The 62,023-nt window shown below is 36.1% G+C and overlaps 1 protein-coding gene across 1 annotated transcript; it reads left to right on the forward strand.

Annotated features, from left to right (window-relative positions):
• Nucleotides 1-554: 554 nt before the first annotated feature.
• Nucleotides 555-56,467, forward strand: LOC128554102 (uncharacterized; the record flags this gene model as incomplete). The annotated part of the gene is made up of 14 exons (XM_053535336.1): nucleotides 555-733; nucleotides 1,539-1,860; nucleotides 8,628-8,924; nucleotides 9,561-9,773; nucleotides 9,953-10,147; nucleotides 13,695-13,876; nucleotides 14,324-14,495; nucleotides 15,391-15,501; nucleotides 16,859-16,978; nucleotides 19,508-19,668; nucleotides 20,607-20,661; nucleotides 29,326-29,484; nucleotides 33,464-33,655; nucleotides 56,348-56,467. Coding segments are annotated over exons 1-14 (2,478 nt in total), but the record flags the coding sequence as incomplete, so codon positions are not given.
• Nucleotides 56,468-62,023: the final 5,556 nt, after the last annotated feature.

A 62,023-nucleotide genomic window follows, 5' to 3' on the forward strand; every position in this document is an offset into this window, starting at 1 on the left:
GATAAGTGTCAAACACGTGATATATACTTGTTAACCGTAATGTAGAGACTTACCCTAAGCCCTCTTTACACAAGGGAAACAATGTTTATAGAGTGAAATGTTTGAGTGAACATCGTTTGTCAATCCTAATCCTGTCTATGTTATATCAGTGCAATGGAAAAGTAAGCTATCTATGTTAAATTCTATGTATGATAACACAGTCGTGCATCTAACAGTCCTGAAATTGATTTCTTTGATTTTTCTAGATATTTTTTCTATACTTTCACGCGTATATATAGGTAGCAGAGATTGTTCTCTTTCCAGCAGTAGCTTTTTCGACATATTTTATCTTGTGAAATTCTGTGGATTTTGTCTTTTTTAAAAAAAGTCGTCTGGTTGTTGACAAATTTCACCACACAAAATGTCACAATTTTCCCAGGGCATTAACTGATTTGATCTTTACATAGTTTTCTTTTCAGACTGCTGACCGTTGCCGCAATTATTCATGCCTAGAGGTAAAAAGTGCATGGTTTGCATGAGATAACACTGACACAAAGAAAGAGGAAACAAAAAATATGACCTCTCAGACCATGAGCAAAGGCAAAGCTCTTCTTGATAAACGTAAAAGGAGAATGCCACAATCTGGACTCGCTTTAAGCACGGAGCTGGGTCAGCAAACATTTGATCGAAAAAGAAAAGGAGACATGTCAGAATCAAAGAAGTTGCTGTTTAGTATTGACAACAATGCAAACAGGTTTGTACAAATTTATCTATATTGTATAATTTTAGAGTTAAGTTTAGAAAGCAAGATATCCATCCTTCTTCAGTTACAGGCGCTGTATGTGCATGTAGGTTACTCTGCTTTCCCGAACTTATACGTATAAATACACACAGAAAAAAACGTGTTAATTGATATACATATTTTTCCAGATAGGTAAAATGTAAGAGGTAAGAGTTTTAAAGTTATATGCATAAGATGTTAAAGAGTGTGTTATATTCAAACACTGTCGATTGTTTTCGAATATTCAAATATTTTAGGTTGACTGAGCACTACGTGCTTTGGTGGAACTGTTGTAATCACTCGCCGTCCGTTTAATGGACGTCATTACGATTTACTCGTCTCATCGAAAAAGACGAAAGTTGAATTCATTTTTGACTGTCCGTGATTGGTGCTCTTTTGAAAGTATCCAAACGGTTGCACTTGACTGCACATAGTGGCCAACAGAGCTAAAAGATAAATATCGTCAAACGACATCTCTTAAACCTCTGGTTTTAATTTGAAATAATTTCATACGAATGGTTCTGTAGTGACCCTTTGGCAAGAGTGCTCAAGCTATTTCAGTTTGTCAAAGTTCTTGACCACAATGTGACGCTATCACATTTCATTTAGTGAAAACTCTAAAAACTATTTTTATCAAAACATGCTAACAGATTTCGAAACAATTTTGACACTAATGATCATTGGATGATTCGTAAAAATGCCAAGTAAATTTTATCTTATATATGAGGTGGAAGCATCTTTTCCCTTTTAGGTTATCCAATATATGTTTCTATTCCAGGTGCAGGGAGGTAATCGAGGAAATGCAAGATATGTTTAACAATAAAGCAGAAAACATACGACAGTATCCGCGCGTAAAAGATTGGATGTATGTATTCCTAAACTGTTATTTACGAGATTTCATGCTCAGTTTGTCCACTGAGACGCAGTTAGACATAATTGAAGTTTTTAATGAAACATCGAGGTACATTGACGATATTTTAGATATGGAAAACCTATATTTTTCAGAAATGATGGAACACATTTATCCAAAAGAATTGCAACTTAACAAGGCAAATACTTCAGATTTAGAAGCATCATTTTTGGACTTTCATTTAACAATTGTAAATAGTAATTTAGAAACAAAAATTTCAACTTTGAAATTGTCAACTTTCACCACCTGGGTGGGGATGTTTCTCGAGCGACATCATACGGTGACTATATTTTGCAACTTATTCGTTTTAAAACATCTTGCTCAAAAATAGAGAATTTTAATGATAGAAGTCTTCATATTACCAAAAATTTATTACAACAGGGTTACCGATATCATTAACTAGGGAATGCTTTCATTAATAAAAGTTTACTACAGATAGTCCGAACTTTTAGAGAAATTTAACGCAAACCTTAAAACACTTCTAAAACTTGGTCGTTTACACCCTGCATACTATGGGGATGTTGTTTATAAACTTTAAATTGATCATAATGCTTATTTTAATCAAATATTTGTAAAATGTGTGTCCGTTTATCAAAAGAGGATGCAATGCGAATATCGTAAAGCACATTTAACCCCTATACAGTCAGCTACGCTTTCCTATTTGATGGTGCGATGACTGATAATGTGTAAGACTCCGTGATGCTTTTCTCCTACAAAAAAGCGGACGCAGGGAGTGGAATTTTGTTTTGCTGCTCGCCTAGTCGTGCCCTTAAAAGTAAGGCTCCTGATGCTCTGACTTGAATAAAGTTGATGAGTACATTGGTGTAATTATACCTTAGATTGACCCTATTTATATGTTTTACTTTATATAATATGGTATTTTGTCACTAATGTTACAGCCTTTCTATGTGGGAATTATTTTATTTACACTGTCTTGCCTAACTTGTTGAAAAAAGGATAAGTACGAGGTACGCATCCACTAAACATGTTTAAACCCCCAGTTTCCTTTAGGTAGGTTATTGACCGTTAAAAGGCTGTGCCCCTATGTTCAACTTGTTTTTGTCCTTTTCATATTATATGTTACGTATGTTTTTAGCTAACCTGTCGAGCTTTTGTGATCGCCCTTCGTCCGTCGTCCGTCCACAATTTCTTGTGAACGCAATAGAGACCACATTTTGCATTCAATTTTAATCAAACTTGCACACAACTTGTATTGGCGTAATATCTCGGTTCCTTTCGAAAACTGTCCAGATCCCTCATGGGTTCTAGAGTTATGGCCCCTTAAAGGGCCAAAATTTGCTATTTTTGGCTTGTGAACACGATAGAGACCACATTTTGCAATCAACTTTTATCAAACTTGCACACAACTTGTATTGGCATAATATCTCGGTTCCTTTCGAAAACTGGCCAGATTTCATTATGAGTTCCAGAGTTATGGCCCCTTAAAGGGCCAAAATTTGCTATTTTTGGCTTGTGAACACGATAGAGACCACATTTTGCAATCAACTTTTATCAAACTTGCACACAACTTGTATTGGCATAATATCTCTATTCCTTTCGAAAACTGGCCAGATCCCATCATGGATTCTAGAGTTATGGCCCCTTAAAGGGCCAAAATTTGCTATTTTTGGCTTGTGAACACGATAGAGACCACATTTTGCAATCAACTTTTATCAAACTTGCACACAACTTGTATTGGCGTAATATATCGGTTCCTTTCGAAAACTGTCCCGATCCCGTCATGGGTTCCAGAGTTATGGCCCCTTAAAGGGCCAAAATTTGCTACTTTTGGCCCTACTTTCTTGTTTTTTAAGGTACAGCTTTGAAATTTGAATGACATGTACAGTTTTGCACACCGATCTTAAAACTGACTTTCAGTGACATGAATGTGACCTACTGACCTACTTTCTTGTTTTTTAAGATACAGCCTTGAAATTTGGATGACAGGTACAGTTTTGCACACCAATCTTAAAATTTACTTTCATTGACCATGTACTTTCTTGTTTTTTAAGATACAACCTCGAAAATTGGATGACATGTACAGTTTTGCATGCCGATCTTAAAAATGACTTTCAGTGACCGTCAATGTGACCTACTGACCTACTTCCTTGTTTTTAAGCTACAGCAAAATGATTTGGACCACTGTAATATTTTTTTTACAGATTTCAAAAGTAATCTTGCATAATCTTTACCTTGACCCACTTTCCTAATTTTTTAAAGCTTAAGCTAAGAAATTTGTTCAAGCAAGCAACTCGACTCAGGTGAGTGATATAGGGCCATCATGGCCCTCTTGTTTGATTGTTGTTTGTGTTTCTTTCCTCTCCGCCCCACCTCAATCGCCACTTTGCATTTACGCCTCCTCTCCTTTTACTACGAATTAGGTAAGGTTCTTACCATATTATTTGCCACTGGCTGTCCCTTGCGATGCCCCGCTATTGTTGTTAGCTCTGTGTGTGTGGTTGTGGGTGTGGGTGGGTGTGCGGGTGCTATTGTGTTGTTTTTTCCTGCTTGTCTGTTGTTTGCTGTGTGTGTGTGCGTATGCGTGAATGTGTGTGTCTTGTCTCGTGGACGTGCGTGTTTACAATGCTATGGTTTGCGGTGTAGGGAGACTGCGTTTTTGGAGCATGGCTTTCCTATTTAATATTCTTCCTTGCTTTGTTCAAAGTCGCCCAACATCCCACCCTATTATCTACCCTTTACCGATTTTTGTATTTTGCAATTTATTAAGATGTACCTGTTCTTCGATTTTTGAAGCAACCCGTCTGCTATATTTTTCACTACTTTTCTTTTTGTTGCGGGCCTACTGTGTGATGCATGGCTGTCTGGTTGTGTTGAGACGCTCTTTACATAACTGAAATACTGTTGAAAAACGGCTTTAAACCCAAAACAAACAAACAAACAAACAAACAAATAAGGATGTATCTTTCTTTATTTTTGATATATATATATATATATCTGAGAGGGTTTATATATGTTTGTTATTCTGTTTCATCTGACCATATTATGTTCAGTGTCATTTAAGTTGCTTTTTATAATCTGCATTGTATCTCTCTGTTATATTTTAAAACTGAATCATTTTTAATGTAATGGAATCTCCCAACAACAAACACGTCTCGGAGCTGGCATAAGTGTTTGTTGTTGGGAAGTTGTTGTTACTCGGAGGTTCATGACAATATGAAAATTTTCACATAGATACTTGTATTGTGGAGTTGAGGGATAGGTACAAGAATGGCTTAACAAAATAAACGGATGGGGGTGCACTTTTTTTTCAATGTTTAAGCCCTGAGAGTGAGACTGACAGTTTATTTAATAAGAACTGAAAAAGTTTAAACATTTATTACATGTGTATGTTTATGTCTTTCAAATATGATCATGTAACAATTCAAGAAAAGACATTTTTTTCACATAATGAACTTAGTTCCACAATAGTTTAACTTTTTATTAGTCTGCTTTACTAACAATTTCAATTGATTTTCTATGCTATATTAACAAAAAATGCACTTCTCATTTAGATGATTTGAAATCATTTTACAGATCTATATAATGTAAACATGGCAACAGTCCTTCAATCATGCCAGTATACATCTGGTTTCTATCTTTCATGTTGGTCTGAAGAAGTCCTGAACGCTTAGCTGAACAGTCACACGTTCCATGTTCATTTCAGTTAACACAGCATTCATTTCCATGACACAGTTCAACAGTTTGGCATTACCCTTGTCACAAGCAAATTCCCGGAGTTAACTTACATAGTCCTTAGCGTTACTTAATGAACAAACTTGAATCCTCCGACTCGGTGTCAGTTTTAACTTTTCTCCAGTTATTCTACAGCACAATGCTACAGTTATTCTGTCCTTGGCGCGTTTACCCCCTGAGCACTCTGTTCCTGACTTAGTGTATGTTGTTCTTTTACCAGCTTTATAAAACAGTCCCATTTCATCCATATTGAAAATATCACGGGGTTCATACCCATCACACACAGTTGGGAGTTTTTCCTTCCAGTCCTCTACCACCTTACTGCTAACATCTCCACGTTCACCACTCATAGTTTTAAATACAATATTGTTCCTTTTCAAGAATTTATCTAACCAGCCATTGGAATCCTCAATATCAAGTTCAGACGCGTATTTTCTCGCCCTTTCTTGAATAAAAGGTCCTGAAACACTTATTTTACGACCGGATGCATCATGAATCCAGCTAACAAATCCTGGTTTGACATGGTTTTTTGCCTCTTGCGGTCACTATTTCCATTCTTTTCAAACTCTTCCATAAGTTGAATTAAGTTCTGCTTTTCTTTTCTTGCAGTCCCGAAGAATAAACATACAAAATAATAAAAATAAAGAATAAAAAACATTTCAAAATTACAAAAATCTTATCATTTCATGTACAAAAAATGTATTTATAATTGCATAGTTTTCAAAGACTTATTTCACTTTAGTAGAATTTGCACATATAAACTTGCGCACCTCCTATTTTTCATTTGGCTCCGCCCCCTATTTTCAGAGTTATGGCCCCTGAAATAGTTAAAATTGCACATTTTCAACTTGTGACACGTCTAGCTCAAAAAGTATTTGATATAGATTCATGAAACCATGCATGAGTCTTAATCATGATATGAACCTGCGCACCTTCTATTTTTCAATTGGGTCCGCCCCCTATTTTTAGAGTTATGGCCCCTGAAATAGTCAAAAATGCACATTTTCACATTGTGACATTCCTAGCTTAAAAAGTATTTGATATAGATTCATGAAACCTTGCATGAGTCTTAATCATGATATGAACTTGCGCACCTTCTATTTTTCAATTGGGTCCGCCCCCTATTTTTAGAGTTATGGTCCCTGAAATAGTCAAAAATGTACATTTTCACCTTGTGACGCACCTAGCTCATAAAGTATTTAAAATAAATGGTTTAAAACTTGCATAAGTCTTTATCATGATATAAACTTGCACACCTCTATTTTTAAAGTTATGGCCCCTGAAATAGTAAAAAAGTGTACCTTTTCACCTAATTATGTGCCTAGCTGAAAAAGTATCAGATGTAAATTCAGGAAACCTTGCTGGAGTCTTTAACGTGATGTGACCTGGCACACTTGGCATTCTTCTTGAGAATCTAAGCTCTTATTACAGAGTTATGGCTCTTGAAATAGCCAAAATAGTGGATTTTGTTTGTGATGCTCATAGGTCAAAAAGTACAGGGCCTAGAATAATGAATCCTTTTCATAAAATGTTTGTTGAGGCTATACCCCATTAAGATTGCAAACATTTGAATTATTGCCCCTTATTTGTGACAAATGTACCAGTGGGGGGCACACCCTGTGTCCTACAGACACATTCTAGTTTATGTATAATATTCCTTTATGGCCATGAAAAAACGGTTCGGTTTTCAGAATTCAGAGTTGCCGGTATTCAGAGTGCTTTTTTAAATTGAATTTATAAGAGAAAAACTTGGGACTTTGAAAATCGTCCGATTTTCAGAGGATTCCGGTTTTTCGAGTGTCCGGTTTTCGGAGTTTTACTGTACACTGTATATATATATTTTCATCTGCACAACTAGGCCATGTCGTGTAATTATTTAACATATATATCAGGGTATATTGTACTCCAATTACGATATCAGTTTATATGGATATTTATAACTAATGAATCGTGCCTAACTACTTTCTGTCTGAGGTAAATTCCGGATTGTATAATCAAAGTTAAATGGTTGTCCGGTTTGAAAACAAAAATTGTGAAAAGAGAAAGTATCGGCAACGTCTGTCTGTGTTAACAACTTTTTAGATCAAAACGTCTGACTTTTTGGAATAATATTCAAAATTTGAAAGTGACTGAGTGTTTTGAGGGTTTGGTAAATAAAAAAATACCCGGATATCATTGTGTGATAGATAAGACTTGAGTCTGCATGTTTAGTATTAATAATCAAGGTGGGATGAACTATTTATTTTATTATTAAATTGATGAACCACTGCCTTTTATACCTGGTATTTGCAAATGATGTTACCGCTTCACTAGCCTAGAGGTACAGAAGCAGGAGGTAGAGCGTTCGCTCCCTCGCCGCGCTTTACCAAAGGCAGTAAATATGGTTTCAGTAGGTCCTATGCTTGACGCGCAGTTCCTATACCCTGTAAGTTGAGAACAATTGATATATTGATAGATTTGAAGGTTAATCCATGAACCTTACTTGTTATCCCCCGCCGAAGGTGGAGAGATATAGACTTGGCGTTGCCCGTCCGGCTGTTCGTCCGTCCGTCCGTGCGTCCATGAGTCCGTGCGTCCTTCCGTCCGTCTGAAATTGAAAACACTTGTAATTCAAAAATATTTTAGCTAGAATCACCAAACCCCTTATCATTATTAATTTGCACATGACCTTTGCTGACGTGTAATATTATCCCTTTGTCTGAGTAAAAGCAGAGTTTTTCCCCTTGATTTGGTAAAAATAGGGATATTTGACTGTATCTAAGTAAGCTATTGATGGATTTTCATTATTAACTTAACACAAATGTAGATCATTATAGGACAGTAGTGTACCCGCGACTTTCGTAAGGACCACTTCAGTAACTTCAAGGTTATTGCCCTTTAATAGTTTTACAATCAATAAATTCCCACATAACATAGTAGTCTATAGATGGATCTTCATGAAATTTAAAACAAATATAGATCTCTGTAGGATAGTGGTGCATGCTCTGCTTTCATCAGGATCTTTTCATTAACTACAGAGTTAATGCCATTTCATTGTTTTAATATTCATAAATTCCCACGCAACAAAGTAATTGATCTTCATGTAACAAAAATATAGATCACTTAGGACGGTGTAACTTTCATTAGGATCCTTTCAGTAACTGCAGAGTAATCGCTCTTTTATTGTATCTTTCAAAATATTATCCCCTTATTCACAAAAGAACCTATTCGACGGGAGATAATATTGAATTTGCTTGTCTGCAATAGTTATTTCACTTATCATAGTGTCTGGTTATTCATTCATGCCCTTCACATTGGTGTTGTCACACTGCTTGGATAGTTTTTCTTGTACATTACAGGAAGGAGTTGGCAGAAATAGAAAAGAAGCTGGAGTTCAAACCTGTGGTGATAGCAGTGATTGGTAATATTGGAGAGGGAAAGTCAAGTTTGATGAATGCTATACTAGATAAGGGAGATGTTTTACCGACATCAGGAAAGGAATCTTGTACAGCAACTGTCGTTGAAGTTGTCCAGAGTGAGACGGATTTCTTTGAAGCAGAAATTGAATTCCTAAAAGAAGAGGTATTTATTATGCGTCTTGTAAAACCTCACATACCATGATGGGATTTAACCGAAACCTGTTTGAACTTTAGCAGTTGTAACATGAACTCAAAAGTGCCAATCCAGTCGCACTAATGTCTCTAACATGTATATTTGCTGTTCTATCTAAAATCTGAATTTCTTTGGATTGATTTGTTTTCCTTGGTGAAGCTAGTATTAAGTATATTGGTACTTCAAGTAAATGCTGCTGATATTGCTTGCATGATGCTGATATTGCTTGCATGATGAATCATCTCAGCCATTTTATGTAGGTAATGATCCGACATTCGTCGTTCCTGGTCAGTTGTGAATCGATTGATAGATGCTAACTAAACTTTGTCACAGGCATCCTTGCATGAACCTCTTAAGTTTTTTTTTTAATGTATAGCAACAGTTTGGCTTCCAAGAACATGCGACTTGACCTATCCGTACATGTTGGGGTAGTTAAAACATAGTAGACTCCAATTCATGTTTCTAGCATTATCCGAAGACAGGGAGCGTAAGGGTTGATGCACAACGCAATATCTGTTAAATACCGGATTATACGATATACCCTTCTGCTAAGCGTTATACACATATTTAAACCTAGTTAAGACTATAATGGATTTTGTACTCCAGGAATGGTTTGATGAATTAAGAAAGCTTTGCAAGGATCTTACAGATGAAAACGGTGTTGTTACAAAAACACCACCCGATCGTAACTCCGGTATATACAACTCTTACTGTAAGATGGTTGCTTTGTATGGAGAAATCGACAAGTTTGACATACTCTCCAAAAAGACAGAGTTAACAGAATGTCTAGGACAGACAAAACCTATACGGGCTGCAAAAGTAAGTAATGCATAATCAAACGTAACAACAGTAACATTTTATTTGTCACGAAAATAACCGATTTGAAAGTTGACTGCAGAACTTGACTCTTTTCTACCTTTAAACTAAAATAAAAGCAATAATCAGGTGTCTTTGATTCCTTGCATCGTATTTTGCTTTTTTCGATTCTTTTTTTTTAGCTTGAAGAATTCAAAGAGAAAGTAGAAAGCTACGTTGAAACACAGGAGTCAGGTACCGATCAGTGCTTTTGGCCCATTGTCAAACGAGTGTGCCTTAAGTTACCCGAATGTGGCGTATGTAGCAGTGGTGCGAAATTGGTTGATTTACCAGGCTGCGGAGACTCGGATGAGGCAAGGAATGCTATCGCAAAATCGGTATGATAGTTGTAATTCTTTTAAAATGAAGATACAGGGATTTTTAATGCTATATTCGATCATTTAACTAGATTAAGAATCAGAGAAAATTCGTTCTTTCGTTTGTTTCTGACAAAGCCTTGATATAGCTTATAATACCATAAAAAGGCGAGGAAACAGTTGATACGAAATTCGAATGTCACTGTGAGTCATAAAATTTAAAAAAGTGATGATTCCTGTATTATATTTTTTTAGGAACTATCATGCAAAAACTGCGTCTGACCTTTGTAGGTCAAGTAAGCAAGATTAAGACAAACACAATTGTCGACCATGTAAAAGAATAAGACACAAAACCCTAATTTTTAAATATACATTGTATCTATCATATAAAGATGAATTGTAATACTTTTATTGTTCAAATTGAAGTCTTGGTCAGTTTATTACACTGTACCACGTATATTCATTTAACTTTGAGTTGAGTCTTAAGTTTTATTTCCAAGACAGAGGAATTTTTATCTAAACAGAGAATCGACCTAAATATATTTCTTTTTGGTTTTAATTCAGACTACAGTTTCATTCGATTTTACAATTCCATTCTTATATATTGTTTAACTGTTTTTGTGTTATATCTAGAAGACTTTATATCCAAAACGGGTTTTATCTGAATTTATCTTTAATAATACATCCCCAAGAAATAAATCTATTATTAAGATTAAAGATATTTGATCTGTTTCACACCTAAATAGAGATAATGATTATAGCCAATACTATTGTGAGGCATGATGCCTCACGACCACATCTCATGCAATGGTTTTCCACTGCTTTTCGGCCTATCAGTAGTTTTTTATTTTTTTTATTTCAAAATTGTCAGCTACACTTTAATCACAGTCATTGTTCTGTAACCTTTCTAGTCATTGACAGATAACCAGTCGCATTGTTAAATTGCTGTTTACTAAATTACATTCCAAAATATTAGAACTATACTTATGTCATGCGGTTGTGTCAGTTAGTGAAACTGTAATTCTAGTTTTCGCAACGATTCTTTGTAAAAGTATGCAATGTCAGCCCGAGTTATTCTACAGTTCAATCAACAATTACCTGCTGTATTAAATTAAATCGATGTTTTCATATAATGTCCGTTGTTGACTTTGTAAAGCTTGATAAAAGTTTATGTCAGTTGAAATTTTGACAGTTGTCAACCATATTGGATTTTTGTACGTAGGCACCGGCTAAGTAAATCTCCCGAATTCGCTTCATATTCAGCAGAAATGGTTACTTTTTATTATGCCCCCGAAGGTAGGCATATAGTTTTTGAACCGTCTGTCGGTCTGTCCGCAATTTTCGTGTTCGGTCCATATCTTTGTCATCCATGGATGGATTTTCAAAAAACTTGGCATGAATGTGTACCACAGTAAGACGACGTGTCGCGCGCAAGCCGCAGGTCCGTAGCTCAAAGGTCAAGGTCACACTTAGACGTTAAAGGTCATTTTTCATGATAGTGCATTGATGGGCGTGACCGGTCCATATCTTTGTCATCCATGGATGGATTTTCAAGTAACTACGCATAAATGTGTGGCACAGTAAGACGACGTGTCGCGCGCAAAACCCAGGTCTGTAGCTCAAAGGTCAAGGTCACACTTAGACGTTAAAGGTCATATTTCATGATAGTGCATTGATGGGCGTGTCCGGTCCATATCTTTGTCATTCATGCATGGATTTTAAAATTATTGGGCATGAATATGTACCACAGTAAGACGACGTGTCGCGCGCAAGACCCAGGTCCGTAGCTCAAAAGTCAAGGTCACACTTAGACGTTAAAGGTCATATTTTATGATAGTGCAATGATGGGCATGTCCGGTCCATATCTTTGTCATTCATGCATGGATTTTAAAATAAGTACGCATGAATGTGTGGCACAGTAAGACGACGTGTCGCGCGCAAGACCCAGGTCCGTAGGTCAAAGGTTCTAAACTCTAACATCGGCCATAACTATTCATTCAAAGTGCCATCGGGGGCATGTGTCATCCTATGGAGACAGCTCTTGTTGTCAAGTATTTGATATTTAATACTTGGCATGTAGTGATGATTCGCAGCGTTCTATATTGTTTTTATTATTTATTTTTGCCCGACTTTGGTTGTTTACACTTGTTTAGAGGTTAAGCTCCGCCTTATTTGCATATAAAGAAATGGTCGTGTCCCGAATGACGTCATGGTCGGCCGAAGTAAGGTCGTAAACTCAACTCGGTTAGGGATCTGTCCGGGTATTTCCGACTTTGGCCTTATTTAGATTTGGTATTCATCCTCATTTGCATACCAAAATATTAATTCTTGGAACGCAAGAATCATCACTTTGCCTCCGTCTCTCGTATAGTCAGGCTGTTTGTCAGTTTGTTCTTAGACATTTTTTTATTTACACTTCTAAAACCTATACGAATTATTCAAACTTTGAAACTGCACGGTACTTATTATCATTAAATTGTACATTTATATTTATTATCAGTATTTGGCTATTTTTTTTCTCATAGAAAACTCTGTAATTTTAGAGATTCGTCTCGGTCCGCCTGCTACACGACTTTTGCCAGATATTTCCATTACTGATTATTTTATTCAGCTTTAATTAATAGTTATTGTTAAGGCTTCCCATAAATAAAAGTTGTTTGAAGCCGAAAGGAACGTTGTCAGTAGTTTATTTAACTTAGAAATATTTTAACTCGGGTGCTACCAGTCTTTTAACTCCGGCGCTACCAGCATTGTATTAGGCGCTACCAGCCTATAGGGTCGCGACCAGACCATAGTTTAGTCAACATATCGCTTACCCCAAAATGAATAACCTTGTAGTATTGTCATTGGTGAACTTAGTAGCCAAACTGTAGTCCCCTTGCCCTTGGTCTGTTTATTTAACAGTTTACCCCACCCAAGTAAAGTACAGTAACGGTGGGGGCACTACACTATTTTTGACCTGTACCTCTTTTTTCATCACTTTGTCCTAGAAATATATCTCTCCTAAAGTTATGTTCCAGAAACATTAATATATATTAGTCAGGTTAATTGTAATCAGTATCGCTGTTAATTGTTAAGTCATGAAGCCATAATGCTTGAATTTGGTAAATACGATATTCATAATGAGATTACATTAATTACGTTTTGTGCAGAACGTTACTCACCGTGTGAGACAAATATCATTTCCTTTGCTGCCATTATTATATATTTGGCCTCTTTAACATACGTTCAATTCGTATTGAAGTTATTGTTTTCGTTTAATTTATGCGTTTCTTAAGCACTTATTTCTTACTGAATAGAGCATACAGCAATCTTGCCCCTCACCAATGTCGGTCAGAGCCTCACTGGTGGCGTAGAATTCTTCATGAAGCCATCCAGCTGGCTTACGGAAGGCCGTTCGTTCTACCCAGTGGTTGCCAACCCGTGATGAAATACTGCACGGCGTGGCACTTGGGATCGTCCTCCGCCATCAACAGCTGGAAAGTCGCCATATGACCTATAACTGTAAATCAGCAATAACAAAATCTGTTTGGTATATTTGACGCCTTTTTGCATGCAATTTTCGCAGCATCTGGACAAATGTGACCACATATGGATAGTATCGAGCATTCACAGGGCTATCAACGACAGAACGGCGCAACAGCTTCTTGGGGAGCAACAGCGAAGTCAGTTTTACATGAACGGACAGTTTGATGCGGTTTCGTTCATATGCACAAAGACTGATTGTGTGATTGTATCAGAATGTCAAAGGTAAGGTGTTAAACACACCAACAGCATGATCTACAGATTTTGTACAAGATTCTGTTCAAATCAAGTGTTCAGACAGGGGATGTGCAGAATTTGAAATTTTAATACTACTATAAACTGACTTGTTTGCAGTTGCAGTAAATTTTGTTCTGAAAAAGAAAAGTGTTAAAAGAAAGTCAACAGTCTAGATAAACTGATGTTCTTATAATGATTTACTTACGCCTTATCTTGTAACTTTCGTAGAAAACTGAAACGACCCAAAAGTCCGACAAAAGAACATTACGAGGAAACGTTGAAATTAGATAAAAAAAATCAGACAAAGGAGGTGAGGGATTTGACCCTCTCTCTAATAAACAGGAGCAGAACGATCTGGGAAACACAAAATAATGTTAGTCCTTCCTTGACTTATTTCCGTATGATCTTGTAACATGTTTTGTTTGTATTTCACAGGGAATTGAAACAGCTTAAAGGTCTGACCAAAGAACTAAACGATCAAGTGTTAGAATTGAACAAACAAAAAGAAGATATGTCAAAGGAGATTAAGGAGTTGACCCTCTCTATTAAAGAGGAGCAGAAAGATCTCGACGAAGCAAAGTCATGTTTAGAGGATGAACGTTATCAGGTTCCTCCTTGTCAAATGCCTTTTATCCACCAACTACATCTTTTCAATCAATCAGCTTGTTTTCAAACATTACTCCTTTTAAAAAAATCTATTTAAATTTTATACAATTGCACGCGGATAGTGATATATTTCATTTACTCACTTGTTTTAGTTGTAAGATATTCATTTTCGGGGTTTAAGCAAGGCATTGACATATATAATAAGATGGCAAACCATCATCATAACTGTTAAAATGAGTAAGTGTAATCCTGCTTTTCCTACTACAGTTACAATATACACTATACTTATTTTACCCCCACAAACGAAGTTTGAGAGGGTATATAGGAGTGAGCTTGTTGGTCGGTTTTCATGGTTTCGCGAAATTCCGGACAATAACCCATGACATGCTTGACAGATTTAAATAATTTTTGGTACACAGGTGTAACATCATAAAATACAGGTCAATTTCGACTTTGAGGTCAGTAGGTCAAGGGTCAATGTCACAATGACCCGGAACAGTTAAACCGTTTCCAGATGATAACTTGAGAACGCTCGGGCCTAGGATCATGAAAGTTGATAGGAAGGTTGGTCATGACCAGCAGATGACCCCTATTAATTTTGAGGTTCGACTTTGACATTGGCTTACTTCTGTGACAAGGCCGTATTGTGGTGGTATAATTCATCACTCCTGTGACAGCTCTAGTTTTGGCATGATCTGGTATTTACAATACACTTCCTAGATCATTTAAAAAAACAAGCCAAATTTGTAAAATCAGAGTTTGGACTGGTAAAACACAAACAGGATAAGCCTTCATCAAACGAGGCTCGTTCTGTCTATTCATCAACTTCCTAATTATTTCCAGCAGTAGCATTACATATATCAATGTATTTGATTCATTTTGATTTTCATTTTTAGGATGAGGATGAATCTGTGCTCTGTGAAAAAGAAGATTTAGAAAAGGAAGTGAAAAATATAGAAAACAGTGTGAAAGATAAAGAAAACCAAGTTCATAATTTAAATAGTAAGGTATGTATAATTTTGTATGCTTTTCTTTGTATTATATTTATAGTTCTAAAGCGTTTAGTTTTTCGTGAAACATTATCTACACTGATTGTGTTAAAGTCCTTTTGAAATATATTGACAACAAAGTTGGGGCATTCTGAGACCATCACACCTAAGTTTTTGAACTTGTAAGCATAGGTCACATCGTCATATGAGATACGTATATTTTATTGGCTGTTGCCCATGGAAAGCATATCTATAAGGCTAATTCCAATGATATATTACTGTTGGACAATATAAATTTGAACGAAAGTCACATTTACAGTATTTTATTGGAAAGAATGCTCATTTCACAATAAACTTTATATATATATGTCTGTTTTTAGTCCCCTACCAATGAAACACCGGAGGGGACTATAGGAATGTCCTCCGTCCGTCGATCTGTCCGTCCGCAAATCTGGATCCTGCAATAACTCAAAAAGTATTCAAGACAGGTTCATAAAACTTGGTGTATATATAGAGGGCAATATGTAGATTATACACGTACATGACTTATGCATGTAGGTCAAAGGTCAAGGTCACTATTGAAGGTCAAGTGAAAATTGTTTCTGCTCCATAACTTTTATATGCATTGATGGAATATCTTAATGTTATACACAAATGTTCCCCATGACGAGACAGTGTGTCAACGCATGATCTATGCTTGTCGGTTAAAGGTCAAGGTCACTGTTCAAGGTCAAGTAAAAAGTTGTTTCTGCTCCATTACATTTAAATGCATTGAAGGATTTTTAGTACTACACAGAAATAATCCCCATGATTAGACAATGTGTCACGCACATGACCCATGATTGTCGGACAAAGGTCAAGGTCACTAAGGTCAAGTCCAGTAAAATTGTTATTTCACCGGTAGGGGGCTTCTTTATTGCCACTGCAATACTCGGTCACTTGTTATGCTTGTTCTGGATTTAGCACCGTTTCTCAATAATATTTCAGTTATGTAACGACGGGTGATTTACCTAACCAGTGTTCGTCTGTTCTGTACCAGTACTTATCTGTTTTCCGCAAGTAACTTCAGCTTCGCCACTTGAATCAGAGGTTGAGGACAAATGTTTCGAGACACAATGCCTTTAATCAATCGTACCGGAAATACACACCTCACTCGCGATCCGAAAATATGTGTTGTATATACTGAGCTAAGCGGGTTGACTTATATGTGTATATACCTGAGAGCAAAAAAATATGCACTGTATTTAGATTGATTTTACCATGAAAACAGTTGATAAGTTCCTTACACACTGTATAAATACAGTGTGCTATTTGTTGAACTCTTGAGAAAAAATTGTTGTATATGTATATCCTTTCTCTATATTTCCCTTTACAGCTACAAAGGTTGGACTATAAACACAATGAGAAGATAAAGGCTATTAAGGAGATTTGTGCTAAAGTTAGGAATGAATACTGCGAGACCCGTATAAAAGAACGATTTGCATCAAGCTACGAGGTTTTTTTGTCTTTCTATAGTGTATATAACATTTTGATATATTTTCCAACACGCTATGCGGCTTGTCGTGATCGCCTATCTCTGAGAACTGTATACATATCAATGAACTCAAGTGTCAACTATGCATGTATAGTACCCATTTGGTCTCGTTTTCACCAGTGAATAATTTTACTACATTCCGTCCAAAGTATTGCATTTAGTAAGGAGGGGTGTTGAAAGCTATTCTGTGTTTCCAAAGGATAATCTTATTGATGAATTATCACAACAACAGTATTTAAGATCGTTAAATGTCGCCTCGTTCTTTGAATCAGTGAGTTTGTTTTATATTTCATGTCCTTTTAGTTCTTGTGGTCTATTAAACGTTCTTTTCTACCAGTGCTAGGGAGCGTTGGGGGAAGTATTTTTATTACCACGCGAACAGCCTAGGTCGTACCGAATCTGCTTTTATTTTGTTTGGCTGTCATATAAATTTAGAAAGGATATTCAGAATAAGCTATTCGTCTAGATGGATAGTCCGGTGTCCATCGTCCCTGGTTTATCCTTCGTCAACATTTTCATTTGAGCATCTTCCCCTCTACAACTACTTGCCAAAATTACACTAATTTTGGTATGAAGCCCTCGGGAATGAACCTCTCTCAAGTTTGTTGAAACGAGTTTGCCTTATTTCACTTAGGGGACCTATGCCTAAACAGAGGAAAAAACTACGACTTCTTCTGATAAATCGCTTAATAGAAGGTCTCTAAGTTTAGTCTTTGGCACGTTTGTTTGATCTTTTCTTACATGTCATGAACATTTTCTGCTTGAATGCATTTAGGGATCTCCAGATATAAAGATTGAATAACTTGTTTCATTAATCACTTATTGGATCTTGATCACACATGGTCATAAACCTCATTGTATTGATCATTCTCAAGTTTACTTAAATATTTCCGCTTGGCGGCGCTTAGGAACCGGCAAAATTAAAAGAAGAAAAAAAAAACTTCAAACCGCTAATTCTCATGAAACGTCGAATGGATCTTCAACAACTTGGTCTTAAGATCATTTAATAAATATTCCTCAGATTTGTCCAAGTGATACCACTTGACTGTGTTCAGGAGATACCATGGATAATTATTTCAGAGACTTATTTACATGAACCGCTTGATGCATGGTTACCAAACTTGATCAGTAGCATACTAGTATTTGGATAAACTTAATTTTTTTCATGTTTTCGCTTGCCAATTATTAGACCCACAGAGCTAAAAATAGAAAAACATCAAAGACTTCTTCCAATTAACCGCTTGATGAAACTTACCCAAACTGTCAGAAGTATCATTGGACATACCTTTCTCAAGTTAAGTCGATGCTTCCGCTTGACTGCACTAAGAAGCAACCATACCTTAAAACACATTTGTAATGACTTCTACTTCAGAACTACTTGATTGATGACTATTCATTAAACTTGGTGGAAGAACCATTACATGGACCTTTTTTCGTTATTTAGTTTTGTTTGACAGCTCTTTAGGGGTGGACTTAGCCACCGGAACTAAAAACAGAACCGCTAAATATTGATGTTGAACAAATTTAGTCAGAAACTAAGTCAAAATGTCTATGTCAGTGGGCAATTTATGACCTTGATGACCCGCATGTATTCTGTAGATAAAGGAGAATATCCTAATGTTTCTTTTGCAAATAAATCTTTGTGTAATACATGTATATAGGGCAATCCTTTATGGTCACGACCACATGGCTTTATCTTATCAGAGAAATAATCGATTAGTTTCTGCCTTCCTGAGAGGTTTATCTTCCACAGCACAGTTTCTCTGTAAATTTGACGAATTATGATTGCACGTCTCTTCCATTCAAGCATATATCAAATGTTTCGACTCATGTGGGAAATGAACAGGTTCGTATTATATACCTACGAAAATTCTGTCTCAAATACAGCATGAATCTCACTAACGAAATCACAATCTGTATTGAACTCCCACCGGCTACGGAATAATATTTCATTTGGAAAAAAGAGAGGAAAGGATGGCGTCTCATCATTCCATACATCAAAAACTTCAACGTTTCAAAGGAGTTTTTAGTCATTTATTTTAAATTAAGACCAGATCTAACACTAGAACTGGTCATATGTAAATAATAAAAGGGTCATTGAAAAAGTACCTTGATCTGCGTGATGCATTCGGCATTCGTGGACTTTGCAAGGCCGGAAGCGCCTTACTGGATCCAGGTCTGGCACACTATTTTATAAATTCTTTAACATGGGTTATCTTGCCAAATACTTTTACCGTGACGGAGTTAATTTGTGGAGGTTTGTGTCGGAATTCCTATTCCGTATGTCATTTTCAAAAACAAAAAGTTTTACATAAATCAAATTTACCGTAAGTACTAAAACATGAATATCATTTAATATTTCGTAGTTTGTAAAATGGGTTAATATAGTAAATGTATTAAAATAAGTAAAACGATAAGACCGCATGACTTGAATTTTCTGTAATTTGTATAGACTTCTTATAATATATTTTTCTGAGTGTAAATATTCAGTTGAGAAATTTAAAAGATGCTTGCAAAAGACTAAGGTTTGCATTAGAAGATTTGTTGAAGTGTAGTGTTCTAAGAAGGTTTGCGTTAGAAGATTTGTTAAAGTGTAGTGTTTTAAGAAGGGTTACGTTAGAAGATGTGTTCAAGTGTAGTGTTCTAAGAAGGTTTGCGTTAGAAGATTTGTTAAAGTATACTGTTCTAAGAAGGTTTGCTTTAGTAGATTTGTTAAAGTGTAGTGTTCTAAGAAGGGTTGCGTTAGCAGATTTGTTAAAGTGTAGTGTTCTATGTGTTTAGAATCCCTGTTCTGTTGAGGAAATATGAAGGCAATCGATAAACTACTCAGATAATTGTCTTTGTATAGATACCTATGATTTTCGTGGCTTGTTTATAAGGTTGCATGTTATAGAGTATTTATACCTGTATAAGTACGCAGCTTTATCTCATATTATTTACTAACAGTTAACTAATTTTATATAAATCACAATGTTACTTCTGATTTTAATAGCACACTCTTAACGCTACGTACAGACATATAGCTGAAGAGGTATCTGAGGGTTGCCGGCAACTAGATACATGTATACTAATTTGGATAAAACTAATAACATATTAGTTTTTCACTCTGCTTTCCTCTCTGTCCTTTTCATGGGTAGAATGTATAATTGTTCATATTCATTCTATGTAATTTAATATACAACGTTGTCACATTCTTTCGTACACTATATTTGAGCTGCGCCATGAGAAAACCAACATAGTGGCTTTGCGACCAGCATGGATCCAGACCAGCCTGCGCTCGCTTTCAAAGCCTATTGCAATTAGAGAAACCGTTAGCGAACAGCATGGATCCTGACTAGACTGCGCGGATGCGCAGGCTGGTTTGGATCCATGCTGGTCGCAAACGCACTATGTTGGTTTTCTCATGGCGCGGCTCATATGTACGTTAGTTGGTGCTAATTGTCGCAATGGATTTAACGCGACACGTGTAAGACTTTTTTTAATTACAGGAAATCAAAAATGCAAGCATATCCGACAGAACAGACAAAAAAGAGCCGGAGCAGATGCAGATAAAAAACCTTACCAACAATCTTAAGGTATTCTGCTGCAGTTCAGTGGAATACCAATTACTCGAACACCCGGAGCCAAACGATGCTGCTCCAATGGTATGATTTCAGAGAAATAAGAGTGTTTTTGTCATACATGAAATATATTCATGCTTAATTTGTACCAGATTACTCAAATTAGTCATCTTTTTGCATTAAAAGAGGTTTAACGGAATTATGTCTCCCACCACACAGTGGTGTGGGAGACATATTGATTTACTCCAGTCCCTGTGTGTGTGTGTGTGTGTGTGTGTGTGTGTGTGTGTGTGTGTGTGTGTGACAAAGCTTGTCCTCACTCTAAGTCGAACATTTCTCTTCTGATCTTCACCAAACTTGAACAAAATGTGTTTGACCATAAGACCTCGGCCAAGTTATAACTAGCCATATCCGCCGAGGCACTTTTGAATGGCGCTTGAATTACTGATTGGATCTACTCGTCCAGACCATCCAATTGGATCCACTCGTTGAGACCATCCAGACAAACTAGACATTCTTTATAGGAATTATTCGTCTGAACAATCCAGACAAACAAGGCAGTTGTGGGAGACATGCGCTTTTCTCAAAAGCATCTCTAGTTCGGCAATAATTTTGATATATCCAACGTTCCATTTATTCTGTGAAAGATGTATTTTAGACGAAATGATATTACTTTTAGTCCGTATGAGAAATGCCAATTCTTCTGGGTTTTTTTTTATATATAATTGTGTAATGATCTCCCTTTCGTGTAAATTATTTAAACCGTTTTATATTTCTGCCGATTAATTGTAGAAATTTGATTTTCTATTAACTTTGGACAGTACTTCATCAATGCTTAAATGATTTTATCATTCCGCGCTCAGAGATCAGAGATCAAGCAAATGTATTTTTATACAATAAACAAATTAAAAATACTACCAGCAAGTTCTTTCATGTGGCAAGTGCTCAACGATTATGATAATATGTGTAGGTATCGCACAGTATTGTGGCGTTTTGAAATGTAAACAAACAAAACAATAGCATAATATTAAGTCAATACACTAAGTTTACTATGCAAACAGTAATTTCTCGTTTGCCGAGCGGTAACGCTATTCGTGTTATACCTTTTCGTCGGGAGTTCGATTCCTAGACGTGTTAAAATTTTATTTTTAAAACTGTATTTAATTTTTTTTCAATGCGATTCAACGAAGACAACACAAGATAGTTAATCTAGTTCAAACTTGTTCATTAACTTATATATGTCACTATTAACACGTAATTATGTTTAAATACACTATATATATATATATATATATATATAGTAGAGAGAATTTATACGAACTAAATCACCACCACAATATACCAGACCAATTACGGCAAAGCGCCTAGCAGTACATACGAGCCTGCACATGCCACAACAATTCCACTAAACCAATAAGATTAGTTTCTATGCTGCTTTATATACACACCAAAATTGTATTACACATTCATACTGGTTCAACATTTGCATATATATACTCAAATCTCTGTTTTCATGTCTCACAAATCAGTAGTGACATTTTAGTCTTTTTAACTGATTGGGACCAGAGAAGCTATATTTTCTGTTTCTGAAAGTTAACTGGATCTCGAGGATACATTGACATTTATATAACATATATATATTGGACGGATGCAAGGTTCGAACCGTCAAAAACTATCACTACAAAATAATATGATGTACATCCACTCGACCTGCTGCACCATCAAACCAACTATCTTACCCCGTATATCTTTTGTTTTGAACGAGAGTGCTACTGATTATTATCTCCCGCCAAAGGCGGAGGGATATAGTTTTGGCGTTGTCTGTCCTTCCGTCCGTCTTTTGAGCCATATCTAGGAAGTGGTTGGGAGTATTTAAATAAAACCTCATATACATGTTCACCACAATAGGGAAATGCGGTCCGTCATGTTTCAGTCAGATTGCCCAAGTAACATTAGAGTTATGACCCTTAGAATTTTCTAGTGTTAACTATATAGGGTACTATTAATATGGCAATTTCTGCTTCATAACTTCTGACATATTTGATCTAGAACTATAAAGCTTAATCTGAAATTAGATCACTATAATGTGGTAGTGCACACACAATTTCGTCAGGATGTCTTTTGTAACTTCAAAGTTATTGCCCTTTAATTGTTTAAAAATCCACATATTTGTACATAACAAACTAACAAATTGGTAGAATTTCATTTTTTTCCATGAACATTTATTATAAACATGTGAAGTTGTGTACCCACACCCGGTCGCCTCCACCGCCCTGGTCACACCCCCCTCCCACCCCCAAAGGATTTTTTTTCATTCCTTTTTAATTTTTTCAAACCTTCCATGAATATTTACCCTCCCCCACCTCGCTCCTTCATCCGGTCATCCCCATCACTCCGATCATGCATCCCTCCCCTTTCTCCCCCAACATTTTTTTTTCATTTTTTATTTTCCATCGATATTCATTATCAAGATGTGAAGTTTTATACCCTCACCCGGTCACCCACATCCCCCGCCCCCACCCCCCCAAAAAAATCCATTCCTTTTTATTTTTTTCATTCTTCCATGAATGTTTAATTCCAACTCCATCTACATGTGGAGTTGTAACCACACCCACCCAGCCCGCATCCCGCCACCATCCTCGTTCCAGATTTCTTATTTGATTGTGCTCTCTTAAGGACATCTGTTCTTTTAAGTTCAAATGTACATGTTAAACAGGGACACTTGGTGCCAAACTACTCGAAAACAATATTTCGTTCTAGTTATACTTCAAGCTCACATTTCAAATAACTCCATATAATTCTAGAAGCTAAGCTTATTACACATTAGTCAGGATCAACATAACATACATTTATTATGTACACTTAAAATATTCGTTTTCTGTTAAAGTGTTCTTGACTAATGAAATTGTTTGCTTCTAAGTAGCATCATTAACTTTTGCCATTCCTCACTATCTTTTGCCATTCCTCACCACAGTCAGCGGGGGATACCAATTCATCGAATTTGCTTGCTCATTTACATATTGCTAAAAATAAAAACGCCATAATACTGTGCGGTACTTATAATTGGTCAGTTGTAAAAGTTTCGAATAAATCCAATGCCGAACTCGCTATAGCGATTTCCTCCCTAGCCGTGTATTAACTCTAGCATGTCTCTTTTGTCTGTCAGTGTAGAATATTGATCCATTATATTACCACATATGAATGAACACCATTTTAGAAAAAAAAAACAATGATGAAGATTTACTTTTTTGGAATTTGATGTTTTACCAAAAATATATGCTACAAAGTCACATTCTTTACTTCAAGAAAAAAGAAGCACTTCTTAAAATCCCGTACACGGTCAAACAGGTTCAGTATAGAGGAAACCACTAGTAGTCTGCCTATATATCCAGAAAAGTGGCCTAGAAATTACCTTTGATGGCATTTTTTGTTAATGCCCGACAGCCATGTTCATTGTTAACTGTATAAGAATTGGAAAAGTTTCACGGGGGCTGTCGCCTTCTAAGGGTCATAGTAAGGTCACAGCACAAGGTCAAAGGTCAGTAAGTGCATTTTTGTTATAAACGTCAGATTTTCGCCATTTTTGCTACCTTTTAATATAAACTTGTAATTTTTCGGTGATAATTATGAATTTGAGAAGTAAATAAATTACTTCGTGTAGATGTATTGCATTTGAGACTGGCAAAAATTCAAAACGACTAAAGTTATTTCTATAGAATGAGCTTATTTTTTCGTACGCTCTGATATTTTGTTCATTTATAAAAGCTATCTTTTTCATGTTTGATATTCTAAAACTTCCATTTTCAGGCTAACACTTTTTAAAAAGGCTATTTGATTGCCTGTAAGATTGTCTGTATGAACAGTACAGGTAGAAAAATTCTATGGCCCGTATTATAAGACTTGTACAGTTAAACTTCGTTTGCTCGAATTAGGATTATTCGCTGCAAACGACTTGGCTCGAACTCTTCGTCAGGTCTATATAATGTGTACTTTACGTTGGCTTGTACTGCTGATATCTCGAACACATTTTGTTTGTCCCGTCGAGCACTAGCGAACATAGTTTGACTGTAATAACTATTGACAGATCTAAAGATTCTTTCGGAAGCATAGAACTCAAGGACGTAAAATAGCACTCTCAGTTTGATTAAGTCTGTTTGTGAGATAGTATGAAATGTGCAAATTCTCTCAAGCATTACCTAAAATTGTCTATGCTGTCAATTAAAAATCTGTTCCAGTGTTAAACGCATGTGCTGTAGTAATTTCAGGAATGTGTGGGCGTTTAGAAATACCATCTATGTACAAAAATTAAACGATATCAGAGTTTCAATATAGATATTAGATAACCGCAAATGTTATGTTGTTTCTATTTTCATTCCATTAGCATGAAAATGGTACTCTTCATATTTTTGAATCAGCTTAAAAATATTTCTTTGCACGTTAACATTAGGCTATTATAAGGACTGGTAACCGCTCTTCAAGTGCTTTCAATATCTACAATTTTATAACTGCCAGTGTTTGTTTATGTTGGTTCTATCAATGTCATACTCAAAAAGGCTTAATAATTGTCTGTGAATTGAAAGTATATCGAATATTAAGTGTATTATCTTTATGGCTGTGAATATAGAGGTAAGCATGTTTGTTTGCCTGTTACAACGCCTTTAGATTTCCGAGTGATTGGTTGGTGATAGAACCGGGTAGAGCAAGCTTACCAATGTATCACAAAGGAATCTGATGTTTATAATGAAACAAATGTTAGCACAAGCTATAGACGTCTTAGCCTGACATATTCAATGACAGTATTTGTTTATTATAAATCCATCGTTTTGAATTTCAAATCTCTTCTTCATGCTCAGTCTTCTCATCATGAAGAAAGTTATTTTTACACATTGTATATCTCTTAGTTACTATCGAACCACCATAATTCATCATTTTTATTAGCTGAACCATCATCTGTCAGTAATCATGAAGATATTGAAAGGTACATTTTCAATATTTTACTGAATCTGCCTTATTGTTACTATTATAATAAATCTAAAGCAACCTTTCTGATGTTTTTATATCTTTATTTTTACATTTTAATTTGTAAAACATATGAATGACTAATGTTTCAGTGTCAAGATACTAGCTTTCTTTTCACAATGTAATCAAGGACATCCTGTCTGAAACCAAGTGTCAGATGTGTAAATTGTTATGATCTGATTCGTTTTCAACTTTTGTTTTGAACAGGAAGTGAGTGTGGAAGCAAAGCCAAAAATTATAAGATTCGAAAAAGAAATAGCGTGCTGACTTTTCAGAATAAAATAACGCAAATATCGCATTAAGAGCTTCGTTGATAGTTCTTGAAATGTTCTACTTCATTAAATTACAAATACATAAAATATGATGATAAATGTCTGACCGATAGTAAAAAAGGAAAGAAATTACAGCAAATCAAAGACATGGTGTATAGAGTAACTAGTTGAATTCCTACAGATCTGTTCTGTTTTGTTTATTACCGTACATGTTCTGTGTACACCTATATTGTGACCAATATTTCAGTTATTCCTACAAAATGGTCCTATTTAACAATCACCGCGTGGACAAATTAACATAAATATATACCATATATTGAATTATCACCAGTATTGAAATCATTTCTTTAGGAGCTGGAGAAGCATTCCATATACATTTGTATGTAAGTGTGACTTTCAACAGTATTTCAGTCATGTAACAGTGGTCAATTAACCTAATCAGTGTTGCTGGAGTCTTTTCAAGTATTAGCCTTTTCCCAGCAAGTAACTGCCAATTTTTCCATATGATTCAGAAGTGGAGGACGAAATTACTCCTGACAATGTCTTTTATCAAATCATCATGGAGAACATACACCTCTCCTGGGAATCAAACTCACGACCCCGCGACCCTTATATCTGCGCTCTCCTTATTGAGCTAAAATACTTGGTTGTATACATGACAGTAAAGTGATTTTAACTGTTTATATGAGAATTTTTATGTAATTCAATTTCGTTGTAGTCTTCCTCCTCAAAACCAACCATATTTTCCCTTTCGCACACATTTATCAAAAGGTGTACAATATGTAAATAATCTTTTGATAGTCAGTTCAAAGCTTAAATTCAAATTTTATTGCTACCTGACTTTTGTTTTTATCTCTGCCAAATTTTGACAGATTTGAATAAAAATTGGACACATTGTTTAATGACCAGTTCAGTTGAATAAACATAACAGCGATATCAACTGTGCGTACATTCTTTGAGCCATAACAGTTCAAATAAGTTAACCTAAAAATAAAACGTCACAGAATGGATGTAACTTGGTGCTGGTCTCTATGTGGCAAGTACTGCCACCTGCAGTATTAAACAATTTTGTCATTAATTGGTGTCATTAATGACATCACAAACCTGATATAAAATTTACATGTTCATATTGAAAATATTGACGGATGTTTCATTTCAACTAAACATACTTGAACATTCAGAATATGATACTTTGAATTTCTGCTGTGATGAATTTACTAATTATGTGACTTTTAATTTAAGGGTTGCCTTATTGTTACCCTTACGGTTAGATGAATATAATTCAGGCTATGATCGTTTTTATGTTTTATTATAATAAAATAATCATTAAACATTGTGTGGAACATCATTCAAATCTGTCAAAATTTGGCGATAAAAGAAAAAAAACAGGTGTGTAGTTAGAAAAGTTGTTGTCAATGAGTTTATTATTAATAAATGCACTATTGTGCTTCCTTTAGTACCTTAGAAGTCATTTTCAAAAGTTCATTTTTGACCTTGAAATTACATTAAAATAACCCTTGGATACTACAGTAGCAAAATATTTTTGCAGTTGATCCACATATATAGCAAATCTCTTAAAATTGGCAAACATGTCAAGTATAACACACTTAGCCATAGTATGCCACTTTTCCTAGATATATATTATTCTATATATATATATATATATTATTCTATAATATATATATATATATATATTATATATATATATTTAATGTTATCATCAGTTTTATTTACAAAATAGTAAAGGGCGTTGAAAAACATATTTAAACCAATTTAGATGTTTATATGAAAATAAAACGAGTGAACAGCGTTATAGCTTATCTGTAAATGCACTCATCTGACCTTTGACCCCATTATACTGTAATGAGGAACCCTATAAGGCGACAGCCCTTTTTAAATTTCATGTTTGATCCTAAGGAACACTTTTATGATAATATCCGAGCATTAACAAAAAATGCCATCAGAAGTCACATTTTCCTCAGATATTGGCAGACTATAGTAACTGCAAATTCGTAAAGAATGAATGTCTCGAATCAGCATTTGCGAATGGTTTCTTTTACTTAAACCATTTATGTAATTGTATGTAGTTTTGTATGGTAACAAATTTTATAAATAAAAAAAGGAACTTATTTTAAACACTGAACCGTACAAACCCATTCATTTATTAAAACACAATCTATCGAATTTTACGGTTATCTTTGGAAAGTCGACTCGGTAAGAGTTGATTTATTACATATAGTCCGGTCACGAAATAATCTATTCAGTTTTACGTGTGAAAGTGACGTTGTATCTGTATAACATAAACTTGCCGTTTTAAAGCGTTTAAAGGGAAATGGGACAGTTGTGTGGGTTTTTTATATAGGCAAAGAAGGAAATATTTTAACTAGTGGGGAGAATTTTCTTAAACTTTGCATGATCATAGAGCATCATATTAGAAACAAATTTATGAAAATAATGGGGGTCCCGGAGCTACTTTTTGAGTTATCTGCCCCTGAATGCGAGTTTTTTGCTCTTTTAGGTCATTTTCAAGGGCAGATAACTCAAGGTAATGGTTAGTTACACTTTATTTGATTTCAGATTAGTGTTTGTTACTTTATTTCCTGCAACTGTACAAAATTTGCAGGAATTCTATGAGACGGATTTTATTCTATAGTCGCTTACGCAAACAAATAGAAAATTTCTTCCAATTATGCCCCTTTTTTCAAGAAAAATGCAGTATGTTTACTCATTGAAACACAGCAAAAATTCTGTTTGATAGAATGGTTTAAAACTTTGCATAATGACTGGAAAAGTAATAACAAAAAATAATGTGAAATGAAATAAGGTATCCGTATGCTAGATTTTGAGTTATCTGCCCTTGAAAATTATACCGTAAATGCATTTCCCACGAATAACAATAACTGGTGATTGGACTAGAATTGAATACCTTATATTATACTGCACTGAATTTTATACATTGTCTGGGTTGTTAAAGAATGTGTAGCAGTTAGACATTCTACGAAATGTCTGTTAATATTTTCAGGAATATTTCAAAATATCTGGGAATGTTATTCATTTACTAAAATGACTACAGTGTATTGCATTGTTTTATAATGCATTGAATTTATTATATTGCTTATAATGTTGTTTAAAATTTAAGAGTAGCTAGGCATTCTACAAAATGTCTGCTTATATGGCAGATTACATGGAAATGTTATTTATTTAATACGATGACTACAGATTATCACATTGAACTGTTATGGAAATGCACTGAATTTGATATACTGTCTTAGCTGTGTAGGGTTTAGTAAAAGAAGGCATTCTTCAAAATGTTTCTCATATTTTCATTCATATTCCATGTTTAAAACATTAGGCATTTATGAAATTTCTTTTTTTAGACAGTGCCTATATGATATTTAGAAATTTACAATATTCTTGCAGTATTAAAGTTATTAGCTTTATTTGAAATTTGTGATAGGTGTTCAGTAATGTGGATGACACACAAATTCCGAAGTTGAGAAATTTTGTGCACGAAATCACAAGCACAAGGAAGAAAGAGTCACTGACAGACACACTGTCCAGTTTAGATGGGTTCGTGTCTAGTGTAAAGAGTTACTTATTGGATAAAGAAGTTATGGTAAGGTTCACTCAGTATTTCACAGAATTTTTCTAATCTTCAAGTTTAAATAATTTATACAACTTACTAAAAAATTAATAAACACATTGGCAGTGTTGAACATATCCAATCAAAGATCCGCATTGTCAATCGAAATGTTTCCGAAGGTAAAATAATTAAGTGGTACACTTGTTTCGTTAATCCAATCTAAAAATTCAGATGGCTATTTTATAATGTATATACACATTTAGATGTTCACGTGAAGTTGAAAAGACGCTTCACATACTTTTTCAGATCAGCTATCCAGAATATCTATTGTCGTCTCAACCGAATTTTTGCTACTTTTTTTATATAAGAAAAATATATAAAGCTGACGAAAACTTTGTCACACCGACACAAATATAGGATTGCGGTTATGAAATTTGCCAACGAATGGTTCTTCTAGGACACTCGTTTTGATCGTTTCTCTGATTGTAAAATGAATAACGTTTTTACTTACATTCACCCTCGACACGGACATGGCTCAACCATCAGCGATGCAGAAATTCTTCAACAGAACTAAAACTGCAAAGTCCATCCCCAAAGGATAGACAAAATTTGTGCCGAGGCAGCCTGATTGCATACAGTATGAACAAGTAGATACACCATCCAGTATTTTGTTCTTGAAGCTGGAATGCAAAATAAAGAAGCACTGATAATTGGCTCAGCCTATCATCCCAGATTTATTCCTGGAATATATACGAAAACTTATGCTCAGTTTGCTCAAGATACAAGAAGGCTACCACACGGGTCACCGGTGATCATACCTTTCTTGGTATAAACCTGTCCCTATGATGACCTTTCTCATATTGTTGACTTTCTAACTGGAGAAAAAACACGAAACCAGATTTCCGGACAAACCTACGAAAGACCCGTGTTGACATTTCAACTTCATTATTTCACGCTTTCTGCTTCATGATTTCACAATTTCCACTTCATGAATTCACGAATTCACAATTTCTACTTCCTGATTTCACGATTTCCACTTCACAAATTCACGATTTCCACTTCACGAATTCACGATAAAACTTCACGAATTCACGATTTCATGAATTCACGAATTCACGATTTCATGAATTCACGATTTCACCATTAAACTTCACGATTTCTTGATTTCACGAATTCACGATTTCATGAATTCACGATTTCACCATTAAACTTCGCGATTTCACGATTTCTTGATTTCACGAATTCACGATTTAAGCTTTAATTTGAAATCGTGAATTCGTGAAATCGGGAATTCATGAAGTGGAAATCGTGAAATCAGGAAGCAGAAATCGTGAAATCGAGAAATCGTGAATTCTTGAAGTGGAAATCGTGAAATCTTGAAGTTTTACTGTGAAATCGTAAATTCGTGAAATCTTAACTTCTTGAAGTTTTATCGTGAAATCATGAATTCGTGAAGTGGAAATCGTGAAATCAGAAAGTAGAAATCGTGAATTCGTGAATTCACGAAGTGGAAATCGTGAAATCATGAAGCAGAAAGCGTGAAATAATGAAGTTGAAATGTCACCACGGGTCTTTCGTACAAACCAGCTGGAACTGATCAACTGATATACAGTCTTAACAGGTCCTAGTGTCATTTTCGTTGACACAAACGCGTGTGCCCCTCGTCGCACGCCAGTAAAACGTACACTATGTGGGTAAAAGCCAACCTAGATATCATCAGGAAATATCAAGCCATTTCAAACTCAATTATTGAATCCATACAAAACACAACTGGCGTAAAATTATGTGAGCTTTATTCAAAATTGGCTGCAAACAAGTTATGGAAGATGAAGTGCCCTAACAGCAGAAGGTTCAATAAATCCTGGATCAAAAGAGACATCCGTCGAATAGATAGATTAAAGTTACGATGGAAAGGAGAGCCGAGAAACTCCTCTTCAGATCGGAAAAATGTGTAAAGCCTAGAAAGCTTGCAGAGCAGCCCATGAGACAAAAGGACAAAAGTAGCCACCATGTAAGCTGAGGACCATGAGAACCCAAATGTCTTCAAAAACAGACAAATTTAGGAAGACGAACAATTTAAGTTTGTCTCCTTTGAAGACAGATTTAATTACATATAGCACAGCCAGGTCAAGAAGAAAGCTGATATACTAAACCAACAATGTTCATCTATATTCTGCAAGGAAGATGGTAAATCTCCCCAGCCAATACTTTCATCAACACTACAGATAATGGCGTATTTAAACATCTGCAGGGACTAAAACCACACACAAAAATTTCTGAAGTTTGCCAATGATGAGCGGACACCAGGACGTACAAAGTTCTTCCAACTCTACGTCGGCCGGGGTCAATTACCATCTGACTGGAAAACTGCACAACGTTTAAAGAAAAACAGCCGCTCTATTCATTCCTATTGCCGTCCGATTCTCTTGATTTCTGTCAACTGTAAGTTTCCAGAATACGTCATTTTCAGCCACATTATATCTACGACTCCAAAGATATACTGCATAACTGGATATATTAGCGGGTTGGAAAGTTCGCGAATTACCAATTCCCGATGTTTCTCAAGCGAAAATATTCGCGAATCGTCAACAACTGAAGAGCCAGAGGATGGTTTATCTTTACTTGACTTTAATGACGTGTCTTGGTGAAGTTGGAACTTTACGTTAGCTGATATGTTCGCGATTTTTTGAATTCGTAAGATTTCAATGTCGCGATGTTTTCCTCTCATACAGTACTCACTGATTTCCATAACGGCGTTCGAGAAAAACTTTCTTGTAATACCGAACTTATTCTCTCCATTACTATAGCTAAAAAATTGGCAAGTAGACACGATGGTTCTTGACTTCAGTAAGGCTTTTGATAAGTTTAGTTTATCACCGCCTCCTACGGAAGCTGGACCAGGGGCAGAGTTAAATCTTGATTCGCTAACTTAATGCATTGTCGCTTACAGCAAGCAGTCCTTGATAATCGTTGTTCAAAAATCATCTCTGTCTCATCGGGTGTCAGCCTTCTTCTATTCTTTACGTTCTTGACCGACCTCCCTGAGAGAGTTATATCAATATTACGGCCCTTCGCATATGACTGTCTGATTTACAGTAAAATCAGGAGCTTTGAAGATGCCAGGCAACTCGAACATGATCTTGATTGTTTGAAAAATTGGGAACGTGAAATTAACCCGGACAAGTTTGAAGGTATCCCGATAAACAATAAGCGAAATTCACTTGACTCTACATTCACCATCCATGACACACTCGCAAAATCTACAGACGGCAGAATAATATCGGAGCTACTCTTGGGAAACCTGTATAATAAGCAACAATAAAGACAAATCCACTGTAGCATTCATTCACAGGAACAGTCGTCTTTACCAGTGCCACAGCAACAGCCTACAAGACATATGTAGGACCCACAAAATCTGCTGCAGCATATCCGATTATCAATATAGCGTTTTTTCTGTCCCTGTTGGGCTGTGGAACCACTTACATCCACAAATCAGTCTGCTTTGGTTAGGGTGATGGGACTTTAAGGCTGCTCTATGAAATAGGAACATTCGAAACACCAGTTAATTTGAAAACCACGTACGAAGAGAAGCTTTTACATGTAAATAGATACTCTTTACGGCTGCGACTGTGTAGTGTCTTCATTAAGTCGCAGTTATACTTTTCTAGAGTGAGGCGATTACTAAAGGCAATGATGATTATGATGGATTAAGTTAAGTACTTCTCATGCATTATTTAAGGCATGGACAGACATCTGGGTAGTACCAAAGACCTTACGTAAGTCTTCCGCTATATTTCCCCAGTGGTGTTTTGCCATTAGCCGTTAAAGGCATTCCTTCTGCGTGTTTAATACTTCAGTGTTTTTATCAAAGTTACTTCTTTTAATGTGCACATACTCTCAGACTATATGCATTTGGAGTTTTGCGTGTATGGCTGCAAGTTTATGACATGTCTTTTATAACTACATGTAACTACGTTTAAATTTGTATAATTAGACGGTATGTCTATTCCAGAAATCATCTAAACAAAGCTTCACTATAGATTCAAAGTTGCAAAAACTCAAGTCGTCAATGGATTGCAATTTGGAAAAGTTGAGATCAGATCTCGATGATATCTTTGATGAAAACCTCATTGTGAAATTGAGAGATGGGGCATCTGCTGCTACCGAGGAGGCCAACGAGATATCTAACAGTTGGGGGGCTCAGGTACTTTGCTTTCTTTTGTTTTTTGTGTTACTACATGTTAAAGGTTTAAACTGATTTTAGATTTTACTCGTTATGACCAGGCAAGCGAGATTATTAGCCATTAGTGGTTGAAAACCAGTTACGGGGACAATAGGATGGCATTTTTCCGTCCGTCCGTCATTCCGTCCGACCGTCCGTCCGCAATTTCGTGTCCAGTCCATAACTCTGTCATTCACCAAGGGTTTTTAATATTACTTGGCACAAATGTTCCCCATGATAAGACGACGTGTCATGCGCAAAAAGAGGTCAAAGGTGAACATGGTTTTTTCCTGTCCGGTCCATAACTCTACCATCCTTGAAGGAATTTTAATATTACTTAGCACAAATGTACCCCATACTGCCAATTTCAGAAAAGCTCGCCGAATGGGCGTTTACATCAAACGCTGGTAGTAAATGACGTAGGTGTCACGCTTGTTATCGGTGAGAGGTTAATTTGATCACGCTTGTAGTTTGCTCCGCCCTAAAGTATTTTTCTATTGATCGTTACGGGTTAGTTACAAAAGCAAAATATCACTGGTATTTATTTCAAGATAGCTCTGATTCTGCATAATAAATACATTCATGTGCAGCATATACACTTAAATCTATGTAGATTATAGATTTGAACATTGATGTGTATACATGTATTTATATAGCAACTCTTGACGAAATAACACAAAACTGCTACCGCAGATTTTGTCTCGTAGGTTTCATGTATTTATTTTAAATTATCTAGTCTTCGTAAAATGTCCACGAGTGTCGGTCATGGAAAATATCGCATACTCTATGTTGTCTTTACACATTGAACTATAAGTAATATTCATCCATTTATTTATTTAAAACTAGGCCTACATGCAGTATCTTATCGAAATTAAACTGGAAGTTTTGTCCCTAGACTCGTGAACGTTTGGTAATACCTAGTAGATCTACATGTATTAGTCAAAATAATTCGACGTTCAGATTGTTTTATATTTGTGACGGGCAATCTATGCGTCAAACTTTGAAGGACCAAAATAATGGAGGATAAATCATGTAAAGTTATTGGTTTTATCGTTTGTGCATATTAGTGCATATTAGTGTGTCAGCACGGTAAACGTTAATCGCGTACAGTACATATATAGGTTTAAATCACCAGAAAATTCGTAATGTTAGATATTTTTTGATAATTTTTACACAAGTCAATGAGGAATTGAATCCCCTTTCGATGCATGTAAGTTTTATTTGAATTTATGGCCATTTCGTGAAATAATCGGCATTTAAACTTATACCATGTAAAGCGTCAGGCAGCGAGGAAAATTTCATCGGAAATTGTTCAATTATTTTGGTCTTTCGAGTGTTTGACGCGAGTAGGGATATTGCCCATTTGAAAAAAATATCTCAGTATTTCCTAGGATCGCTTCAAATTAGTTGGACTAATATGTGTAGTGCCCTTCTGTTTTAAAAGGCACATAGTTCTGTTCAGCTTGTTGCAAATAATAGAACATTTGGCTCTTGTTACATAGAGAATGGAAATATATGACCTTGCACACGATTTTGTAATAAAAAGTTTATTGCGCAGGCGCCACTCGATGCATTGCTATTTTAACTGATATTACTTTACTGAATATGCTTTCAGGTTACTATAATACAATAGCACTAAGTCTAGTTCAGTAAGTCATTTCTTCTACACGTGTGTATCGGACCACAACGCACGCTGAGTGCGACCGGTAAATCGCGTGCAGTCTTAGCACTTTTTATTTTTAGACTGTTTCAAAAATTGCTAAATGGTGCAGATAAACACGCAGCCAATTTTCATTAAACATATACGCATTTCCTTTCCTGGGTATGAATTTACGCAACAGTCGTCGGTAAAAAATACAAAGTGATGCGGTCATTATAACTATACGTCCATCTGAGTCTGATTAGTACTTCCAGTCTTCCATTTTTATCGATATTTTCTCTCAAACTGTAGAATACCAAACCAAAGAATTAACATCGATAAGAAAAGATTCCATATGAAAAGATATAATTATTTCATAGAAATCCGTCAAATAATTACTGCCTACTGAAGACATGTGGTATGCGATGTCATGAAAACTTTAAACAAAAAAAGTAGAGATAAAAATAAGCAGTTAGTCGAACCCATCGACATAAATCTATTTGGAAGTTCTATGTCGACTTCAGTCTGGCATTAATGCAACTATGTACCCATGTTGTTTCTAGATTCCGAATTGTAGTAACCATCCATCGTGTGATCGCCCTTGTACTCGAGTGGTTAGTCGCTGACTTGAAATCACTGTAACCTGTCGGGGATTGGTTTGAGCCTTGGTACCGGCCATATCTCTTTATGTGAGAACGGTTGGCAGATTCTTATGGAGGACGGGAGCCTTGTACTGGTTCTTCCCAGGAGCGATGGTTAGGTAAACTGCCCACCCGACATACAGGAAGAACTGTTGAAAACGGGCGTTAACCCCCCCCCCCCAAAAAAAAGAAGATTTTTCCGTCGTGAGCAAGTTTCTTGGCAAGGAAACTTACTTAGTCATGAATCCTGAATCAAGTTTTAATTCCCTATTATATAAAGTTAAATGAAGGAGTCCAGCACTTATTTTTGTTTGGGTTTAAACGTTGCATCGTCACATATATAGGTCATAATTATGGCGACTTTCCAGCTTTGATGGTAGGAAGACCCAAGGTGCCCCGCCATGCATTATTTCCTCACGAGCGGACACCTGGGTAGAACAACTGATTTTCCGTACGTAAGCCAGCTGAATGACTTCCTCACATGAAGAATTCAATGTCCCGAGTGAGACCCAAACCCACTTCGATAAGGGGGATGTGATTTGAAGTTGGCGACCTTAACCACTCGGCGTTTGATTTCATGTACAACGGCTACAGGACCGAAAGTTGAATCGATGATTAGGTGTAAATACATGTTCAATATACTAAAATAAATGATTCCAGTTGATTCAATCGCATGCTTACTAGATTCTCAAACACATAAAACTTTATTACCTTTATAACTTGAGTTACGTATATAAACAGCGCATTTATGTTTAAATCAAATATTGTATTTTCAACATGAAAAGTCCATGACCTAGCGACAGAAATACACATGTTGTTTAGGACATGTGTATTTTTACATGTATAAAGACATCTTTTGATCTTAAAACTTATATGCACCCGCTGACTAAATTTGCATTTTGTAGTGAGTGATTTTTTTATGAACTTGTCACAAGGAAATGTTTATCAATTAAAGAAAATCTATTCTGTACCGTTCTGGATAGAGATTGTAAAAACTGTTTGACTTGAAACTGATTCTGAGACACGGCTAAAAACTGCAATATCATCAGTTTTAAAAAACCGTAAATACATTGCATGACTGACTTTTCAGTTTATGTGTTGTTTAGACAATTAACGGGAAAACCCCACATACTATTAAATCATATAAATTAAATGTACATAACTTGTCTCGCGTCTTGGGCGGAGTTTATGTAAATGACTGTTACAAAATTAGCCACTTACGATAAGAAAATCGATATCAGTCAGTCACTCCATGTGTATGGTGCAAACATTGAATCGGCGCACTATTCTGAAATTGGCAGTAATAAGACATTGTATCTTGCACATCTTTCAGACCCCTAGCTCAAAGGTCAAGGTCACACTTGGCAAATGTTAAGATGGCATGAACAGGGTCTGCTTCGTGTCCGGTCCATAAATCTGTCAATCATCAAGGGATTTTAATATTACTTGGCATAAATGTTCCCCATGATGAGACAATGTGTCATGCGCAACACCCAGAACCTAGCTTAAAGGTCAAGGTCACACTTGGAGATCAAAAGTCAGTAGTGTTTTTTCCTGTCCACTCTTTAACTTTGTCATGCAAAACAGGATTTAAATATCAGTTGGCACAAATATTCCCCTGGATGAGACAACGTGTCATGTGCAAAACGCGGACTCTTAGCTGAAAGGTCAAGGTCACACTTGGAAGTCAAAGGCCAAAAGGGCTTTATTTCCTGTCCGGTCTGAAACCCAACAATCCTTAAAGGGATTTTAACATAACTTGGCACGAATGTACCCCATGATAAGACAATATGTCAAGCGCAACACCCAGACCCCTAATTCAAAGGTCAAGGTCACACTTGGAGGTCAAATGTCGATAGAGTTTTTTCCCTGTATGATCAAAATACTATGTCATCCATTTTAATATTACTTAGCACAAATGTTTTCTATAATGAGACAACTTGTCTTACGCAACCCCTTATCCCCAACTCAAATGTCAAGGTCGCTGACAGAGGTCGAAGGTCAATAGGATTTTTTTACTTCTGGTCCATAACTGTCATCAATTAAGGAATTTCAACATTACCTGACTCAAATGTTCACTATAATGAGACAATGTGTCATGTGCAATACCCAGACCCCTAGTACAAAGGTCAAGGTCACACCTGAAGGTCATATGTCAACATTGATCTTTTCCTTTCCAGTCTGTAGAATATTTAATATAAGCTCATGTGTCATATGGACCCAATTAAAAAAACGTTGGTGTATTTTCTTCAGAATTACTTCCCTTTGATATGATGATTTCTTACATTTTTTTCTCATATTTTCCCACCAATTTCAAAATGAAAAGTAAACAAAATTGAAATTAGACACTTTTTTCATATTTATAGATGTTTTGGAACAATCAACAACTATAGATTTTTATGCAAATTTTAATCCAAGTGTTGTGTTATAACATATTGTACATATATAGTACAATATTGCTTTTACATCATTGACAGATATCAGATCATTATGTTATACTGCAATAGAGAAAATTAGGTGCCTTCCAGTAGGGGACTTTGTATTGCATGGCAATATTTCATTCATTTGTTTTTTCGTGTATTTAATTAACGACTCTGTTGTAACATTGCAAACAAATATTTTCTGAATGACCTGGAAATATATACGATCTGTTAGTGGTTTGGTGATACTGGGTCAGTATATACACATAATAGTACTGAAGTATTGAATATTTCTTTCTATTTACACCAGTTTAAAGATTCACCAGCATATATTTGGAAGAAAGAATTATGTAAACCGTAAAGTCGAGCATGTAATTAGTCCCCTACCGGTGGAACACCGGAGTTGACAACTGAAATGCCTTCCGTCCGTCTGTCCGAGCTTACATTTGCATACTTAGGTGGCTATAGGAACAATAGGTAACTGTACTTTTTCTTTGATGTCATTCATTCCGTAAGCTTTTATGTGGCTATTTTTCTTTTACGTGGCTAAAAGACCAATAGAGAGAACAAAAGAATAGCTTCATAAATACCCATATGTAGGAACTTCCGTCCGTCTGTCCGACTGTCCATCCCCAAATCTGGATCCTGTAGTTACTCAAAAAGTATTCAAACTAGGTTCATAAAGCATGATATGTGAATAGAGGGCAATATGTAGATTATGCACGTACATGATTTATGTTTGTAGGTCATAGGTCAAGGTCACTATTGAAGGTCAAGTAAGATTGTTTCTGCTCCATTCATTTATATTCATAAATGGATTATCTTAGTGCTACGCACAAATGTTCCATATGATGAGACAATGTGTCAACATATGATCTGTGCTTGTCGATTAAAGGTTTAATGTGAAGTAAAAATTTGTTTCCATTCCATAACTTTTATTTGTATGGAAGGACTTTCTTACAACTACAAGCAAATGTTCCTCGTGACCAGACAATATGTCGAATATATGACCCATGCTTGGTAGTCAAAGGTTAAGGTCACTATTGAAATAAGAGTAAAGATAGTTTTTGTTCCTTAGCTTCTCAATGCCTTGAGGCATTTTTATATACACTCACACACACACTTGTTCCCCATAACCAAATGATGTATTGCATGTGTCGCACACATGACCCTTGGTTATCGGTAAAAGGTCAGTGTCACTATTGAATGTCAAGTAAAATAGTTTCCGCTCCTTAACTTCTATGTGGATTGATGGATTATCTTATTACTGCAAACAAATGTTTCCCATAATAAGACAACGTGTCGCATACATGAGTTTTGCTTGTAGGTCAAGGTCACTATTGAACTTTAAGTAAAAATAGTTTTTGTTTCTTAGCTCCAAAAACCAGAAGGGACGAACACTAACAAAGTTTTCCACCGGTAGGGACATTTGTATTGCCACTGCAATACTCGGTCACTTTTTAGTCCCCTACTGGTTGAAAACCAGTTTCGGGGACTATAGGAATGCGCTTTCCGTTCGTCCGTCTGTCCGTCTGTCTGTCCGTCCGTCCGTCCGCAATTTCGTGTCCAGTTCATAACTCTGTCATCCATGAAGGGATTTTAATATTACTTCGCACAAATGTTCCCCATGATGAGACGACGTGTCATGCGCAAAACCCGGACCCCTAGCTCAAAGGTCAAGGTCACAATTGGAGATCAAAGGTCAACAGAGCTTTTTTCCTGTCCGGTCCATAACTCTGCCATCCATGAAGGGATTTTAATATTACTTGGCACAAATGTACCTCATAATAAGCCGATGTGTCTTGCACAACTTTCAGACCACTAGCTCAAAGGTCAAGGTCACACTTAGCAGTCAAATGTTAACATAGCATGAACAGGGTCTGTTTCGTGTCCGGTCCATAACTCTGACATTCATTAAGGGATTTTAATATTCCTTGGCATAAATGTTCCCCATGATGAGACGACATGTCTTGCGCAAATCCCGGACCCTTAGCTCAAAGGTCAAGGTCACAATTGGAGGTCAAAGGTCAACAGAGTTTTTTTCCTGTCCGATCCAGAACTCTGTCATCCATCAAGGGATTACAATATTACTTGGCATAAATGTTCCCCATGATGAGATGACGTGTCAGGCGCAACACCCAGTACCCTAACTTAAAGGTCAAGGTCACACTTTGAGATCAAAGGTCAGTAGGATTTTTTTCCTGTCCAGTCTATAACTTTGTCATGCAAAACAGGATTTAGATATCAGTTGGCACAAATATTCCCCTGGATGAGACAACATGTTATGCGCAAAACCCAGGCCCAGGGTTTAATGTCAAGGTCACACTTAGAGACCAAAGGTCAGACACAAGAATGACTTTGTCTGGAGCATTTCTTCTTCATGCATGGAGGGATTTTGATGTAACTTGGCACAAATGTTCACCAACATAAGATGGATTGTCATGCGCAAGAACCAGATCCCTAGGTCTAAGGTCAAGGTCATATTTAGAGGTCAAATGTCAAATTCAAGAATTTTCTGTGGTACAACATGCATGTTACATCCAATTTTTAGGTGTATTTTGACCTATCTCTACCTGGTAAAGGGTTTCTTGTGGACTTATATTATATAGATTTTTTTTTAAGATTAATTTCCCTTTGTTGGTACTATAAATAACTTATATGATAACTTTTTTATAATCGGCAAAAACATTTCAATATGATAACAACTGGGGAAAACAACTGTGGGTTTTTTATATATGCACATTTTAATCCAAGTGTGTTGTTATAACATATTGTATATATAGTACAATATTGTTTATACATCATTGACAGATATCAGTTCATTATGTTATACTGTAATAGAGAAAATTAGGTGCCTTCCAGTAGGGGACTTTGTATTGCATGGCAATACTTCATTCACTTGTTTAACTTGGCATTTACCTTTTTATTACAACTGGAAAAAAGCGTAGACTTCACTACATGACATATAAGGCAGCAGTGAAGAGACAAGGCATTTACTTCTATGTTAACTTCAATAGAGATCTAGCGCAACCGATGTTTTCGAAAATTTCATTTACATGGGGCAATGCATTCATGTAAGTACATTTTAGTTATTCAGTCACATCAAATTCGTCTATATATATCCTTTGATTTAATTATAAAAAGACACCGAGGTGTAATGTAGCCACATAATCAAAGCAGGTTAAGTTTAACAATTTATTAATTAGACCAACGTTTCGGCTTTTACAGAGCCTTCATCAGGGTCTTTGATTTAATGTACAATATTTTTGACACAAAGAGTATGAAGGTAGATCACGTGGTCAAATAAACCGAAACCTGCTAATTATTTCTTTGATTTGAAGAATTGGGGGAAAATGATTTCCTTAATGAATTTTGCACTGCACTCTTTCCGAATTTATTAGATTGTAAGAACGGACAAGTTCATGTTAAGCCTTCATGTAAAATGTTCTCACAAACATACAGGGCTTGATACAAAATAGGTTGAGAAACACGTGTGCTTCAAAACGTTATTTCACACTTTAATAATGTTTGCGTTTGGTGATTATTATTGTATAACTTTTATGAATGAATTTTTCAATGCATTCTTTTTCTCATAATTAAGATCTTCTATAATTGATAAATATTCATCTGCACACTAGCGTAGCTCTGCTGGTTGTCATACGAATACCTTCTTGGTAATATATCAATAAATATGACAACATGTGGATCCGAAAGTAACTTCAAAAGGACAAGATATATCTTTTATAAAACAACTTGGTAGATAGGTACGAGGCAGTATGGTTAAGAGCTGATCATTTTGTTTTTTCCGTCTCTCAGTTACTTCGTCTGCCAGTCTGTTTGTCCGTCCGTCAGTAATATATAGTGAGTACTGTGATAATTTTAAAATAAAAGTACCAGACTTGGAGATATTTTCATGAAACCTGACGCATAAAGTCCAATTTTAAGAGTATGAGTGCATTTTCATTTGCCGCTCAGTACGAACAAAATGTTGATTCTGTAATACCTTTAAATGTTCATTGCACAAAAGATTCTTTTCTTAAAACCAGCTTTATAGATATAGGATAATATAAGTAATACGCATGCCTTTTAAAACTAGTTTTTATATAAATGGTGGTTACTATGGCAACATGTAGCTAAAAATATCAAAAATGGATACTTTCAACATAAAATGTACAAGGAAGTTTTACTGATGCAAGCTGACAATAAGAGAAAATGCAGATAATTTCATTTAAAAGTAAACACAATTGTCAATTGTCCTATTACACCTTCTGGTAGGGGCCTGTTGTTGTTGGGTTATGGTAATTTTACCTTGGAGAAAGGAACGATTACAGCACTCTTAGTACTTAAATGTGGGTATAATTGTAAATTAGCAGAATGGAAGTCCATGCTCTTCCTTTCTTAAATCATCTTGATGGTTTTTTCCCTAGCGATACCTGTTAATGTAATATTTAAATTTCAGTGTTAAATTTTATCACGACTCCAAAAATCCTGGAGAGATGTTGTTTTTCGTCCTTTCGACATATGGGAATATTAGATCCATTACAAATGTCACCATAAGAGTCGATGGAAACAGTGGCTTGTTCAGCTCACAGACTAGACTTACTCTAGCAACTACTTATAATACCGTCCTCATAAAAGAGCAGAACTCTATTACCCTGCTCTTAAACAGGATTTACTTGTTATCGGCTTGTTATGATCGTGCAAAATGATCAGGGCAATGCAGGTTTTCTTATTGCCAGGGCTGAGGCAGTGACTGATCATTTACTTTATAGGTGAGAGTAATTATGTTGGCGTGACAGCCTATCCTGTCAAAGAGTTTTTCAGCGGACCTCGAGGTTTGGCTATTGATTTGCCAGGCAAATCGGCTGTCAAAACTCTTCGGCAATTCGAGGTCTACTCCGTGTTGTTTGAAGCGGATGCCTTTAAATTGGTGCGTTTTTTCATAAGCCATGTGTTGTTTCTTTTTTGTTTGGGCACGAATTCGGGCTGCTGAATCATTCTGTTACACACTTTTTGTGTTGTCCATAGCTCTTCTATTCATCAAGGGATTTAAATATTACCTTGCATAAATATTCCCGACAACAAGACAACATGTCACGCGGAAGACCCGGACCCTTAGCGCAGATATCAAAGTCACACCAGGAGGTTAAAGTTAAAAGTCTGTTTTGTGAGAAATTTAAATAAATGATACCCATAAGGTCTTGTGGAAAACCCTGTCCGTGTTGAGAAGGTAATCACACTTTAAGTTGAATGTTGCAGGTTAATTTCACGCGACCCAGTCATATCAAACAAAATTTTGTAGTAAATGTTTTTTGTTTTTAGCTCATCTGAGCAATGCTGCTCAGGTGAGTTTTTCTGATCGCTCGATGTCCGGCGTCCGTTGTCTGTCTGTCGTCTGTCGTCTGTCAACATTTAGATTGTGTATGCGATAGAGGCTGTATTTTTCAACTGATCTTCATGACATTTGGTCAGAATGATTACCTTGAAGAAATCTAGGCCGAGTTCGAGAATGGATTATCTTGGGTCAAAAACTAGGTCACTAGATCAAATCAAGGAAAAACCTTGTGTATGCGATAGAGACTGTATTTTTCAATTGATCTTCATGAATTTTCTTCAGAATGATTACCTTGATAAAATCTAGGCCGAGTTCGAAAATGGGTCATCTGGGATCAAAAACTAGGTCACTAGGTCAAATCTTGGACAAACCTTGTGTATGCGATAGAGGCTGAATTTTTTAATTGATCTTCATGAACTTTCTTCAGAATGATTACCTTGATGAAATCTAGGCCGAGTTTGAAAATGGGTCATCTGGGGTCAAAAACTAGGTCACTAGGTCAAATAAAATAAAACTTTGTGTATGTGATAGAGGCTGTATTTTTAAATTTATATTCATGAATTTTCTTCAGAATGATTACCTTGATGAAATCTAGGCCAGGTTTGAAAATGGGTCATCTGGGGTCAAAACCTAGGTCACTAGGTCAAATCAAAATAAAACCTTGTGTATGCGATAGAGACTGTATTTTTCAACTGATCTTCTTGAAATTTTGTCAGAATGATTACTTTGATGAAATCTAGAAAGATTTTGAAAATGGTTCATCTGGGGTCAAAAACTAGGTCACTAGGTCAAATCAAGGAAAACCCTTGTGTATGCGATAGAGGCTGTATTTTTCAATTGGTCTTCATGAAAATTTGTCAGAATGATTATTTTGATAAAATCTAGGAAGAGTTTGAAAATGGGTCATCTGGGATCAAAAGCTAGGTCACTAGATCAAATCAAACAAAAACCTTGTGTATGCGATAGAGGCTATATTTTTCAATTGATCTTCATGAATTATGGTCAGAATGATTGCCTTGATGAAATCTATGCCAGTTACGAGTATGGATTATCTGGGATCAAAAACTAGGTCACTAGGTCAAATAAAAAAAAACCTTGTGTATGCAATAGGGGCTGCATTTTACACTAGATCTTCATGAAGTTTGACCAGAATATTTGTCTGGATGAAATCTAGATCGCGTTTGAATATGGGTCATCTAGGGTAAAAAACTAGGTCACCCGGTCAAATTAAACAAAAACCTTGTGTACGCAATAGGGGCTGCATTTTACACTGGATATGTATAAAATTTAGTCAGAATGATTGCTTAATGAAATCTAGGTCAAGTTAGAATATGGGTCATCTTGGGATAAAACTAGGTCACTAGGTCAAATCAAAGAAAAACCTTGTGTATGCGATAGAGACTGTATTTTTCAATTGATCTTCATGAAATTTGGTCAGAATGATAGCCTTGATAAAATTAAGGCCAAGTTCGAAAATGGGTCATCTGGGATCAAAAACTAGGTCGCTTGGACAAATCAAAGGAAAAGGTTTTGTATGCGATAGAGGCTGCATTTTCCAATTGATCTTCATGAAATTTAGTCAGAATGATTGCCTTGATCAAATCTAGGTCAAGTTTGAATGTAGGTTACCTTGGCTTAAAAACTAGATCACTAGGTCAAATTGAAGAAAATACTTGTATACACTTCAAGAGACCACATTTTTGGTCCAATCTTAATGAAAATTGGTCAGAATATTTGTTTCCATGAAATCACTATGTCAAACATGTTTACACTGTTATGGTATGTTTCTCAGGTGAGCGACCTAGGGACATCTTGGCCCTCTTGTTGTTGGGTTTAACGTCGCACCGACACAATTATGTCATATGGCGACTTTCCAGGTGTACCTCCATGCATTATTGCATCACGAGCGGATACATGGGTAGAACCACCAACCATCCATAAGCCAGTTGGGAGGCTTCCTCGCATGAAGAATTCAACGCCCCGAGTGAGGCTCGAACCCACATCGGTGAGGGGCAAGTGATTTGAAGTCAGCCATTTTAACCACTCGGCCACGGATGCCCCTATGTAGTAAAAGTTCTCCATAACAAGTTAATACGTTGCGTCCTCGACCCAGATCCTGAACGTACACGTCCTAAGATGGAAGACGCTTGTAACGTTTTCCTGCTCTTTCAGATTCATACGTGCATGCACACAATTTGTGTGTTGGCATTTATTAATCATTATACTAAGTATCTATTTTTGGAAATGACCTCAAATGTCTATTCTTTCGAATCATGTCCGTTTTCCTACAGTTAAACAGGAAATATCATATTGGTCTTGTTTATAAATATTTCAAAGCTGTAATACATAGACCAAATTGCTAATGATAGTATGTGTACTGTTTTGTGTCAGTGTTCCTCGTTAAGGGTTAAAGATATCCTTAATGTCGTTTTTTTCTGTTTAGTGTTCACATACTGTAATTTTCGTTCCGAATAAAGTTCTCCGCTTTTAAAAGGAATGTTGTCAAAGCTTTACCAATGACAAACGCTGTTGAGGGAATGTGGGGTGTGCAAGAACAATAACTGTATCTTGTTTACTCTTTTCATAATCTTCGACTGAGTTCGACTATTTGAAATCTTTTCAAATAATAGAGCGTTTTTTTTCAGTCTATCGCTGGCGACGGCGTTGGCTTGAGCATCACCTAAGTTTTGCTTATAAGCAGGTTTCTCTAAAACTATTTGGCTTAATGCTTTCAAACTTCCCAAATGTCTTTAGCTTCGCAAGATAATATCACAATGCAAGTAACATATCTCTAGCTTTTAGTTTGTTAGCATTATGCTCCTTTTAAAATGCATTGTATAAGGTCTGTGTAAGTTGGTTACTCCGAACTGCTAGGCTGAATGTTTTCAAAATCAACAAAAGTCTTCCACATCATGCGATGTAACTTTTATTTCGTTAAGATATTGTTTTTAAAACTTTTTAATTATTCTTTTTGGAAAATTTTACATGTAATCATGTCTTTAGAAATTCATACTCCTTCTTTTGAAATTCTACGCAGTCTTTTCTGCGCGATAAGGTAACCTCACATGGCATGTTTTATGACCCTGGCTTATATTTTGACAATGTTTGGCCCCTTTTTCAGGAAGACACTTTAGTGAAAGTTTTGCCTGTAAGCAATAGTCCCAAGAATTATTTAATGAATGTTTTCAAATGCTTCGGCATGATGAAATGACAATTCTTCGCCAGATTTCATACATCTGACTTTCACTTCTTAAAATTATTCACCTTTTGAGCTCGCCTGAATCAGAGGTCGTGAGTGAGCTATTGTGATAGGCCTATGTCCGGCGTGTGTCGTCTGCCGTGTGTTATTGTTCGTCTGGCATTAGCTTTCACATTTAACGAAATTCTTCTCATAAACTGATCATTGTTAAACTTGGTCTGTAGCATCCTTGTAAGGTCCTCTCTCAATTTTTTTCAAAAGGTTCCGCTTGACTGATATTAGGGTCCGCCAGAACTGAAAAATTCTTCTCATAAGCCGCTTGATGGATCATCACAAAATTTGGTCTGTAGCATCATTGAAAGATCTCTCAAGATCGTTCAAATAGTTCCGCTTGACTAATTTTAAGGGGCCGCCAAATCTAAAAATAGAAAAATCTTTAAACAACCTCTTCTCGTGAACAACTGGAAGGATCGTCACCATAGTAATTCTGTAGCATCCCTGTAAGTTCTTCTCCTAAATTTGTTCAAATGGTTTCGCTTGACTGATATTAGGGGCCACAAGATCTGAAAATAGAATAAATTTTTTTAAACACCTTCTTCTCAGGAGCCGCTTGATAGATCATCCGCAAACTTTGTTTGTAGCATCATTGAAAGTTCTTCTCTCAAGTTATTTCTAAACAGTTCCGCTTGACTGATTTTAGGGACCGCCAAATCTAAAAATAGAAAAATCTTTAAACGACTTTTTCTCATGAACTATTGAAATAACCGCCAGAGGCCAGAGCTAAAAATAGAAACACACTTTTGTGTGTCTCTTTCTTATGAACCGCAAGAAGGATTGTCACCAAAATTGGTCTGCAGCATTTTTGTAAGGTCCTCTCTCAAATTTATTCAAATAGTTCCGCTTGAATGATTCAGAGGCCGACAGAGCTGAAAGTAGAAAAAAATATTTTTGCGACTTCTTCTTATTGACCGTTTGTCAGATCAACACCAACGATTGTACGTAGCATCTTTGTAAGGACCTCTTCTAATTTATTCATATGGTTCCTCTTCGACAGATTATAGGGGCCGCCAGTGCTAAAATAAAAAACAACAACTCTAAGCGACTTCTTATGAACACGTCATTTGATAAGTAGCATCCTTCTAAGGTCCTCTCATACATTTGTTCAAATAGTTCCGCTTGACTGATTTTAAGGAGCCATCACAGCTAAAAAATGTAGAAAAGCCTTTAAACAACTTCTTCTCATGAACAGATTGATGGATTATCACCGAAGGTGGTCTGTAGCATCCTTGTAAGATCATCTCTTAATTCTGTACAAATGGTTCTCATGTTAGGGGCCGCCAGAGCCAACAATAGGAAAACCTTTACTTCTCCTCATGAACCGCTTTATGGATCATCACCAAACTTGTTCTAAGGCATCAAAATAAGGTCCATTCTCAAATTCATTTAAATGGTTTCGCATGACTGATTGTAGGGGTCGACAGATAAGAGAATTTTTGTTTGTTTTGCTTCACTGATCTGACAGCACTGAAAATACAGCAGTATTGATTCGATTAGAAACATTATGTAAGAACTAACCTGAAGTTTGTTCAAATAAGTCTCTAGAAAAAAATAACTTTTTCCTGACAAGAATTTCCTTTATATTGAGTCATAGTGCCTAATATTTCTGACCATGAAATTGAAAGCCCTTGATTTGACCTGAAAGTCACCTCTGTCTGGAAAACTGTTGAGTAACAGATCAAACAGGTGGCTTTATAGAAGCATGTACTTAAGCATGAAGTGGAGCTGAGTGGATTTAATTAGCGTGATAGGTCAAAGAGCCATACACTAAAGCCTGGGATGGACTGGTATTGAGTTTATTATAGAAGATTTATATAATAAGAATTTCATGACTGATGCCCTCTGAGTTTTAAACACAAATGTTACCATCCGTGATATAATGTCTCAACATGTGTTCAAGGTCAAATAGTAAAGGTCGGGTGAGCGATTTAGAGCCACTGTGGCCCTCATGATCAATTTAGAATTTTTTTCTAAAGGTTTCTATTTAAGCTAGTATTAGGTGGAAGGGTTTTAGACAGTCACGCGCACTACATAGCTCTTGTTTGATCTACTCATACACTCTTGTTCGGAGCAAAACGCTAAATTTTTAAAAGGATTTTGTTAAAACGTCACATAATGACAGAGGACATTGACAAAATGTACGGTATGAAATAACCATAATTCTATATTTTTAGCTCACCTGAGTACAAAGTGCTCGGGGTGAGCTTTTGTGATCACTCACCAACGTCGTCCGTCTGTCATCTGTCCGTCCACACATTTCTTCAAATGACATCTCCTCTGAAACCCTTGTGGTGGAAGTTGATGAAACTGGGTCAGAATGTTCCTAGGGTGGTCTTCGTACAAAATTATTCGAATGGTTCACATGATTGCACATAGGAGACGGCAGAGCTAAAGAAGTAGAAAACTCTTCCAAAGATATCTCCTCCTATACCGTTTGTCCGATTTTGAAATAATTACACACAAGTGGTCCTTATGTGACCTTGCACCAAGATTATTCAAATCATTCTGATTTTTTGAAACACAAGGCCATCAGGGGGCTTTGTTTGACCCTCTACCAGAATTGTTCAAATTAATACCTTTCGTAAAAAACATGGCGGACAGGGAGAGTGGCCACTTTCCCCATATATAAACGAAGTGGAAACTTTAAGAATCTTCTTGTTGATATTTTCCCCTCATTATTCTATGTCTCCCTTCCCCCAACCTCTTACCCTACCTCCCCCTACTTTTCCAAACACACACCCCGTATTCATTTAATAGAAACTTTTGATTTATTATTGTCAGAACACAGTCAATATTTAAGGATAATTTAACAAGACATTTTTCTTGCATAACTATCTACCAAAACCGTCCAGGTAAGCGGTGAAATGCAGGTTAGCGATCTAGGGCCATTATGGCCCTCTTGTTGAATTATCTCCTTTTATTTGATTTACTTGCAGGGATCTTGTTAAATTTTCACACAAATGCATAAGATATTGAGAGGAAGTACAGTGAAAAAGAACTGTAACTCTACCTTGCTTACATTTTAGCTCGACAACACGAATGTTATGGAGAGATTGCCTATTTTCCCATGCGTCAGCGTTCGCGTCCAGGGCTTTATTTAAAAAAAAAAAACATACACATTTAATTTTTCTCTGTTATCTCAAATGGATTAGCGTCAGGCTCAAAATATATGATAGTCATCGTTTTCTGCATCATGTGACACAGGAGAAACAACTGTCGCACCGAATATAGACTAAGTTCCATTCTTATTTTGAATGTCATGTTTTGGTATAGTTTTTAGCTCACCTAGGTGAGTTTTTCTGATCGCTCGATATCCGGCGTCCGTCAACTGTCGTCTATCTGTCGTCCGTCAATAGTTAGCTTGTGTATGCGATAGAGGCTGCATTTTTCAAATGATCTTCATGAAATTTAGTCAGAATGATTACCTTGATAAAATCTAGGCCGAGTTTGAAAATGGGTTATCTGGGGTCAAAACCTAGGTCACTAGGTCAAATCAATAAAAACCTTGTGTATGCGATAGAGGCTGTATTTTTCAATTGATCTTCATGAATTTTCTTCAGAATGATTACCTTGATAAAATCTAGGACTTATTCGAAAATGGGTCATTTGGGGTCAAAAATTAGGTCACTAGGTCAAATCAAAGAAAAACCTTGTGTATGCGATAGAGGCTGTATTTTTTCAATTGATCTTCATAAATTTTGGTCAGAATGATTACTTTGATAAAATCTAGGCTAAGTTTGAAAGTGGGTCATCTGTGGTCAAAAAGTAGGTCACTAGGTCAAATCAAGGAAAAACCTTATGTATGCGATAGAGGCTGCATTTTTCAATTGATCTTCATGAATTTTTGTCTGAATGATTGCCTTGATTAAATCTATGCCAATTACGAATATGGGTCATCTGGGGTCAAAAGCTAGGACACTAGGTCAAATCAAAGAAAAACCTTGTGTATGCAATAGGGGCTGCATTTACACCGGATCTCCATGAAATTTGATCAGAATGTTTGTCTGGATGAAATCTAGATCGAGTTTGAATATGGATCATCTAGGGTAAAAAACTAGGTCACCCGGTCAAATTAAAGAAAACCCTTGTGTACGCAATAGGGGCTGCATTTTACACCGGATATACATAAAATTTAGTCAGAATGATTGCCTTAATGAAATCTAGGTCAGATTAGAATATGGGTCATCTGTGGTTAAAAACTAGGTCACTAGGTCAAATCAAGGAAAAACCTTGTGTATGCGATAGAGGCTGCATTTTTCAAATGATCTTCATGAAATTTAGTCAGAATGATTACCTTGATAAAATCTAGGCCGAGTTTGAAAATGGGTTATCTGGGGTCAAAACCTAGGTCACTAGGTCAAATCAAGGAAAAACCTTGTGTATGCGATAGAGGCTGTATTTTTCAATTGATCTTCGTGAATTTTTGTCAGAATGATTACCTTGATAAAGTCTAGGCCGGGTTTGAAAATGGATTATCTGGGGTAAAAAACTAGGTCACTAGGTCAAATCAATAAAAACCTTGTGTATGCGATAGAGGCTGTATTTTTAGCTCGACTATTCGAAGAATAGTCTAGCTATTCTACTCACCCTGGCGTCGGCGTCGGCGTCGGCGTCGGCGTCGGCGTCACACCTTGGTTAAGTTTTTGCATGCAAGTACATACAGCCATCAGTTAAAGGCATATAGCTTTGAAACTTATTTTTTCTTTTTCTAGGTCAATTACCAACCTCTCTGGGTCAAGTCCCATAACTCTGACATGTATTTTGAGCAAATTATGCCCCCTTTTGGACTTAGAAAATTTTGGTTAAAGTTTTACATGCAAGTTACTATCTCCAAAACTAATGCAGATATTGATTTGAAACTTCACATGTGTCTTCGGGGTTATAAAACTAGTTGATAGCAGCAAGTCCCATAACTCTGACCTTCATTTTGGCCAAATTATGCCCCCTTTTGGACTTAGAAAATTCTGGTTAAAGTTTTGCGTGCAAGTACATACAGCTATTTCTAAAAGGCATACAGATTTGAAACTTTATTTTTCTAGATCAATTACCAACCTCACTGGGTCAAGTCCCATAACTCTGACATGTATTTTGAGCAAATTATGCCCCTTTTTGGACTTAGAAAATTTTGGTTAATGTTTTACATGCAAGTTATTATCTCCAAAACTAATGCAGATATTGATTTGAAACTTCACATGTGTCTTTGGTGTTATAAAACTAGTTGATAGCAGCAAGTCCCATAACTCTGACCTTCATTTTGGCCAAATTATGCCCCCTTTTGGACTTAGCAAATTCTGGTTAAAGTTTTGCGTGCAAGTACATACAGCTATTACTAAAAGGCATATAGATTTGAAACTTATTTTTTCTTTTTCTAGATCAATTACCAACCTCACTGGGTCAAGTCCCATAACTCTGACTTGTATTTTGAGCAAATTATGCCCCCTTTTAGACTTAGAAAATTTTGGTTAATGTTTTACATACAAGTTATTATCTCCAAAACTAATGCAGATATTGAATTTAAACTTCACATGTGCCTTCGGGGTTATAAAACTAGTTGATAGCAGCAAGTCCCATAACTCTGACCTTCATTTTGGCCAAATTATGCCCCCTTTTGGACTTAGAAAATTCTGAAGTTTTGCGTGCAAGTACATACAGCTATTTCTAAAAGGCATACAGATTTGAAACTTAATTTTTCTTTTTCTAGATCAATTACCAACCTCACTGGGTCAAGTCCCATAACTCTGACATGTATTTTGAGCAAATTATACCCCCTTTTAGACTTAGAAAATTTTGGTTAATGTTTTACATGCAAGTTATTATCTCCAAAACTAATGCAGATATTGATTTGAAACTTCACATGTGTCTTCGGGGTTATGAAACTAGTTGATAGCAGCAAGTCCCATAACTCTGACCTTCATTTTGGCCAAATTATGCCCCCTTTTGGACTTAGCAAATTCTGGTTAAAGTTTTGCATGCAAGTACATACAGCTATTACTAAAAGGCATATAGATTTGAAACTTATTTTTTCTTTTTCTAGATCAATTACTATCCTCACTGGATCAAGTCCCATAACTCTGGCATGTATTTTGAGCAAATTATGCCCCTTTTTGGACTTAGAAAATTCTGGTTAAAGTTTTACATGCAAGTTTCTATCTCCAGAACTAATGCAGATATTGAATTGAAACTTCACACGTGCCTTCGGGGTTATAAAACTAGTTGATAGCAGCAAGTCCCATAACTGATATGCATTTTGGTCAAATTATTCCCCCTTTTGAACTTAAAACTCTTTTGATATTTAACCTTTTTGGGTAATATTTTCCTGCTTCTGGGACAATATTTCGAATAGTCGAGCTTGGCTGTCTTACGGACAGCTCTTGTTCAATTGATCTTCATGAATTTTCTTCAGAATGATTACCTTGATAAAATCTAGGACTTATTCGAAAACGGGTCATTTGGGGTCAAAAATTAGGTCACTAGGTCAAATCAAAGAAAAACCTTGTGTATGCGATAGAGGCTGTATTTTTCAATTGATCTTCATAAATTTTGGTCAGAATGATTACTTTGATAAAATCTAGGCTAAGTTTGAAAGTGGGTCATCTGTGGTCAAAAAGTAGGTCACTAGGTCAAATCAAGGAAAAACCTTATGTATGCGATAGAGGCTGCATTTTTCAATTGATCTTCATGAATTTTTGTCTGAATGATTGCCTTGATTAAATCTATGCCAATTACGAATATGGGTCATCTGGGGTCAAAAGCTAGGACACTAGGTCAAATCAAAGAAAAACCTTGTGTATGCAATAGGGGCTGCATTTACACCGGATCTCCATGAAATTTGATCAGAATGTTTGTCTGGATGAAATCTAGATCGAGTTTGAATATGGATCATCTAGGGTAAAAAACTAGGTCACCCGGTCAAATTAAAGAAAACCCTTGTGTACGCAATAGGGGCTGCATTTTACACTGGATATACATAAAATTTAGTCAGAATGATTGCCTTAATGAAATCTAGGTCAGATTAGAATATGGGTCATCTGTGGTTAAAAACTAGGTCACTAGGTCAAATCAAGGAAAAACCTTGTGTATGCGATAGAGACTGTATTTTTCAACTGATCTTCATGAAATTTGGTCAGAATGATAAACTTGATGAAATTAAGATCAGTTTTGAATACGGATAATCTGGGATAAAAAACTAGGTCGCTAGGACAAACCAAAGAAAAAGGTTTTGTATGCAATAGAGGTTGTATTTTTCAATTGAGGTTCATGAAATTTAATCAGAATGATTGCCTTGATCAAATCTATGTCAAGTTCGAATGTATGTTACCTTGGCTTAAAAACTAGGTCAATATGTCAAATTGAAAAAAATACTTGTTTACACTTCAAGAGACCACATTTTTGTTCCAATCTTAATGAAAAGTAGTCAGAATATTTGTTTCCATGAAATCACTATGTCAAACATGTTTACACTGTTATGGTGTGTTTCTCAGGTGAGCCACCTAGGGCCATCTTGGCCCTCTTGTTTCTAAATTGATTTGATTTAATCTTCAAATTTTTAGTCCATATCATTATACACATGACGTGACACAAGGTCCATACATATTGCCCAAAACTGCATGATTAATAACCCCCTTACAGTTCAAGGTTAAAGATTTAATACGTTTTCACTTAATCAATGGATTTGATTCAAACCTAAAAGGTTGTTACACATTATATGATCCAGGGTCGTTAAGGGTAGAAGAATTCCATGATTTAAGTCATTTCATACTTAGAATTTCTAGTTTAAGTTTTGATGTGTTACCACTCTATCCCTGTTATTCCTGATAGATTCGATTCAGACTTAAAATATTTGTCAAATAGCATCTGCCACGTCATAAGACACAAAGTCCATACCTCTGATATTAATATTATTAATATTTCATGAATTATGTCCTTCCCAAAACAATTCTAGTTTCAACTTTTGATGCATATTGACTTCATTTCAGTTATTGCAAAATGATTCTGACTTAAGACAGCTGTTTAGCATCAGCATAACATCATATGTCACAAGGCCCATCAGTCTGGCAGAAAAATTATAAGAGTTATGCATCTTTTATTCTTAGAATTTCCGGTTAATATTTTGATGCACTTTCACTTAATCTCTGTTATTACTGAATGTATTTGATTAAACTTAAGATAGTTGTTCAGAATCATCACCATATATGATAAGGTCCATAAAGTGTTGATTTGCAGAATGGACGGAGGTGGGTACATCAAAACCCAAACCCCACCTGCAGTTTTCTGAATTTATTTGCATTCATCATGTAAATTTAGAAATTTCACACACAAAATGTTTTGTTTCCTCTGACAGTATTGCAGGGCTATTAATTACTCTATTGATAGCTCTAGTTCCATGAGGTGTGCCCTAGTCTACTTCCCTATTTTACTGCTTGTATAATTACTAGTATTGAGACGAAGTGTAGAGTACAGGAACCACAATTTCAATGCCTGTCCGCTTAGCTCAATAGGGAGAGCGCATATATACTGATCATGGGGTCATGTTCTATCCTTGAGCGACGTGACGATTTGATAAAAGACATTTGTCTGAAACCATTCGTCCTCCAACTCTGATTCATGTTGGGAAGTTTGCAGTTACTTGCGGAGAACAAGCTTGTACTAGTTCAGAATCCATGAACACTGGTAAGGTTAATTGCCCACCGTTACATAACTGAAAGAATGTTATAAATTGGTGTTAAACCCGAAACAAACAAAAAATGTGTACTGTTCGAAGTATTAATTAGTCTGTGATAAATTTACTTGAAATTTTACTAGGAATTTATTTAAACTTTACGAACGTGGTAAAATAGTTGGAACTAGAGTGTGTATTTTCTCTTTTTGCCCACCTGGCTCCGCGGGAAGACGGATGTGTCCAACATGGTTTTTGTTGTAAACATGGACAGGCACTTGGGTTTACCGGTGAAAACGGGCCATAACTTGATTTATAATCGGACACCTATAGAATGAACTTATTCTAATAACTTCATGAAAAACTCAGAGATGTCGCAAAATATTTAATTAGAAACTTGAATTATCGTAAACAACCAATATTAGACATATGTACCCTTCTATGAAGATCAGCGGTTCGCACGTGTCTTTACGTGGTATCAAATTTCAGTACTTTTAGCTTCTCGAAACAATAATGGAATTTTGTTTTCAACATGAAGGAGCATAATGAATGCGTAGAATTTAAAGGATTGTTTACTATTTTAAAATTATCTTACACTTCTACTGCATATGTAGTTTAATATTCATTACCTTTGGATGTTTCGGTCTGTAACTGATGCCTTCCGTCGTTTGATACACATTTTAGGGCTGCCAATGGGTTAATTTGGATAGCACTGGATGAATTTAAGGATGTTGTTTTACAAGAGATAAAGCAGTTTTTGGATGAGTTTGTAATCGATTTCGCTATACCAGAGGATGCTTCTTCCAAACGCTTCAGAGAAACGCTGGAGTGCACTGCGTCCACTAAGGTAAAACGTATTTTTAAATCAACAGTTCCTGACGTTTTCTTACATGTTTGATGTTTACCTTCAAGAAGTATGCATATTTATTTATCTTGACCTTCTTGTCTGCCCGTCCGTCCATCTGTCACATGTTCTGTTCTGGATAACTCCTCCCACAATCGAGGTGTTCCTGCTGACCGGATATATCTAGTTATGAGTTTCATCCAATCTGATGAAAATTGGAAGCAGTCTCCTACGTAGTAGTCTCCCCTTACAGAACAGAGATCTCTGCCATCATAAACACTTTAAGAAGGTTTTGTTATATCGTTTTTTTCATCATTTAATAAAAGACTTTAATTATTGAAATTGTTTTGAGTATATTTCAAAGATTTAAGGCAGACAAAAAATTAAGTTGAAAATAAGAAAATAATATTTCAATTTCTTTTTTCGACGGTCATGTGATTTTCACGGTCACGTGGTATGAGCTGCGGCAGTGATTAATATAGCGCTAGAGGAGATAATCCTTGCTCGGCGTTTGAGATCTTACATGTATGAGGAGTTGTTGGGAAACTAATTCATTCAAATGGCTTAGTCCTCTACTCCCCTATTACCGACGCCGCAGAAAATAACTGGAATATGCTCCACTAAACTCGATTTAAATCTGAAAAAAAAACAAAAACTAAAAGCATTTGATGAAATATCTAGATAGGAGGAGCTGTCCAAAAATGAAACTTTACTGTCATTCCTTCCTTTGTCAGATACCAAAACATTGAATGTAAAAGTTCAAACAGAAAACCTTAATCAGATGCATTTGCAAGATAAACAGTAAATATTTGACAGGTGTTTACCATGTCACCTTCCAAATGAAAACAGGCTATAAACTTAGTCACGGTATTTCTCGACCATCGCCTTAGCATAATGTCATAAATCAGCATAATGTGGTCATCCAAGGTTCTACAGGGAGCGTTAATGGGCGTTTTATTCCTTTGGCGTAACCCGTATTATATATTTCAGTAGGTAATATTAACTATTTATGAACGGCTGTCTTGGTCGGGAGGCCTTATTATTTTCAAATAAGCGTGAATAATTTAGAACATTCAACCAGTCAGTACACGGATTTGTAGAATGAAGGCTAGCTTGCTGGCATAATTATGAAGAGAGTTCAGTTTTTGATGACGGAGGTTCTAAGAGTACACTTCATATAATACATTTTCTTCTTTTTCGCAGAATAAAAATTTACATCTTGGTAAAATATTTGAAGTCATTCAGTGCCCTAATTTACAAAGAAAATGTTTCTTTGAAGGATAGTTTATAAACTTTTATCAAAGTTTTATAATAAATTAACCCATTCTTGAATGATATTACTTTTAATTCGGCGGGGAAGGAAACTGATATCCAAAAATAACTATATTTAGGAAAAAAATTGTGAAACATGATGACAGTTTATTGCACACACAATTTCGGATCATTCGAAATATTTATAAGAGAGTTGAATCTATTTAATGATAACATTTAGTATCTTAACAGAATGTTGATGTATATGCCATAAAGCAGTTTTTTCTTTAGCAATGTTGAGAATAATCATGTTGAAGCGGGACACCCTACTACTCTTAGTGTGTCCTTAATGGCTGTAACTTTGAAAAAAAATTAAATGATTTGCCATGTAAGGTATTTATTTATTTGACTCAGGTCGGTTACTGCCACTTTTAGGATTATCGATTATTTAGCGTTATCGCTAAGTACTGGTCTATCTTTATTAACTAAATTGTCTGTTAAAAACAAAAATGCTTGTTTGTATTCACCTGGTATATTTTGTATGCACCAGCTAATTAACACACCTGTCAGGTAAGCATAATTTTGCAGTAAAATATTGGTCAATTGGTGGACGGATAGCTCAGTGGTTTGCACACTGGCCTTCCAATCCTGAGGTCGGGGGTTCGATCCCCGGCAGCTACTCGGGAATTTTCAGAAACGCTTTTCAGTGTTTCCCACCCAACTAGAGGTGTACTGGTCAGGAACCCAGGCAATCCTTGCGTGTATCAGTGCTATACACTGGGCACGTTAAAGAACCAGGCTGTCTATTCGCAACGAGCTAGGCTAAGTTAGCCGAACACGCCTGTATCTGATTTCTGATCTCTCTGTCGTGGGGGCTTTGTCTCACTCTGTCCCTCTGGTCAGATCGCTCTGTGTCTGTACTAGTAGAGGATGAATTATGCTCCCTGTCTGGCTGCATTTGAGCTATGTAAAGCGCCTTTGAACGTGAAATTGATCATGAAAAGGGCGCTATATAAATCTGGTATAATAATAATAATAATATTATACAACAAGTTCTGACATTTATTGAAAGTCAAAATGGGCCTGAGACTCCTACGTGACAGGAAACTGAAGGTTCAATGATTACTTTTTATATGCATGTTTTGAAAAAATGGAAATATTATATGATGTTGCGTACGTCTGCCTGTCCGTCAAATTTATTATCCTCCGCCGAAGGCGGAGGGATATAGTTTTGGCGTTGTCCGTCCGTCCGTCTTTCCGTCCGTCCGTCCGGAGCCATATATAGAAAGTGGTTTGGAATATTTAAATAAATCTTTATATACATGTTCATCACTGTAGGGAAATGCGGTCCGTCAAGTTTCAGTCAAATTGCCCAAGTAACACTAGAGAGTTATGGTCCTTAGTAGTTTCTAGTGTTAACTATATAGGGCACTATAAGTATGGCAATTTCTGCTTCATAACTTGTGACATATTTGACCTAGAACTATGAAACTTATACTGAATTGAGATCACTATAATGCGGTAGTGCACGCGTAATTTCGTCAGGATCTCTTCAGTAACTTTAGAGTTATTGCCCTTTAATTGTTTAAAAATCCACATATTTATACATAACTAAACTAGAATTTCATTAAACTTCTTTAATTTTTTTTCCGTGAACATTTATTATCAACATGTGAAGTTATGTTCCCACACCCGGTCCCCCACCCCCCCCCACCGCCCTGGTCACACCCCCTCCTTCTCCCCACCCCGCAACCCCACAAATTTCTTTTTTCATTTTTTTTTTAAAACCTTTAACCTTCCATGAATATTTATCAACAGGCAAAATTGTACCCTTCTCCCACCTCGCTTCTCCACCAAGTCACCCCCACCACCCCGATCATGCATCCCGAACATTGTTTTTTCCATTTTTTATTTTCCATCAATATTTATTATCGACATGTGAAGTTTTGTACCCTCACCTGGTCAACCCCGCTCCTCCCCCGCAAAAATTATTTTCATTCCTTCTTTTTAATTTTTCAAACATTGCATGAATATTTATCAACATGTAAACATATTCCATTCGAAATAATTTCATTAGTCAGGATCAACTTAACATACATTTATTATGTACACTTAAAACATTCGTTTTCTGTTAAATTGATCCTGACTAATGAAATTATTTGCTTCTTAGTAACATCTTTAACTTTTTGCCGGATATATTTCTTTGCCATCCATTCGGCGGGGAATACCAATTCATCGAATTTTCTTGTTGAAGTTATTTACTTTAAACGTTGCGTATTAGTAAGTGGCGACAAGACAATGTGCAGTGCGCATAAACAAGATCTGTAGGTAAAAGATCAAGGTCAGAAATGAAGCTTAAATGTCAGATTTGACCTTCGTATTTCTTTGCCGGTGCATAACATAATAACTATTCAAGGTTTTGTCTTTAAGCTTAGCATATAGGTAGAGAGCGCTGAACCAGGTCGGTAGGTCAAAGGTCAAGGTCATAATTGGAGCTCGTAGGTCTAATTTTTCCTTCGTATTTGAATCCAGAGCATAACTAGACAACCAAGGAATTTGGCGCATGAAATTTGTTGGTAGGTCAAAGGTCAAGGTCACAAATTGAGTTCAAATCTATCTGTTGTATTTTGAGTTCGAAGCACTACATAACTATTCAAGGTATTACTTTTGTAATCCATCACATTTCACCCGAATTACCCGACCCACAACCAATCCTCCCATTAAAAAAACGCACTGAAATTGTATAGTTGTGCCTTAGTATTCTAGCGCATGAACCAGGTGGTTAGGTCAAAGGTCAAGGTTACAGTAAAATTAAATCTGTCCATAATATGTTGTGTCCAGAGCATAACTGAATAGCAACTCAATGTATTGACAATAAACTTGGCATATAGGTAGGTGGCGATGAGACAAGGTACAGAACACATGACTTTGGTTTGTAGGTCAAAGTTAAAGGTTCAATGTGAGTTCAAATTTCACTACCTTCACCTCTCATAAAAACACACTGTCCCCCGCACAGCACCCCCACCCCCCACCCCAAAAAAAAAAACAAACAAACAAAATAAATAAAAAATGTTTACTTTTAGTTTCTTTTGCCATAGCAATCAGTCATTACCGCCGCTCCACACATCCCCACAACGCCAATACATCTCCCACCGACCACAGCACAATCTTTTAAAGTTACTTCTTTTCCTCTATCACACCTTATTGTTCTCTGGATCTTTATTATGACTAAAAAGCGAGGTCCACCCTGACAAAGCCGCCCAGGCAGGTACAAATTGCACGATCTATATGACACAAGCGCTATCTGAATCAATGTATTACGTCCCTTAGACATAACTCACCAAGATTTACAATAATATTTTTAGTACTTTCTTTTGTTCAATGCGCACTCGCTTGTATTGCTATAGAAATATCCAAACTAAATTATAACGAAGTAATGGTCATTCACAGCACATTTATTCCGCTATCCTATCCAAAAACGACATATCGTTGATCTCAAAACGTTATGCGCTGTATGCTAAGTATTAAAGTGCTAGTTACTTAGAATACAAAGTAACAAGATGAACAAAACGCAACTATCACCCATAAAGTTTTATGTGAAAGTTAACAGATCAAGTACGCAAACGCTTAAATTTTAGATCCGTCAAAATACAAAACAAAACATATATTAATAGTCCAAATCCTGACCTTGTTAAATCTAAATGCAAGCAATATTAATTCCAAATCTCACACAGAATCAAACTGAATTTAGTTTATCCAAAGAATATAAATTCTCTCTTTTAAGATATTTTTTTAAATTCACCATGTTAATGTAAATCCAAAAAATATTAAATGTCTAAATTGGTAACATTTCATTATCAAGAAGTACAGGAAAGTATTGGAATAAGATCTTTCTTAGGTTCTTTTCCACCCAGACAGCTTCCTATTTAAAGCAACATGGAAAAATCCAGCACTTCCTTGTATCACCAAGATTCTGGAAAACCCAGAAAAAACCATACTTTTAAACTATGTTAACTCCCTGTTCATCAGCTTTTATGATGGAACCTTCTGGAAAACCATAGAATAAAAATAACTACTGTATATTATTTGTTCAAGTTGTGTTAAGAACGGTTATGCTTGTAATAGTCTTTACCAAGAGGGGTATGCCCATAGAGTTAGGGCTGGTCTGCAAAAGGGCTTTCCCACGCAGAAATGTCTTTCATAGTCTTGTTCAGATGGAAGTCTGTAAGTGAATTGTCCAAGAGATTTCTTTCTTGCAAAGTCTTATCCATAATCCAATTTAATTCTTTACTTGCTGCGTGGGCGACT

Source organism: Mercenaria mercenaria, unplaced genomic scaffold (assembly GCF_021730395.1).
Source record: "Mercenaria mercenaria strain notata unplaced genomic scaffold, MADL_Memer_1 contig_4718, whole genome shotgun sequence".
NCBI lineage: Eukaryota > Metazoa > Mollusca > Bivalvia > Venerida > Veneridae > Mercenaria > Mercenaria mercenaria.